At 40.0% G+C, this 72,089-nt stretch overlaps 2 protein-coding genes across 2 annotated transcripts; one reads left to right on the top strand and one right to left on the bottom strand.

The window, feature by feature from the left end:
• Positions 1-32,532: 32,532 nt before the first annotated feature.
• On the top strand, positions 32,533-41,027 carry LOC122031984 (F-box/kelch-repeat protein At1g55270-like). The gene is made up of 2 exons (XM_042591224.1): positions 32,533-32,895; positions 39,275-41,027. Exons 1-2 carry the CDS (start codon positions 32,833-32,835, stop codon positions 40,526-40,528), a joined length of 1,317 nt encoding a protein of 438 aa, XP_042447158.1. The 5' UTR covers positions 32,533-32,832; the 3' UTR covers positions 40,529-41,027.
• Positions 41,028-41,610: 583 nt separating this feature from the next.
• On the bottom strand, positions 41,611-44,884 carry LOC122032709 (histone-lysine N-methyltransferase ATXR4-like). Its single transcript, XM_042592024.1, has 8 exons — positions 44,607-44,884; positions 44,407-44,538; positions 44,158-44,213; positions 43,387-43,513; positions 43,194-43,260; positions 42,913-43,092; positions 42,031-42,102; positions 41,611-41,938 (listed from the first exon to the last, which is right to left on the bottom strand). The coding sequence occupies exons 1-8, from the start codon at positions 44,868-44,870 to the stop codon at positions 41,820-41,822; spliced, it is 1,017 nt and encodes a 338-aa protein (XP_042447958.1). The 5' UTR covers positions 44,871-44,884; the 3' UTR covers positions 41,611-41,819.
• Between the last annotated feature and the right edge of the window lie 27,205 nt (positions 44,885-72,089).

Below are 72,089 nucleotides of genomic sequence, written 5' to 3'. Positions count from 1 at the left end.
CAAATTATTTTTTTTCAAAAAAAACTTTACTATTTTTTGAAAAAGTTACCCTTAGATTTTCTTTGGTACCCCATTTTTATGTGATTAAAGGGGGAGAAAGGAAGATTAAGTCTAGGGGAGGTAGTTTAACCTTTTTAAAAAATTTTACACTTTAATTGCAAATTTATTGCTTTTACTTTATGTTAGTTAACCCTAACTTAACTTGAATTGTTCACATAAAAAATGGGGAAATTGTTGGTACCCCAAGGTTGTTTTGATGTGATCAAACAAGTTAAGTTAAGTCATGTTGTGTTTAACCTTGTGTCTAAGTGTACAAGAACTTAGGATCACAAAACGTTAGACAAAAGACGCAGCTAGCGAGAAGGACGACACGGGAGAGAGTCGACGGGCTCGGTGCGTCTGAGAAATGAGGTGCTGCGGAAGAGTACGTGTGCGGGCGAGAAGGAGGCCGCGGCGTTTTTGAGGGACGAGAAGCCGGAGTGGAAGCTTGCTCGAGGAGAAGGTCGGAAGTTGGGTTCGGGTGAGCCCTATTCCTGATGACCGAAATCACCCAAGCGAGCGGAAAAATCCAGACCGAAGCAAACGGAGCCGAAACTGGAGGACCGGAAAGAAAGTCAACAAAATGTTGACTTTCCCCCTTCGGGGTGCCCGAAACGATTCCGGGCGCTCGAAATCCAAAATTTAGCCATTTCGACGTGGTCTTTGACCGTTGTGTCGGGGATAAGTTTTTATCCCACTCCAGGCTCCTGGAACCCTTCCAGGCACCCCGACCAAGGTTATAAATACAACCTTGGTCCCAGAAGCTAAAAAAAAATAAACATATTGAGAAACAACACTTGTACGCTTTTAGTTTTTATTTAGCTTCATCTTTTTGTGCGATCATTGTTGTAAAGAGGCTTCTCCGCTTGAAGGAGATATTAGTGCACTCTACTTCCTTAGGGCATCCATAATCGTAAACCTTTTAAAAAGGTATATGCTCTGCCACATCATTGTCACATTAAAAGTTAAAAACCTTACTTCTTTTAAAAATAACTCTCTATTATCATAAAACATTTCTCTTTTAAAAACTCTACTTCTTTTAAAATCCTCTCTCTATTCTCTCTCTACTATTTTTTTTTATAAACCTGGTCCCAAGATTTTGATACAGATTTATAAAAAAAACTACAAATCCCACCTATATAGTGGGGGAGGGGTTTATATTGAGAGGTTTATACTATAAATTGTATGCAATAAACCTCCCACTATAGATGTCCTTAGATTAACAACCTCCCCGGTTGTAACCCAGTAAAAACTTCTGTGCCTCTGTCCTTTTTATTTCTTTATCATTTCTTATGCAAGTGTTCTTTAATTAAGTTAGTTGCTTGAGAAAGGTATTTTTATTTTTATTTGTGCAGGGACTATTTATCCCCCTTTAGCCAGCCGTCAAGGGTCCTAACACCAGGTTCTAGCTTGACTCTTTACTTGATTCTACACATCTGGATTCATGTAATTCTAAAGTTGAAAATAATTCTTCTAGTGTACTTACCTCCAAATCCTTCGAGATGTAGTAGGCGTCGATTATTAAGGTCCATTCTGGAGTCCTGGGAAAGGCGTTGAGTGCATAGCGTACTAAGTCCCAATTGGTTACCGTTTCGCTGAAGTTGACCAGTCCGGTGATCAATTCCTTAATCTTCGTGTGTAGTTGGGCTACCTTTTCACTTTTTTCAAACGTACGTTTGTTAGTTGATTTCGAAGAAGGTCTCGTCGTACGAGCTTTGTTTTGGATGTGCCTTCGTGGAGTTCCAAAAATTTCTCCCAGAGGTCTTTGGCCGACGAGTAGCTTCCAATGCGGTTGACTTCTTAAACCGACAACACACTCAGCAGGTGATATTTTACTCTGCTGTTGGCGACGAAATCACTTTGTTTCTTATTCGTCCAAAGATACTCATCTTTCTCTAAGCCTTGTTGATCTTTTGGAACTACAAAACCGTATTTAATAATTAAAAGAATTTCAAAATCGGTTTTTAGAAATACCTCCATTCGGTGTTTCCAGTACACGAACTCCTCCTCGAACTTTGGTGGGACAAGGCTTTGTCCAGCCATTGATTTTGCTTCGGTCGGTGGTTAGTCCTTCTGAAGCGAACCTTGCTCTGATACCACTTGTAGGACCCTTGTCGGCCGACAAGAGGGGGGTTAACTGCCCTACAAAAATAAAATGCAAACCCTTCTCGAACTTTACAGCGTAATTAAATCTAACACTTTCACAAATGAAATTCAGAAACTAATTAAGAAAAAGGATACACCAAATTTACTTGGTTTGCAATCAGGGGATTGTAAATCCAAGACCTTGAAAAGCACAATAAGATTCTCCTCTGGGTGGAGTAGTCTCTTACAACGTTGAAGCACACAATTATAAAGCTAAACAAGAAAGGAATTGATTACAAGTGTTGTGTTTAAGCTTCTGAGACCAGGGCTATATTTATAGCCCTGGTCAGGGCGCCTGGAAGGATTCTAGGCACCTGGGTGGGATAAACTTTTTTCCCCGTTGTAACGCAATGCACCACATCGCGTTTCGGATAAAAATCTGGTCCGGGTCTTTCGCTCTGGTTCTGCTCGCATTGGTCCGGGTCTTCCGCTCCGGTTTTGCTCGCTTGGGTGATCTCGGCCATCCGGAATAAAGCTCACCCGAACCCAACATCCGGCCTTCGAGCAGTCTTCCACTCTGGCTTCTTATCCCTCAGAAACACCGAGCGCCTCCTTCTCGCCCCCCCCTCCCTCCGTATATTCTTCCGCAGCACCTCATCCCTCGGAACACCAAGCCCATCGACTCTCTCCCATATCATCCTTCTCGCTAGCTATGTCTTTCGCTCAACTTCCTGTGCTCCTAAGTTCCTACACACTTAGACACAAGGGTTAAATACCAACAGGACATAACTTGACTTGATTGATCACATCAAAACCACCACGGGGTACTTATAGTACACTCATAAGGTGGAATTCAGCCTTTCTGTTTGCTATAAACTCGTCGCGCTGCTTTTTGGTCTAGAGGTGTTCTTCGAGTTCTTCTCTGTTCTTGTTCTTAGGTGCTTCAAAATCATATCTCATTATTAACAAAATATTAAAATCTGTATTAAAGAATATCTCTATTCATCGCTTCCAAAACACAAACTTCCCCTCGAACATTAGTGGATGGATGCTAGGTCTGGCCATCGTCTTTGTACTTCAGTCGACAGTTAGTCCTTCTGAAGCGGTTGAACTTTGATACCAATTGTTGGTGCATCGGGGTCGGCAAGAGGGGTGAATTGTCTACAAGAAAAATAAACCTCATTCTTGATCATTTGATTAGTAGCACAATAACAATAATAAAAGAAATAACAACTTAAAAAGAGTAGGTAAAAGGCCAGAGTTTTACTTTGTTACAACTTAGGTGGTTGTTAATCCAATGCATTGAAAAGCACTAGAAGATCTCCTTCGTTGAAGGCGGAGAAGCCTTTTACACACGTTGACAGCTTAAGAATGACTAGGAAAGTTAATACAGAAGTTGTTCCAATATTTCCTAGGTCCAGGGGTCTTTTTATAGCCCTTGGAAAATCTTATCCGATGCTGGAAGGTGCTTCCAGTGAGGCAAGCAAAGATAAGGTTTTATCTTCGCTAACGTTTACATTTTACCCAATCTAAGGTGCCTTCAAAGGATTGAAGGTGCCTTCCCACATAAAGGCGGGGAGGCTTTTGTAGCACCTCGTCCCTCGGATGCACTGAGCCCGTCAACTCTTTTCCCGTGTCATCCTTCTTGCTAGTTGCGTCTTCTACTCAACTTCTTGTGTTCCTAAGCTCCTGCACACTTAGACATAAGGATCAAACATACAGGACCTAACTTAACTTGGTTGACCACATCAAAACTATCATGGGGTAGTGACAATTCTGTCTAAAAATGGAATGTTTTTAGGAAAGAGTTATGTAACTAATGGGTTGTTTAAGCTTAGTGTAATGATGATTATACCTAAGGTTAATAAAACTATAAATTCTTCTATTTATATGCTTGAGTCTTCATATTTATGACATGGTAGATTAGGATATATTAATTACGATGTGTTACGTAGATTAATTAATATACAAAGCATATCAACATTCTACCTTAACCCGAAACACAAGTGTGAAATTTATGTTGAAGAGAAAATGACAAGATCATTCTTTCAACATGTTGAATGGAGCAACGAACCACTCGGCTTAATTCACACCAACGCGTGTGACCTCAAAGGTAACTGGTACGTGGTGGGAATAAATACTTCATCTTTTTTGTAAATGATAACACAAAACATTATTATGTGTATCTTCTCAAAAGTAAGGATGAAACTATAGAAAAATTTATTCTCTATAAGAATGAGATTGAAAACCAACTTAATAAAAAGATTAAAGTGATTCGAAGTGATCAAGACAATGAATATGTTTCACCGTTTGCTAAGTTATGTGCTAAACATGGAATCAAATACAAAATAATAGCTCCTTATATTCCTCAACAAAATGAAGTTGCTGAGTGAAAGAACCACACTTTAAAAGAGATGATGAATGTTCTTCCATTAAGCTCTGGACTGCCAGAGTTCATGTGGGGGGGAGGGGGGAGTTGTGTTAATAGCTAATTACCTTTTAAATAAGGTACCCCAAAAGAAAATAGATAAGAGCCCTTATGAGTTATGGAATGGAAAACAATCGTCTTATAAATATTTATGAATGTGAGAGTGTCTCGTCAAAGTTTTGGTGCCTAATTCAAAAAGTATTAAGATAAGAACAAAAATTAATGATTGCATATTTATTAAATATGCGCATAACAGTAGTGCATATCAGTTTTATATGTATGAGTCACAAATACTAGATATACACAAGAACTCGATAATAAAATTGAGAAATGCTTCATTCTTCAAGTATGTGTTTTTGTATAAGACCTGAAAGAAAACTAGCTCCTCAAAATGGGTATATGAAATATAAGAAGAAAAAGATGATGATGAATCAGTTGAGGTTAAGCTCAGATGAAGTAAAAGATATCGGGTGAAAAATTCCTATGGAATGAATTTTATCACTTTCATGTTGGAAAGTGAGCCCCACAGTTACTCAGAAGCAACAAGCTCTTCTGATGGACCTCATTGGAATGAAGTAATGCATCTAAGATAAACTCTATCTTATAAAATCACACCTGGGAATCTATGGATCTTTCTTAGAGAAGTAAACCACTAGGTTACAAATAGATCTTCAAGAAGAAAATGAAATCAAATGTTATGATTGATAAGTACAAGGCCAGATTAGTAATCAAAGGATAGGGACAACGAGAAAGTCTTGATTATCTTCGGTGTCAAGAATAACTTCTATTGGAGTGTTGTTGGTTATTGTCATTTTATGGAATCTGGAAATATTGTAGGACCGTTAGATTCGATAGAGGGGGGGTGAATATCGATTCAAAAATACAGAGTATAAGTGCAGCGGAAAAAGTAAAATAGACACAATGGTTTTACTTCGTTCGGAGCCTGTGACGACTCCTACTCGAAGGCCCGTACTCCTTGAGTACTTTCGTTGGGCAATTCACTAGCAATTCGGATAATTACAATTTAAGTACAAAAAGATGCTAATGAAAATTGAAAACAAATACTGACAAAAGGGAAAAGAACGGAGCGTAGTGTCGGAGCTTTGTTGACGTCGCACTGAACGTTGAGCAGCAAGACCAGCAGTAGAAGAGTTCTCAGTTAAAATTGATTCTGAAGCTCCTGTCTGGGGCTTCTTTTATATGCTGTTCTGGATCCCTTCCGGGCGCCTGGAATGTGACGTAGCTGCACAAACCATGATGCTCCACGTGGCGCGACTGGCTGGATAAATTCGCCTGGGCGCCGGATCCCGGCGCCGGACCTCAGCGCCCGGACCACCTTGTTCGAAAACTCCTTTTCACGCAAAACAAAGTTAGTCCGAGGCAAATGTATATCCTGTAAAACAGATTGTCACAGTTAAGGTTCAACAGATAATTAAAAGAGTATGACTTAGATTCCGTAGACGAGAATCTAGTCACGATCTCGACAGATATCCGAAATGGATCTAAGTGGATCGACGCCTAATGTTCCCTTCCGGAAGCGTCCTCACGATCACTCCTTCGGTGACTTACCCTTACCGGCGTCCGGTCGGCCGTCGACCGTCTGGACTTCTCGCCAAGCGTCCGGTCAGCCCGTCGACCGCTTGGCCTTCTCGCCACCTATCCGGTCAGCCCGTCGACCTAGCTGGACTTCTCGCCAAGCGTCCGGTCAGCCCGTCGACCCGCTTGGACTTCTCGCCAGCTATCCGGTCAGCCCGTCGACCTAGCTGGACTTCGTGCCAGACATCCGGTCAGCCCGTCGACCTGTCTGGACTTTTCCTGCACACTTGATCAAAGTGTCAGACAACAACACAACTAACTTAACCTATTTGTCATTCATCAAAACCTGGGTTAGACCGTTAGTGCTACCCGCACCAACAATCTCCCCCTTTTTGATGGAATGACAACCTGGTTAAGTTAGTGAAAACATATGCAAGAAACAACATGCATTTATGTGGTTTTAAAGTTTGTTAGTTTGTATTTTCAAATTGGTTTAGCTAACTTAACCACCTAACCCTCCTCCCCCTTTGGCATTCATCAAAGGTAAACAATCATAGTGAAGAGTTACTGTAACAGGTAATCAAATTTTGAAAGATATCTAGGTTTGGTTCAAAATTTGAAAGATAAAAGTGCAATTTTTAACACCAAGTTAAAAAATTGTCAAGTTGACTTGGGGGAGACAAGTAGTTTTGAAAAGTTTAAAGTTAATCAAGTTTAACTCTCAAGCGTGTGGAAATTTTCAAAATAGGTTTTTCAAATTTTTATCTACTTTTCAGAAAGGTAAGTTTTTCAACTTTGATTTTTCAAACCAAAAAAAATTTTTGTCAAAAATTAATTTTTAAGGCTAATTTGATAAGAACTAAATTTTGAAATAGTTAACTTTTCAAATCAGGTTTGAAAATCAGGTGGGATTAAACTTTCACATTTTTCAAATATTTAGTTAAATTTAACTTTTTGTAAATCAATGTTCAAACATATGTTAGGTTTTAAAAAGCATTTTTCAAACACACAAAATTTGAGTTAATTCTCCCCCTGAACTTGATACTTAACTCTAACCAGCTGTCTAACCAATTAGGTACTAACTAACTATCAGAAGATAGTAGCTTTCACTTGGTTAGTCAGATTAAGTTAATTATAACCAGTCAGTGTTTGACTTGACTGATGAACTTTAATCTGATTAATATCTGAATTGTATTTAACGTCCAGACTTATGCTGATGCACTGGAATAAGCATCTTAAGTCTAGACAGTTGGCATATGCATCTCACCCCTTTCTATGTTTATCAAACACAAGCAAGGTAAACCTAAGGTGTTGGTGAGATGCTCAAGAACTAGACCTATGGGTACATGCTTTCTAAGGATTCAAAACTAGTCTAAGGCCAAAACTGTTTTTGAAAGTCTAAAAATGGAAAGTTTGAAAACAAACAAGTTTAGCCTATAAGTTGGTAAAATCATTTTTGAAAGTATTTTTGAAAGATCCTAGCCTATTAAGATAGAACATATTTAATGTAAGTTTGAAATGCCACTAGATAAATCCAAAATATTTTACAAGTAGTGTAGCTACAGAAGTAGGTCATCACTAAGGCTACTGAGATGATAAAGGGGGTGGTCCAGATCCCAAGGATCGAAGAAGTGCCATCAGCTCAGTGTGTCGGGTGTCTCCGGCAGCTCGTAACTCGACAACCTCTCGCCGTATGTCCCGATGAAAATCAGAGTTCTCCTGCTGGAGACTCGCCATAGCTCTCTCTAGTCCGGTCATACGGTCGGCTAGAGTGCGGGGAGCGTGTCGTGGTGCTCGAGCTGGGGGTGGTGGTGGAGCCGGTGCGGCTTCCTCTGGAAATAGTGCGAGCATGAACTCGTCCACCTGTGCGTCTGGATCGGGCTGGTGCTATGCCCCCCTCCGCCAAGACATAGTCCCGTCATCTCTATCTATATGGATGCCGGCTAGGGAAAAGTTCCGAGCGGCTATAACATCGAACTCGGTCATATGGGCAACGTCTCCCCTAGTGACATCAATGTGCAACGAGGACATATAGGCTGTCAGAATGTAACCAAATGGTATATGGACTCGACTGTCAATCACAAATCCAGCTGAATAGATGATGGTGGAGAAGATATGTAGGCTGATGTCAATGTCTAACCTATGAATCAGGGCATAAAGTAAGAACGAATGGAATGGGCGCATCACAGCGATGTCCCGAGTAGTCAGTGGTAAAATGCAAAGGACTACAACCCTATAAAGAGCGTAGTCCTGGACTCGAAGTTCTACTGACCTAAACTGTGTCACCGTGGGATCTCTCTCTCCCCCGAAAAAATACGAATAAATCGTATCAAGAGTAATATGTGAGTAGGGATCTTCGAACGGTAGATCCCTCGGAGGATAGCACAAAAAGGAGCAAGTAGATGGACGCAACTCTAAAAACTCTCGGATAGTCGTAGGGGAAAATACGATATCAGTGCCTGCTGCCCTAGTGGTATAGGTGAGATCGTCTATTTTTACTAGGTTATTGCAAAATTCGGCATACAGACTTATGTTTATTGGACTGGTACATTCGACAAGGTTCCTTAAGTTATAGTGGCCTATAACCTCTAAAGCAGAGGGACATGACCTTAGAAAGAACGATCTATCTATGCAGGTAGTCCTAATGTTCTTATAAATGGTGGACTCAAACTTAATCCTAAGTTCGTCTGTGGGAAACCTAGGGTCTGTACTAGCATTGGAGGGTCCAGCACCAGTATTTGTTCGTTTCCTACTGTATATAAATAAAAGAATATTCTAAGAAAAAAAATTGAGAAGACAAATTCTAATAAGATGTTAGAGAGGGGAAGTATTTTATTTACCGAGGAGCCATCGAAAAATATAGATTTGACGACCTCGGTTGAATCGCAACAGCGTCTTCACCGCAAGAAAATTTTGATTTAGAGTACTTTCGCACTGAGGTTCAAAGTGAACCTTGGCAAAAGTGAGAATTGGTGGGGCAAAGGTGCCCGGATCCCCTTCCGGGCGCCCCGGAGGGGAATACCAGGGGCGCCCGCCCTTGGTTTTTGACTTTTTTTTTTTTTTAAAAAAATTAGGCTTGAAGTTAAGTTTAAAGGTTGAAATTAAGTTTAAAAATAAAATTTTTGAAATTAATTTAAAAGTGAAAATTAAAATTGTGAAAATAATTTTTAAGTTTAAAATTAAAATTTTGAAATTAATTTAAAAGTGAAAAGTAAAAAATTGAAATTAATTTTTAAGTTAAAAATTTTGAATTTTTTTTTTTTTAAGTTTAAAATTAAAGTTTTGAAATTAATTTTTAAGTTTAAAATTAAAATTTTGAAATTAATTTTTTTAAGTTAAAATTAAAATTAATTTCTAAGTTAAAATTAAAAATTTTAAAATTAATTTTAAAGTTTAAAAATTAAAATTTTGAAATTAATTTTTAAGTTAAAATTAAAATTTTGACATTAATTTTTAAGTTTAAGATTAAAATTTTGAAATTAATTTTTAAGTTAAAATTAAAATTTTGAAATTAATTTTTAAGTTAAAATTAAAAAATTTTGAAATTAATTTTTAAGTTTAAAATTAAAATTTTGAAATTAATTTTTAAGTTAAAATTAAAAAATTTTGAAATTAATTTTTAAGTTAAAATTAAAAATTTGAAATTAATTTTTAAGTTTAACATTAAAATTTTGAAATTAAAAATTTTGAAATTAAATTTTTTAAGTTTAAAATTAAAAATTTTGAAATTAATTTTTTTAAGTTTAAAATTAAAAATTTTGAAATTAATTTTTAAGTTTCAAATTAAAATTTTGAAATTAATTTTTTAAGTTAAAATTAAAAATTTCGAAATTAATTTTTAAGTTAAAATTAAAAAATTTTGAAATTAATTTTTAAGTTTAAAATTAAAATTTTGAAATTAAGTTAAAATTAAAAATTTGAAATTAAAATTTTGAAATTAAGTTAAAATTAAAATTTTGAAATTAATTTTTAAGTTAAAATTAAAAATTTTGAAATTAATTTTTTAAGTTTAAAATTAAAAATTTTGAAATTAATTTTTAAGTTATAATTAAAATTTTGAAATTAATTTTTTAAGTTAAAATTAAAAATTTCGAAATTAATTTTTAAGTTAAAATTAAAAAATTTTGAAATTAATTTTTATGTTTAAAATTAAAATTTTGAAATTAACTTAAAATTAAAAATTTGAAATTAAAATTTTGAAATTAATTTTTAAGTTAAAATTAAAAATTTTGAAATTAATTTTTAAGTTAAAATTAAAAATTTTGAAATTAATTTTTTAAGTTTAAAATTAAAAATTTTGAAATTAATTTTTTAAGTTATAATTAAAAATTTTGAAATTAATTTTTTAAGTTTAAAATTAAAAATTTTGAAATTAATTTTTAAGTTAAAATTAAAATTTTCAAATTAATTTTTAAAATTAAAAATTTGAAATTAATTTTTAAGTTTAACATTAAAATTTTGAAATTAAAATTTAAGCCTTATTCATCTCACCCGATCTATATTATCAATCAGGGAATTTTATGATTTTGTGAGATGAAATTGGTTTGATTACAGACTTTTGGTTTAACTTGTGTTAGATTCAGACTTAGCTTTGGTTTCCACAAATAGGCATTCTTCGGATAAACTTCTAAGCTTGGTGAGTCACAAGGACATCATTAGAAGTAACCAACCTTTCGAGGTTTTCCGAATAGTCCTATCCACGGAACTTAGTACTAAATCTTGGTCTAACTGGTTAAGATTCGTTTAAGGGTAACTTCGGTCAGCTCCACTTGGCCAAATGCACCAGATCGAAGCCATATCTTTCTAGACATGCGATGCCCAAGCTTCCCTAACGTACTATCATCCAAAAATTTCACCAGTACCATGACTCAAGTTAAACTTGGTCTCTTTTTAACTAATCCTAATTACCCTGCCGGGTTAGTTAGTTTTGGAGGTGCCAGCTATTCTGGAGCCTCCCCCTGAATTATTGGCCATTAATTTAGATTTTGGTTTTAGGCTTGTGTCGATTCTTTTTATAGTTATAGTTAACTTGGTGATAATTTTGTTGTTTTTTAAACTGTTTAGATTTTGAATTTGATTTATGTTTGTATTTTGGATTTTGGTTTGGTTTATTTAATTTTATATAATGTATTTTTTCTTTAGGTATATAATATTGATTAAGTCCTACTTGCGTGGTCAAACACGCTTTTGGAACCCAAGCTAGATTGGTTGACTTGTATTGGGTTATTAATGATTTGAAGGTTTTATTTGAATTCGACTTATATCCTAGTCCGGTTTTATTATAATATGTTTTTTTATTATTTAGGATTAAGTCTAAATTTTTTGATCTTGTTGTGAATTTTTCTAACATCTCTTTTAAATTGTTTATTTCATTTTTTAATGATAAATTCTCTTCCTCAAGTGTTAGATCTTGAGTTGGATTCGAATTCTTTGATTGTTCCTTGAGGTTTTGATTTTCCTCAAGAAGTGATTTGTTTTCATTTTCTAATTTAGTTAATTTACTATTTAAACAGGAAATAATTCTAAAAAAAATTTTGTTTAAATTAAAGTATACCTCATTCGGGCCTTCGGAAACGAGTACGGACTCGTGGCTTGTTTCGGGTTCGGACCCGTCTTCATCTTCTCTGTTTCGGCTTCGGTGCGAGGTGGCTCTGATGTTTCTGCTCTTCTTCCTCCGATTCGTCCGAGGAGTCGTCCCACGTTGCTTTGAGTGCCTTCTTTTTGGTTGGTTTTGGTTTGTCGAACTTTAGTTTTGGACATTCGTTCTTGTAATGTCCCTTTTTGTTGCAGCCGTAGCAAGTCACGTTCTTTTGTTCTGAGGGAGAGCTGATCTTTTGAAGATCCTTTTTGCTGAAGCTCTTCTTTCTCCTGGTGAACATTTTTCTTACCAAGTTCACCAGGTGTTCTTCGTCTTCGGAATCTTAATCGGAGTCTTCTTCAAGTTCAGGCTTGCCTTTCTTTTCTTTGGAGGAACCTGCAAATAGTGCTATACCTTTCTCGGCTCCGGCATTAGTTTGTTCGTGTAATTCTAATTCACAAAACAGCTCGTCTAATTTTAAGTTAGAAAGATTCTTAGAAATTTTGTAGGCATCCACTATTGATGCCCACAAACTATTACGTGGAAAAGCATTTAAAGCGTACCTTATTAAATCTCTTTCTCCATTTGGTGGCCTATTGCATGAAGCCCGTTGAGGATGTCCTTGATCCTCGCGTGTAGTTGATTGCTGTTTCTCCTTCCTGCATTTTTATATTAAAATTTTATTTAGAAGCGGTCTCGTTTTGTTACCTTAGCGTCGCTCGTTCCTTCGTGCGATTCGATCAGCTTGTCCCATAGCTCTTTAGCATTTTTTGTGGACCGACTGTTCAGTTCTTCTCTTGTCAATCCGCACTGTAGAGTGTTGATCGCTTTATTTTCTGTTGATTGCTTTATTCTTGAGATCTGCTGTCCAGTCTTCAGGATCCACTAGATTCCCGGCGTTGTCCACTGGAATTTTGTAAGGTTTCGTAATGTTCATCCACTGATCGAAGTCTGTTTTGAGGTAGACCTCCGTGCGCTTCTTCCAGTAAGGGAAGTCGTCCCCGTTGAAGAGTGGAGGTCGCACTGTGCTGAATCCTTCTTGTTGGGACATTCTGTGCACAGGTAAATAACCAAAAAAAATATCCCAAGACTTGGTCTTGGATTAGTAGTGCGGGAAGAGAAAAATAGAAAAAAAATCTAGATTCGTGTTGCACTAATTTAAATTGATTAGTGAAATATTAAGTTAACGAAGCACCAGTTTTAAAATTAATTAAAAACAAAAACAATTCACCCCTGTCGATTGGTGGTTGCACCAAATCGGAGCGGTACTGCTCGATACCACTTGTAGGACCGCTAGATTCGATAGAGGGGTGAATATCGATTCAAAATAAGAGTATAAGGCAGCGGAAAAGTAAAATAGACACAATGGTTTTACTTCTCGAAGGCCCGTACTCCTTGAGTACTTTCGTTGGGCAATTCACTAGCAATTCGGATAATTACAATTTAAGTACAAAAGATGCTAATGAAAATTGAAAACAAATACCGACAAAAGGAAAAGAGCGGAGCATAGTGTCGGAGCTTTGTTGACGTCGCTGAGCGTTGGACAAGACCGGCAGAGAAGAGTTCTCGATTAAAATTGATTACAAGCTCTGTCTAGGGCTTCTTTATATCTTGTTCAGCGCTGGATCCCTTAAGGCGCACGGAATGTGACATTGCACAAACCATGATGCTCACGTGGCGCGACTCTGGATAGAATTGCCCGGCGCCGGATCTCCGTCGGATCCACTCGGCGCCGGACCACCTTGTTCGAAAACTCCCTTTTCACGCAAAACAAAGTTAGTCCGAGGCAAATGTATATCCTGTAAAGCATCAGCACAGTTAAGGTTCAACAGATAATAAAAGAGTATGACTTAGATTCCGTCTTCCGGAATCTAGTCACGATCTCGACTTAGATATCCGAAATGGATCTAAGCGGATCGGCCTAATGTTCCTTCCGGAGCGCGTCCTCCTGATCCTCCTTCGGTGACTTGCCTTACACGGGACGTCCGGTCGGCCGTCCCGTCTGGACTTCTCGCCAAGCGTCCGGTCAGCCCGTCGACCCGCTTGGACTTCTCGCCAGCTATCCGGTCAGCCCGTCGACCTAGCTGGACTTCTCGCCAAGCGTCCGGTCAGCCCGTCGACCCGCTTGGACTTCTCGCCAGCTATCCGGTCAGCCCGTCGACCTAGCTGGACTTCGTGCCAGACATCCGGTCAGCCCGTCGACCTGTCTGGACTTTTCCTGCACACTTGATCAAAGTGTCAGACAACAACATAACTAACTTAACCTATTTGTCATTCATCAAAACCTGGGTTAGACCGTTAGTGCTACCCGCACCAACAAATATATTAGATGATATAACAACAACCTTTCTAAATGGGGATTCATAATAGGAATTCTACATGAAACAATTTGAAGGATTTTCTATGCTAGGATAGAAAAATAAGGTTTATAAATTGGTGAAGTCATTATATGACTTGAAACAAACACCAAAATAGTGACATGAGAAATTTGACAATGCTATGAATGAATGTGGATTTAAAATCAATGAATGTGATAAATATGTCTACATGAAAGCCACAAATAATGACTTTGTCATCTTGTGCCTATATATAGATGACATACTTATCATTGGAAGAAATGATAAAATAATCAAATTCACTAAAGATATGCTGAACTTAATATTTGACATAAAAAATATGGGTCTAGCTGATATGATTCTAGGAATCAAAATTCTTAGAACAGTAGAAGAATTTGTTCTTAGTTAGTCACATTACATGGACAAGATTCTTGAAAAATTCATCAAGGGTGATACTGCGTTGGTATGAACGTTGATTGATACAAGTCAACGTCTATCGAAGAATTGAGGAGAAAGTATATATCATATAAAGTACTTTTGAGTGATTTAAAGTCTGATGTACCTGATGAATTGTACATGACCAGACTTAGCCTATGTAGTAAGTAAATTGAGTAAATACATAAGTAATCTTGGTGAGTAAATACATGAGTAATTCTGGTGTTGAGCACTTGAAAGTGATAACAAGAGTACTGAGGTACTTAAAGTATACTCGTGAATATGGACTGCATTATACAAGATATTCTATTGTGATCGAAGGATACAACGATGCGAGTTGAATATCTAATATAAAGGACTCTGAGTCTATGAGTGGATATGTATTCATTCTGGGAGGTGCAGCCATTTTATAAAAATATTTTAATCAAACCGTAATAACTAGATTCATAATGGAATCTGAGTTTGTAACTCTTGACAAATGTAGTGAAGAGGTTGAATGACTTTAACAATTCTTAGAAGATGTTCTAGATGGTCGAAACCAGTGTTAACAATTTATATACATTGCAATAGTCAATTAGTAATTGATCGGGCACAGAGCCATCTGTATAATGGTAAGTCTATACATATACCTCGTAGATATAATATCATTAGACAACTACTCTCAATGAAAGTTATCACTGTTGACTATGTAAAGTCAAAGGATAACTTAACAAATCGTTTAACCAAAGGGTTAAATATTGAGTTAGTTGCAAATTTATCGCGAGGGATGGACTTGATGTTGATTAGAAATGTTGGCGCAAAGGAAACCCAACGTATGCAGATTAGAAATCCCAAGAACTAGGTTTAAAGAGATAACATAACTGCATTAATAAAGTTGCTCATTGTGGGGGAATGACCTAATAAATCAGTGAAAGATGGAGGTTAAGTATATGAGTTTTAATGATTCAGTAGAGTAATGTGGAACACTTTTAAGAGATTAACTATGTGAGAAAGAAGTGGGGTCTCTTTGAAGAAAATTGTAGACACAATTCTTATAACTTCTCACAAAACCAAGTGTGTTTATGGCCAAGAATGAACACACTCATTAGAGCTGAGTTATATCTGGGAGAGTCCTGGTGTGATATTTCAATGCTTACACAAACGGTCGAACAGTTTAAGGACATTGTGTCTACTGTTAGCTAGTAAGCAAATAGATCTTCACAAGAGAAGGTTCAAAGGATAAAACCTACTTGTCCTATACTAGACTCAATTATTGAATGTTATCACATACCCTATTTCTATTCATGTAGGGATTAATAGAAATGTGAAAGGGAAATGAGATGGAAGGAAGAAGGAGACTCCTTTGTGTATGTGTTTAGTCCTATATTGGACATTTCAAGGCACTATGGTTGGTTTATATTGTTACACATGAATTGATGATACAAACAAATGCATGAAGAGAGACTCTCTCTCATGCGTGAGTGCACAAGGGGTGCAAATCCAGGGCCTAGATTTACACTGAACCAAGTTGACTCGTGTGTGAGCATGACCAGTGTATGTTGAATGTCGAATTAGTCGAGACAAAATTTATCCAAACGAATGAACCAATTTGCCACTTGAATCACTTTTTGCTACCTGCTCAAGAGTATAACGGAAGCATTAACATGAAATTAATAGTTGACATCAAACCTATTAATGGTAATTCTGTAATGTCCTGATAATAATGTCTAACATTAAATCCATTAATGGTGATTCTGTAACATCTCGACAATCATGTCCGACAATAAGCCCATTAATGGAGATTCCGTAATGTCTTGGCAATAATGATAAACATTAAACCCAGCATTGAATAGTCATAACTTGGTCATTCATTGCAGCTGATACGATGTATTGCGAGTGATCCCAAAAGTAATGTGAGATCGATGGTCAAGATGATATGATAATCAAAGTCAATGTGAGGTGATAATTAAAGTCATAATAAGGTGGTAGTTAGAGTAAAAGTATATGCAGCTGAATGAGTCACTTTCACTAGGGCTTAGCTCCCCACTTCTCGATGCTAAGCACACAACATACAGTCAATCAGACCCAGAACTAGTTGAACTTTCGGGGTTCAATTATCCACTTCTACAATACAAGTATACAACTCTCAGCATATATTCAGTCATCTCCCAACTCCTCATTTCTTAGTGCCAAGGTGCACAATATGCAGTCGGTTGGATCCAGAGCCGATCGAACTTCCGAGGTTCAGTTCCCCACTTCTACAATACAACTCTCAGCATATAGCCGGTTGGCCCTAGTGCCAGTCGAACTTATGGGACTCAGGTCCCCACTTCTCAGTGTCAAGGCACACAACGTATAGTCAGTCGGGCATCTAGAGCTCAGCTCCTCATTGCTTGGGGGCAAGTCCTCCAACATATGGTCGGTTGGCCCAGAGTACCAGTTAGATCTTCTGGAACTTAGCTCCTAGCTCTTCAAAGGTAAGTTTCACAGTATACAGCCGGTCATCCAAAGGGCCAGTTGGACCTTCCGAGACTTAGCCCCACACTCTTCAAGGGCAAGGCCCCTATCATATGGTTGGTCGACCCAAAGTGTCTTCAGACCTATGAGGCTAAGCTCCATACTTCTCATATGCTAGTCTCCCATGATGTGGTTGGTCAGCTACAAGGTCAATCAGATTTCTTCTAGGAGATAATAGTGTTAGATAATCGTAACAACTTGTTAGAGAATAATGGTCACTCGTTAAGGAATATTCTGCTGCCCTCATATATGCACACAATGGAACCTTCCTCTAAGGGTGATCGTACATCCTTCATTACTCGATATTTTTTGACACCAGACATTCTCTAACACTTCATTATTGTGGAGGTTATGAGGGTTAGTATAAAAAGGGGTCCTCTCTGTTGGTCAGGTACGTTTTAATAAACGTTTTTACCATACACTTTACTATGCACATGCCCAGACATCTACTGTTCATCTTCTTCTCTACTTTTGGGTTATTGTTCTAACTTGAGCATTAGAATGTCTGCATTAGGAACTCCCTCCCTGATTCTTGCTCTAACATTTCCATTTGTTCTCTCTAGTATGTGTAGAAAGGAGCGTTTGAAGTCATTTTCTTCCACCTCATACTCTTCTCATGGTCAATATTAGAGTCATCTACCCAACACGTTTTCTCTCTTGATTTCAGACAGGATCAATAGTCATGGGTGAACCATTTTATAAAAGGAGGTCGTGAGCAAGTGTAGAGGAGAGAAGCGAAAGTAAAATAATTCCACCATCTTCATTCCACGATTCTTTTATCTCAGTCATGCTTTCGCTCGGTTGAACTACTCGTAATATCAATCGAGTGCATTCTTAGTTCGCCACTAACAACCAATGCTTGGAGAGAAGCGAAAGAAAAATAATTCCTCCAGAGCAGTTCCTCGATTCTTTCCTCTCAACCATACTTTCGCTCGACTGAACTATTCGTGATAGCAATCGAGTATATTCTCAGTTCATCATGAATAACCAGTGTTTGGTTGTGTGCATGGTTTGTCGTTGTATCCTGGGAAACAAACGACCCAAGAGAACCTCGAAGCATAGTCAGAGGTGGGACGAATCTGTTTCAAAGAAATCGCATTGAGCGCAGGTCTCAGCATCTCCCTCAGTAAATTCCTTTCCCAACTCAGCCACTTCGACTCCCAACTCAACTTCCAACTCCATACTCGGACTCAGCAATACGAAATAGTAATCTTCTTGGCAACCTAACAACTCAGTCTAACTTTCAAAATTGCCTGCCTAAATTTATTTACTCAAATTGTCTTAACAAATAAGTTTGAATTTAATTTACAAATTTAGTATTTTTTGTTGGATACAAATAATCTATTGTCGGAGATATACAAGGTATTAGCTTAATTTAAATTGCTCTGAATTAAATTCAACTTACAGTCGAGATTGTTGGATCGTAAGCGTTCGATAGATGGGGGGTGAATATCGATAAAAAAAAATTCTAGTAAAGTGCACAACAAAAAACGAATGAACAAAAGAAGAAGTGACACAAGTGGAATTTTACTTGGTTTGGAGCCTGTGTCGACTCCTACTCCAAGGCCCGCACACGAGGGTGCTTTCGATGGGCAATTCACTAGTAATTCAAAAATGTTTACAATTTAAAATACACGAATGCTAATAAAGAAAATAATACTGACAAGAATAAAAAAAATAAAGCGTTGTCAGCAGCGTCGCAAGAGCACCAGAGATCGAATTGAAAGTTGTGTTTCTGATTCCAGCCTTGACCCTCCTTATATATGAGGTTCGGGGTGCCTAAAACCTTCAAGGCGCCCTGGATGTGACATAGCCGAGCCAATCAGTGAGCTCCACTTGGCGAGGCGACATTGGGATAGAATTTCTCCTCCCGGGTGCCCGGACCTCCGGGCGCCCGGAACCATCCCGGGCACTCGGACCCTAGTTTTCCAGCAGCTTCCTTCCTACAAGAAAACGTTAGTCCGGAGGCAAACATATGATGTATATACCCTGCAAAATAAGATGTTAGCACAGTTTAAGTTCAACAAGTAGAGTATAACTTAGATTCCGTCTTTCTGAGACCGGAATCTAGTCAAGATCTCAACTTAGAGTTCCGAAATGGTTCTAAGTCGGATCGGCACCTAAGTTCTCTTCCCGGGAATGCGTCCTCACAGTCACTCCCCTCAAGTGACTTACCTTTATTTACCTGTCAGACGTTCGGTCAGCCCTTCGACCTGTCTGGGCTTCGTGCCAGCTATCCGGTCAGCCCGTCGACCTAGCTGGACTTCGTGCCAAATGTCTGGTCAGCCCGTCGACCTGTTTGGACTTCGTGCCAAGTATCCGGTCAGCCCGTCGACCTAGCTGGGCTTCGTGCCAGACATCAGGTCAGCCGTCGACCTGTCTAGGCTTCTCCTGCACACACGATCAGAGTGTTAGATAATAACAAAACTAACTTAACCTATTTTGTCATTCATCAAAACTTGAGTTAGACCGTTAGTACTAACCGCACCAACAATCTCCCCCTTTTTGATGTAATGACAACCTGGTTAAGTTAGTGATAAATATGCATGTAAGAAATAAGCATAAGGTTGTTAAGTTGCCTTTTAAATTTTGTTCTGTTTCTGTTTGTTTAACTAACTTAACCACCTAACCCTCCAACTTTAGCATTCATCAAAAACACAGAAATGTAAGGTAACTTAAAAACACTTAAAGAATTTTTAAAATAGTTTTTAAAGAATTTTTTAAATAGGATTTTAAAAGGATTTTTAAATACTTTTTAGAAAGAATTTTTAAATAATTTTGAAAAGGATTTTTAAAATAATATTCAAAAGATTTTAAAAGGATTTAAATAATTTTTAAAAGAATTTTTAAAGAATACTTAAAATAGTTTTTAAAGAATTTTTAAAATAATTTTTAAAGATTTTTTAAAATAATTTTTAAAGAAATTTTAATATAATTTTTAAAAGAATTTTTAAAATAGTTTTTTAAAGAACTTTTAAAATAGTTTTTAAAGAATTTTTAAAATAGTTTTTAAAAAAAATTTAAAATAATTTCTAAAGAATTTTTAAAATAGTTTTTGAAGAATTTTTAAAAGAATTTTTAAAAGAATTTTTAAAGAATTTTTAAAATAGTTTTTTAAAGAATTTTTTAAATAATTTTTAATAGAATTTTTAAAACAGTTATTTAAAGGATTTTTAAAGTAATTTTTAAAAGGTTTTTTTAAATAGTTTTTAAAAGGGTTTTTTTTAATCATTTTTAAAGAATTTTTAAAATAATTTTCAAAGTTTTTAAAATAATTTTTAATAAAATTTTTAAAATATTTTTTAAAAAATTTTAAAATAGTTTTTAAAGAATTTTTAAAATAATTTTTAAAAGAAATTTTTAAAATAGTTTTTAAAGAATTTTAAAATAATAATTTTTAATGTTTTAAAAATAATTTTTATAGTATTTTTAAAATACTTTTTAAAGAATTTAATATAGTTCTTAAAGAATTTTTAAAATAATTTTTTAAGAGAATTTTTAAAATCGGCAATTTACCAAAGGGCGCACTTGAAAATCTGAATTTACCAAAAGGCGTACACTACTTTGGTATTTACCAAAGAGCGCACTTTTTTAAAAGCATTTCCTATTTTACCCTCATGATAATTTGACTTTTTCTATTGTTTTTCTTTTCTTCATTATATTTCTCTCACTTCTCTCTCTCCTCTGTCGGCAGAATATAGGAATAACATTAGTCAATCTTTAATCACATTTTAATACATTTGAAGAAGCCAAAATAAATAATGGACACCAGATTTGGACTCCTTGTAATTTTAGAAATCCACAGGAACTTAAATGGGAGCAATCGGAGCTTTCTAGGTCGATCAGTGGGTTTCGGTCAAAACCCACTTATGGACCTAGAGAGCTCCGATTGCACTCATTTCAGTTTCTATGGATTTCTAAAATTACAATGAGTTCAAATATGGTGTACATTATTTATTTTGGTTTTTTATAGATGTTAACAAGCAAAATCAAAGAATCGGCATAAAAGTCCACGTTGGGCCTGATTTGAGTCCATATCAGGCCCAATGTGGATTTTTTTTGCCGATTCTTTGATTTTGCTTGTTAACATCTATAAAAAGTCAAAATAAATAATGGACACCATATTTGAACTCCTTGCAATTTTAGAAATCCATAGAAACTGAAATGAGTGCAATCGGAGCTCTCTAGGTCCATCAGTGGGTTTTGACCGAAACTCACTGATCGATCTAGAAAGCTCCGATTGCACCCATTTCAGTTTCTATGAATTTCTAAAATTACAAGGAGTGAAAATATGATGTCCATTATTATTTTTGACACTCCTACTGGTGGACCAGAGGTTTTGAAAAACCCTAAATCTCTCTTTCTTTTTTTTTTCCTTTTTTTTTTGTTTAGGCATGATATGAAGAGATATCATGCCCACGTTGGGCCTGATATCTCTTCATATCAGGCCCAATGTGGGCCTGATATCTCCCCATATCAGGCCCAATGTGGGCCTGATATGGGAGATATCAGGCCTAGATACAACAAAAAATAAAAAAAAAGAGTTTTCAAAACCTCTGGTCCACCACTAGGAGTGCCAAAAATAATAATGGACACCATATTTTCACTCCTTGTAATTTTATAAATTCATAGAAACTGAAATGTGTACAATCGGAGCTTTCTAGGTCGATCAGTGGGTTTCGGTCAAAACCCACTGATGGACCTAGAGAGCTCCGATTGGACCCATTTCAGTTTCTATGGATTTCTAAAATTACAAGGAGTTCAAATATGGTGTCCATTATTTATTTTGGCTTTTTATAGATGTTAACAAGCAAAATCAAAGAATCGACATAAAAGCCCACGTTGGGCCTGATATGGAATCATATCAGGCCCAACGTGGGCCTGATTCATTCCAACGTGGGCCTGATATCATTCCATATCAGGCCCACGTTGGGCCTGATTTGAGTCTATATCAGGCCCAATGTGGGCTTTTTTACCGATTCTTTGATTTTTGCTTGTTAACATATATAAAAAGTCAAAATAAATAATGAACACCATATTTGAACTCCTTACAATTTTAGAAATCCATATAAACTGAAATGGGTGCAATCGGAGCTCTCTAGATCCATCAGTGGGTTTTGATCGAAACCCACTGATCGATCTAGAAAGCTCCGATTGCACTCATTTCAGTTTCTATGAATTTCTAAAATTACAAGGAGTGAAAATATGGTGTCCATTATTATTTTTTGGCACTCCTAGTGGTAGACCAGAGGTTTTGAAAAATCCTAAATCTCTCTTTCTTTCTTTTTTTCCTTTTTTTTGTTTAGGCTTGATATGAAGAGATATCATGCCCACTGGCATCGCGCACGCGGGTTCGGCAGAGGAAGGGAAACAAAGAAAATAAAAAATAAAAGAAATAAAAGAGATTTATCAAAATTGACCGGATCAAATAGTGCCAAAAATAATAATGGACACTATATTTTCACTCCTTGTAATTTTAGAAATTCATAGAATGAAATGGGTGCGATCAGCTTTACATCGATCGGTGGGTTTGGTCATGATGAAACTCGTCATTTCTATGGTTCTAAAATGCAAGGAGTTCAAATATGGTGTTCATTATTTTTTTTTTTTATATGTTAACAAGTAAAATCAAAGAATCGGTAAAAAAGCCAACATTGGGCCGATCAAATCGACGTTAGGCCTGATATGAATGATATCAGGCCCACGTTGGGCCTGATATGAGTCCAATGTGGGCACGATATCATTCCATATCAGGCCCAACGGGCTTTTGCGTTGATTGATTTTATTTGTTAACATCTATAAAGTCAAAATAAATAATGAACATCATATTTGAACTCCTTGCAATTTTAGAAATCCATGAATCGAAATGGTCAATCGGAGCTCTCTAGGTCCATCGGTGGGTTTTATCGAAACCCACCGATCGACCTAGAAAGCTCCGATTACACATATTTTATGAATTTCTAAAATTACAATGAGTGAAATATGGTGTCCATTATTTTTTAGCACTCTAGTGATGGACCAGAGGTTTTGAAAACCCTAAATCTCTCTTTATTTCTTTTTTTTTTGTTGTATCTAGGCCCGATATCTCCCATATCAGGCCCACATCGGGCTCGATATGGGATAATATCGGGCCTGATATGAAGAGATATCAGGACCAGGGCATGATATCTCTTCATATCATGCCTAAACAAAAAAGGAAAAAAGAAAGAAAGAGAGATTTAGGGTTTTCAAAACCTCTGATCTAGAGTGCCAAAAATAATAATGGACACTATATTTTCACTCCTTGTAATTTTAGAAATTCATAGCTGAAATGGGTGCAATCGGGCTTTAGATGATCGTGGGTTTGGTCAAACCCAACTCGATTGCACCCATTTCGGTTTCTATGGATTTCTAAAATGCAAGGAGTTCAAATATGGTGTTCATTATTTTGACTTTTTATATATGTTAACAAGTAAAATCAAATTGGTAAAAAGCCCACATTGGGCGATATAGACTCAAATCGGGCCCTAGCGTGGGCTGATATGGAATGATATCGGGCCCGTTGGGCTGATATGATTCCATATCAGGCCCAACGTGGGCTTTATCGATTCTTTGATTTTGCTTGTTAACATCTATAAAGAAATAAATAATGGACACCATATTTGAACTTCTTGCAATTTTAGAAATCCATAGAAACCGAAATGGGTCTAATCGAGCTCTCAGGGTCCATCGGTGGGTTTTGACCGAAACCCACCGATCGACCTAGAAAGCTCCGATTACATTCATTTATATGAATTCTAAAATTACAAAGTGAAAATATGATGTCCATTATTATTTTGGCACTCCTAGTGGATCAGAGGTTTTGAAAACCCTAAATCTCTCTTTATTTTTTTTATTTTTGTTGTATCTAGGCCTGATATCTCCCATATCAGGCCCACAAGGCCTGATATGAAGAGATATCAGCCCAACGCGTGGGCATGATATCTCTTCGTATCATGCCTAAACAAAAAAAAAAAAAAAAGAGATTTAGGGTTTTCAAAACCTCTAGTCCACCATTAGGAAGCCAAAATAATAATGGACATCATATTTTCACTCCTTGTAATTTTAGAAATTATAGAATGAAATGGGTGAAATCGGAGCTTTCTCGATAAGTGAGTTTGGTCAAAACCCACGATGGACCTAGAGAGCTCGATTGCACCCATTTCGGTTTCTATGGATTTCTAAAATCAAATATCGTGTATTATTTATTTTTTTATAGATGTTAACAAAATCAAAGAATCGACAAAAAAACCCACATTGGGCCTGATATGGACTCAAATCAGGCCCAACGTGGGCCTGATATGGAATGATATCAGGCCCAACGTGGGCCTGATATGGAATGATATCAGGCCCAACGGCCCATGGAATGATATCAGGCCCACGTTGGGCCTGATATGATTCCATATCAGGCCCAACGTGAGCTTTTATGTCGATTTTTTGATTTTGCTTGTTAACATCTATAAAAAGCCAAAATAAATAATGTACACCATATTTGAACTCCTTGTAATTTTAGAAATCCATAGAAACTGAAATGAGTGCAATCGGAGCTCTCTAGGTCCATCAGTGGGTTTTGACCGAAACCCACTGATCGACCTAGAAAGCTCCGATTGCACCCATTTAAGTTCCTGTGGATTTCTAAAATTGCAAGGAGTCCAAATCTGGTGTCCATTATTTATTTTGGTTTCTTCAAATGTATTAAAATGTGATTAAAGATTGACTAATGTTATTCTATATTCTGCCGACAGAGGAGAGAGAGAAGTGAGAGAAATATAATGAAGAAAAGAAAAACAATAGAAAAAGTCAAATTATCATGAGGGTAAAATAGGAAATGCTTTTAAAAAAGTGTGCTCTTTGGTAAATACCAAAGTAGTGTACGCCTTTTGGTAAATTCAGATTTTCAAGTGCGCCTTTTGGTAAATTGCCGTTTTAAAATAGCTTTTTATAGTATTTTTAAAAGAATTTTTAAAATAGTTTTTATAGAATTTTTAAAAGAATTTTTCAAAATAATTTTTAAAATAATTTTTAAAGTTTTTAAAATAATTTTTAAAGTTTTTAAAATAATTTTTAAAGAGTTTTTTAAAGGGATTTTTAAATAATTTTGAAAAGGGTTTTTAAAATAATTTTTAAAAGATTTTAAAATAATTTTAAAATAATTTGAAATTAAATTTTCAATTGAATTTAATTTGATTTGGTTTAGCTTAATTTTAATTACATCTAATTCAATTTTAATTAGACTTAATTTAATTTGGTTTGATTCGATTCGATTCGATTTGGTTCGATTCGATTTGATTTGATTCGATTCGGTTCGATTCGATTCGATTCGATTCGATTCGATTTGATTCAATTCGATTTGATTTGATTTGATTCGATTCGATTTGGTTCGATTCTATTTGAAGTCCTTAGTCATCTCACCCGATCTTGGTTTTCAATCAGGGAATCCTATAATTTTTGTGAGATGAAGTTAAGTTCAATTTTAGGGTTTAGTTTAACTTTGTGTTAGATTCAGGTTTAGCTTTGAGCTCAACAAATATGCATTCTTTGGATAAACTTCTGGGTTATGATGAGTCACTTGGACATCATTAAAGTAACCATGCCTTCGAGATTTTCCAAATAGTCCTATCCACTGAACTTAGTACAAAACCTTGGTCTAACTAGTTAGGATCCGTAAAGGGTAGCTTCGGTTAGTTCCACTAAGCCAAATGCACCAGGTAGAAGTCATATCTTTCTATACATGCATAGACAGAGCTTTCCTAATGTACTATCATCCAAAACTTCACCAGTACCGTTGGTCAAGTTAAACTATTTTCCCTTTGAAATAGTTTTAGTTACCCTGCTGGGTAGATTGATTTTGGTTACCCTGTCGGGTAGATTGGTTTTGGTTACCCTGTCGAGTATGTTAATTTTGGAGGTGTCAGCTATTCTGAAGCCTCCCCTGAATTATTGGTCTTTTTTTTTTGTTTTAATTCTGGTTAAGATTTAATGTGTAATTTTCAATTTAAATTTTTAATTTTGAATTAATTAAATTAGTCAAATTGTCTTTCTTTAAAAGAGTGTATTTAATGTTTAAATTTTCTTTCAATTTTAATTTTATTAAGTTAATTGAATTTTCTTTTAATGGATTATTGTTAATGTTTAATCTTTTATTAATTTTTAAATTTGAATTAATTAAATTGTTTGAATTATCTTTCTTTAAAGGTTTATCTTTTAACTTTTCATTAATTATTAATTTTGAATTTTCTAGATTATTTAATATGTTATCTTTAACATTTAATTTTAAGGTTGTTAAATTTAGTTTTGATTTTATCAAAGTGTTTGATTTTATCCTTATATTTTCTTTGCCTTTTAAGTTGATATGATTGGTTGAATTTATTAGATTAATCTTATCTTTACAATTTAATTTTTTGTCAATTAAATTATCTTGGGGTTGGATAGGATTTTTTAGATTGATATTTTCTAGATTATTAAATAATTTATTAAGAAATTTATTAATTTTATCTATATCAGTATTAACCTTGCCATCTTTATCATCTGAATTTTCAGATTTGTTTAGGTTTAAATTTGAATTTTTAGGTTTATTAATTATTTTCAGATTTTCTATATTTTCTGAATTAATTTGATTTATTTTATCAGAAAATATCCTAGGGGTATTTTTGTAAGTATTGTTAACTACACTATTTTCACATATATTTTCAGAAATATCCAAATTAACATGCATATTTTTTAAACTGCTATTAGCAGGAGTATTTTGGTAAATATTACTAACCTTGAGCGTAACCCCTAATTCAGTAGGCTTTTCCGTTGGATCTTACTCAGGTCCGGATTCGATTTTGACTTGATCGTCTAACTCCAATGGTTCCTTGTGAAGCTTGGTTAGACATGTCCAAAACTCGTGGGCATCCTTGACTTTTCCTATCCTGTAATTAATTTTGTTAGGTAATAAATCTGAAACTAACTTTATTACCTTTTGGTTTGCTTCCGAGTTTTGTATTGATCTTCTCAGTGTCAAGCCACTATCAAAGTCGTTTATGAAGATGAAGCTTTCCATCTGCATCCTCCACAAGTTGAATTCACGCCTCTCGTACATCTTATATGGAGGTGGTTCGTGGATGCTCCGTCCTTCTTGAAGAGACATTGGTCTCGACACTGAAGAATATGTATCAAAGTAATCAAGGTCTTCTCATTGTCGGTATCCTTTGATTACCAGTCTGACCTTATACTTATCAATCGTGTCATCTGACTTCATTTTCTTCTTGAAAATTTACTTACAACCTAGTGATTTACTTCCCGGAGGAAGATCCACAAGTTCCCAAGTGTGATTTTGCAAGATAGATTCTATCTCAGATGCAATTGTCTCTCTCCAGTGAGGTCCATCAGAAGAGCCTACAGTTTCTGAGTAATTTCGGGGCTCACTCTCCAACACGAAAGTGATAAAATCCAATCCATAGGATTTTTCTACCCGAACTCGTTTTCTCCGTCTAGGCTCAACCTCCATAAGTTCCTCATCATCATCTTCTTCTTCGCCTTATGTTTCATTTGCCCATTTTAAAGAGCTAGCATCCTCTCGGGTCTTATACGGAAACACATGCTCGAAGAACGAGGCATTTCTCGATTTGATTATCGAATTCTTGTATATCTCTGGTATGTGTAACTCATACACACAAAATCTATATGCAGTGCTATTTTGTGCATATCTAATAAATATGCAATCAACAACCTTTGGTCCTATCTTAATCCTTTTCGGATCAGGCACCAACACTTTGGCAAGACACCCCTACATTCGTAAATATTTGTACGACGGTTGTCTTCAATTCCACAACTCATAAGGGCTCTTATCTATTTTCTTTCGGAGCACCTTCTTTAAAAGGTAATTAGCTGTTAACACAGCTTCCCCCCACATGGACTCTGGCAATCCAGAGCTCAATAGAAGAGCATTCATCATCTTCTTTAGAGTTCGATTCTTTCGCTTAGCAACTTCATTTTGTTGAGGAGTATAAGGAGTTGTTGTTTCGTGTCGGATCCCATGTTCACCACACAACTCAATAAACGGTGATACATATTCACCGTCTCGGTCACTTCGAACCATCTTAATTTTCCTATTAAGTTGGTTTTCAACTTCATTCTTATAGAGAGCAAATTTCTCTATAGCTTCATCCTTACTTTTGAGAAGATACACATAACAATATTTTGTATTATCATCTATAAAAGTGGTGAAGTATTTATTACCACCACGTATTGGCGTACCGTTTAGCTCGCACACATCAGTGTGGATTAGGTCAAGTGGTTCGTTATTTCTTTCAATATGTTGAAAAGATGACTGCGTCAGTTTCTTTTCAACACAAATCTCACACTTGTGTTTCGGGTCAAGATGGAATGTAGGTATGCTCTTCATATTTATTAATCTACGCAGCACATAGTAGTTAACATGTCCTAGTCTACCATGCCACAAACACGAAAACTCAAGCATATAAGTGGAAGAACTTTCAGTTTTATTTATCTTAGACCTAATCGCCATTACATAGCTTAAATAGCCCATCAGATATATAGCCTCTTCCTACAAACACTTCATTCTTGGACAATACAATTTTGTCCGACTCAAAAACAATACGGAAGTCATGCTTGCTTAGCAATGATCCGGACACTAGATTCTTCCGAATCTCCGGAACATACAACACATTGTTCAGAGTAAGGTCCTTGCTCGAGGTCATCTTCAACACCACCTTTCCTTGGCCCATGATGTCCGAGGTTGTCGAGTTCCCTATGAACAGCTTGTCTCCAGTGACTTCTTCAAAGTTGTGGAGCAGCTCCCTATTACAGCAGACATGTCTGGTGGCTCCAGTATTGATCCACCATTGTCGCGGGTTTAAACCGATCAAGTTCAACTCAAAGACCACAACATAGAGGTCGTCCATTTCTGGTCCCTCGTTCAAGTTGGCCTCTTCCTTCTTCTTCGACTTTCTGCACTCCGAAGATTATGACCCACTTTATCACAGTTGAAGCACTTCCCAGAGAACTTCTTCTTGCTTATGGCTCCTCTAGGTCCCATCTTGGAAGACTTAAGGTTCTTCCGTTTCGAGCTTTGACCGTGCTCGACCACGTTGGCTTTCACAGTAGCCTGAGAGAACAGTTTGCTCTCTGAACTCTTGTTGTCTTCTTCGATGCGAATTCGAACAATGAGTTCCTCCATATTCATCTCCTTCCGCTTGTGCTTCAAGTAGTTCTTGAAATCCTTCCAGCCGATAGGCAGCTTCTCAATGATAGCAGTCACCTAGAATGTTTCACTCAGAACCATCCCTTCTGAGTGGATCTCGTGCAAGATCACCTGAAGCTCCTAGACTTGGCTGATCACCATCTTAGAGTCAACCATCTTGTAGTCCAATAATCGGCCCACGATGAACTTCTTGGCCCCTGTATTCTCCATCTTATATTTCTTGTCCAGGGACTCCCACAGCTCTTTAGCCGTTCTCTTCATGTTATACACAGTGTACAGCGAGTCGGCAAGGCAGTTGAGGATGTAATTTGGTAGAGGAATTCAGAATGAGTCAATGCCTCCACTGTACTGATGGTCTGTGCATCAGCATCCTCAGCACGCTTGGGAGGGTCCTCAGTCAAGAACCGAGCCAGGTTGAGCATGATCAGGTAAAAGAGCATCTTCTGCTGCCACCTCTTGAAGTTCAGTCCACTGAACTTATTTGGCTTTTCCCTGTGGTTGATTGACACAGTTCCAATCAGGACGGAGGGGCCCTGCACGTGTTGAGTATGTTGCACCTCAACATTCCGTTCTGTGGCTATCTCAACAGAATCGAATCTGTTTCAAGATTGTTGGATACCAACAATCTGTTGCCAGAGATATACAGGGTATTAGCTGAATTTAAACTACTCTGAATTAAATTCAACTTATAGTCGAGATGACCTAAGCGGATAATCTCTGGCTGTCAGTAGGGGTTGGTTTCTGTTACGAGCCGAAGAATTGTCGAGCAAGAAGATCAACTAAGCCGCTAGTCTGTGTGGTCGAGCAAGCAGATTGGCCAAGAGGGCAGGTCGGCCAACCATAGGGCGGATCGGCCTAGAGGGTGGGTCGGCCAAGCAGAGGACAGATCAGCCAAGAGGAGGGTAGATCGGCCGAGCGGAGGGCGGATCGGCCGAGCGGAGGGCGGATCGGCCGAGCGGAGGGCGGATCGACCGAGAGGAGGGCGGATCGACCGAGCGGAGGGCGGATCGGCCGAGCGGAGGGCGGATCGGCCGAGCGGAGGGCGGATCGATCGAGCGGAGGGCGGATCGATCGAGTGGAGGGCGGACCGGGTGAGCTGATCGAGACCTGCGAGAGTCGCAGTTTCCTTGAAACAAATTCGCCCCCACCTCAGGCTGTGCTTCGAGGCTTTCTCGGGTCGTCTATTTTCCAAGATACAGTGGTTTGACAGTGAACCCCACCAAGCACTGGTGGTCACGACGAACCAAGTGGCACCCGATCATTATCACAGGTATTTTGCCGAGCAGGAGTTGCACGATAACGGAGGGGAATGAGGTGGAGAGCTTCTGCTTGCTTTGTTACATGTGTGTTCTCTGCATGTGATCGCAACCTCTTTATATAGGAGTCAGATCAACGACGACATTAATGGTTGATTATTGACCATTACTAGCCAGCAGTGGAACGTCTACTGTTTCACTAATTATTACTCGAACGTTTAAATTATGTATTAATCTCAAACTTAATGCATCCGTTACACAGCAGCAAAAGGTTTATATTAGATTTTGTTCCTCTTGGACGAATTTTGCCCTAACCGGTCCGACATTCGGCGCGTGCAAGTCGTGCCCACACACAAGTCAACATGGTTCAGTGCCATCTGGACCTTGGATTTGCACCTCCTGCGTACCCACGCTTGAAAAAGAGTCTCTCCCCATGTATTTGTTCACATCCTCAATACATGTAAATCAATATAAATCAACTAACAAACCTTGAAACTCCTAATGTGAAACTGAAGTGTCATTCACAATAGAGCTTCTTTCTTCACCATTCACATATTTAATATTTTTTTTTAAAAATCTCCGATCACATATTATCAAATATTTTCTTCGATGTACGGTGATTTTATTAATCTAGATGACAGTTTATCAGTGGTTAATCTATCGAGCGTCTTCGGTGGACTTAGAGAAGAACATTTCCCATAGAAAAGCGCCGCCTTCCCTAAATTCTAGCCTTCTGAATTGATAGCTAATGACAACGGAGACTCCTGCAGGATGTTGGACTCTTGGAGGCCTTCTACCGCACGAGGAACGGGCACTTCTCCACCTGGACGCCGGGACGGCGCCGACGGCAGCCGAGAGGATCCAATCTGGGATGGCGGTTAGATTAGACGGGTTCTACCTAGCCGAGATCAGGTCGGGGGAAGGAGTTAGCGGCGGAGCGTGGACGTGCCGTCGTTTTAACAACGCTACGGACAGCGACAGCGATGGGACGGCTCAAAGTTTCGTATCAGTGCGATCACAGCTGCGGTACTGCGACAACTAAACGTTTCATGCATAGATCTGCTTCCCACACACACATGATGTGAAACAATCACCGTGCGTCCACGTGTCGACAACTGCGGTACTGCAGTTAGACATTCTAGACAGTTAATCAGATTAAAGTTCCAATCCTAACTGCACTACTGGGATAATATTCAGATTCACCGAAACACGGCCTGTAAAATGTATTCTTGAGAATTAACCCGGTCAAAAAAATCACTGACGTGGCTGCTTCGGTCAATCCATTGAACGGCAGGTTTTATCAGATCATTTATTCTAAAATGAAATAGTTAGTTATTTATTATTTAGGAAAGTTAAAAGTCCTAACACGCCATCGTAAATATTTTAAGCTTTACTAAATTTCGTTGAAATTAGCTAGTCGTCAAGACTTTTGTCCACGATGAAATTAATTAAATATTTGGTGTGACATCAAGACGTTTATATATATTAATTTATTATAATATCTTGATAAAAATTTTAAAAAATGAACGATATCCGAACTTATAAATCAAACAATAACATTAAAATAACTATTAAATTCATTCTCATTTCTATCTTACGATTAATTACAATTAAATTATGATCATGATTCAATCATAATTAATTATGATCTCTCCTTATATTCATCTTCTCATCCAAATTATAATTTAGATCGAGATGATCATCCGAAGACTGCTCGAAAGCCACATACAGTAAATAAATAGTCGGACTGTTAAATTTTATCTCAAATTATAATTTAAATGAAAAGATGAATTTAAAAAAGAATCATAATCAATTATGATCGAATTATGTTGACAATCTAATTATAATTATATCATAAATGATCCTCTAATTCACAAAAGATGACTCAGAGCATCCGGTCTCGGATACGAGCGGTGAGCGATTAAATCAGATTCTTGGTCGCAAGATTCTCGTGTCCTTATATTCTCTCGATCGGATAGTCATAATATCTTCATGATATATATTATATTTTTAAAATGTAATTTAATCCGTCCGATCAATCAGAAGATATATGAAACATAGAAATTTTAGAAAGAGATATGATATCGGTGAGCTACGCTTAATACAAATGCGGTCCAGCGTGTCTGCTGCGTGTGTGGATAGTGGATTCGTGCGAGTCTTCCTCCCCCTCTTCTTCCTCCGAGTGCTTCTTCTCTCAGCGTTGAAACAAGTAAACAAATCTCAGATCAAGCAAGCAACCACTCGAGCGGAGGAAGTAGCGAACGCGTTGATGCCTCTCGTTTCAAGATCCAAATAGGCGCCTTCTAGTCTCGTCCCCATTTCGCAGCTTGCTGTACCCTAGCTACATTTTTCTTCCTTGATCGATCGATCGATCGACCGGAGGGGTCGGCGTGGGGTCGGTTCTCCTAGGTGGGAGGATGGAGAGGGCTGTTCCGGAAAGCTTGGCCGGTCACCGAGTTGTTCGCGTGCAAGCTCCGCTGGTAAGTTCGTTTCGCTCGTTTTCCTTCATTTCCTTTTCCGACTCTTTTCGCTTGTGATTTGTCGTTTCAGTTTGTAAATGAGATGATCTGGAAATCGGAGAAGCCGTCATTTGGGGTGGTTTTGGGTGCAGCTTACTGAAATATTTCATTTTTAATTTATTAGGAGAGTCCTCAGTTGATGATAACAGCTAAATTATTATTTTTTTGTTTGTCTGATTGCATGTTTTCTAATAAGCTAAATCGTTCGTGTTATTATAAGATTCGAGTCAAATTCTTTGGGTGAGGGTTCGGAATGCCGTTTACTTCTGATGAGCTAAATCGTTGATGTAACTGTTAATCTCCCACGCAAAGAGTGGATACATTGATCTCGAGTTTCTACGTTTCAAATGTTTTTTCCCCTTTCCTAAAATACATTGTTGTAATTTCTGGTTGTTAGTTTTCTTTTATTTGCTTCTAGAGGAAGAAGTTGACCTGGTATAATTTGATAATCTTGATGTATTTGATTCTTGGACATTTACATTACTATTCTTACTGTGTGATACATCTGAATGGTTATCATAGTCATAGTTCTGTTGGCCCCCTACTTTAGGGAAAAGACTGAGATGTATGTTAATGCCACCAATTTATCTAGTGATCGTAGTTACAATAAGAGAACATCAGAACCAAGAAATTATGCTTGTTTCCTATCCTCCATTGCTGATCAATTCATATTCTTTGTTGCTGCATCTATGCTCTTCATCTGGTTAATTGTTATTACAATCTTTTGCTATATAGAATAGAGTGGAATTGTATGTGGTGCATGTTTTCTTCTTTTGCACTTGCCTTGATTTTCTATTGAACTCTGTTTTATTTCGTTACAGAAAGATTTTGGTTGATTGTTTAGATCCATTGTATAGGTTACATAGGGCTTAGGTAGTTAGAGGTTTAATAAGTCTCAATTTTGGTTCTTTTGGATGTAGATGTTGCTAGAAATAAAATTTGTGCTTTTCATCCTATGTTGTCCAACGCTTTTCCTCTTTTAGCCAGATTGCTTGTGTTTGTTAAACCAGCAAGAGTGACAAGAATTGTATACTCAACCAGAGATCTTAACATATGAAATTTAGCGAAAAGGATTAGATGCAAGCATGCATCAGATAGAATTGAATACTGATCTGATGCATTGGATGGCCATTGGCCCTTTCATGTGATACTGCACTGTCGAGCATACAAAAGAAATAGTGAACTTTGTTCTGTTGTGCGGATGCTAGAATTTTCCTTTTCTATATATATATGTGCTTTTAGTGGGCATATTATACTATAGCGTTGCTATGGAAAATATTGTTGGTGCAGGGAGCACTAGACGATCGAACCTGAGTTTTGATAATGACAAAGGGTTCAAAAGTTAAGATGTCTTGTGATCTAACAAGTATAACTGAGCTTGCAGAAAAGTCCTAAGTGTTCTTAGACAAAAATCCTAGTGGATTCTAGGCAGGTAGAAAATGCTGGGGGGGGGGGGGGGGGGGGGGGTTAACCCTAGGTTATGGAAAAGTCCTAGCTGCAGTTAGCCAACGAAGTCCTAGTCCGGGGGATTGGGCGAAATCTTGGCGGGTCGAGGACGTTGGGCCAAATCCTAGAGTCGAGGACTAGTTGAAAAACTTGGGAGTCGCGGACACCAGATGGGAGATTGGACAGGTCGGGATCGAACGTCCAACATGAAGCCCTAACGTCTCGGGTGCTGAGCAAAAGTCCAAACGGTCTGGAGGACCGATCTGGCAAAAGGTAAACTCTCCTGAGAGAAGTAGGTGAGAACACGTTCCCCATTGAGGGAACAGTAATGCTCTGTTTACTCTAAAGTGCGGATGAGAAAGGGAAAAGAATCTACAGTGGAAAATTATCCTCGGAGGAAGAGAAGAGAAAAGGTGAAGAAATCTCTTCCTTTGCATGTTTATTTATCTTGATAGAGGAAGGTGGATACATGCAACGTAATTTTGTAAATAAAAAGGGGTACATGCGTCATGTTTTAGGTATATGGTGTAATTTTGTGAGTTAAAAAGAGTACATACGCCATTTTTTTTATATATGGTGTAATTTTGTGAATGAAAATGGGTACATGCGTTATTTTTTTTCCATCCGTTGCTTTCTGTCCGATTTTGAGATGATCGATTTTGACTCCAAAACCATCCGTTGATGGATTGTGCTTCTCTTCCATCTGAAAATTTTAATGAAGTAAACGACGGAAACTTTTCCACTGCGGAAACTTTTCTTTAGTTTTGGTTTCTACTCTCCCAAGTAAACTGACCATAAGCATCGGTTCGACCTAAGGTTTTTGGAAAATCATAAAATCAGAACCGGACAGTCCAAAGACTGTCAAAATATCTTTTTGCCTATTATTCTAACTTTGTTTTGCAGAAAATTAACATTTTGCAGGTTGAAGTTTGCGGTCTTGACCAGTCGACCGACCGAACCCCATAGATCATATCAGCTTGCAGCTAAGTTTCAACTAAGGATCGGTCGACCGAACCTCGGGTTCAGTCGACCGAATGGTGAGAGGATCGGTCGACTGAACCTCGGGATCGGTCTGATAAGTAGTGACTTGATCAGATCGGGTTGATCGGACCATATAAGCCAGCGAGAACAGCGGGATCGGTCAATCGATTGAAGGCTTTATCCGAAGCGGTAGAAGCTGGATGGGAAGCTGTGCAGATCCAAAAGGTTCGTCAACCGATTAAGGGAATCAGTTGACGGATCAGCGTCGAGTCAAACCTGATCTTGAGATCAGTGGATCTGGATTAGGCTCAACTCGGTTATAAAAGAAGGCCTCGACCAAGCACTTCGACGCACATTTAGACATTCATTCAGAATGATCTTCTCACATGTGTGCTGCTCAAAAGACGAATCTGCACCATCGTAACTTTACTCCGATGACGACTGCGCAAAAGATCCAACTTTCCAAGTCGTCGGTAAACCTTGTTTTATTACAATAGTTGTACTTGTAATCTTTCGATTTATTAGTGATTGCTCATCGAAAGTACTCTCACGTGCAGGCCTTGGAGTAGGAGTCATCACCGGCTCCGAACCAAGTAAAATCTTTGGTGTCCTTGTTCTATGTTCTTTACTTTCCACCGCGTTTTACTCCGATTGATTTTAAACGAAAAAGCGTAAAAGTCACGAGTGCTATTCAACCCCCAGCACATTTCGATCCTACAAATATCAGTATGTACCTATAGGTAGATAAATATTGAGGATAATTGACTTATCTTCAAATCATTTGAAAGTGTTTGTTTGGTCATAATGTCATTTATGATGTAGAATCTTTTGCTTTGGCCCTATACATGGTTTTGCAAAATGTTCCTCAGCTTCAAAAAACATACAGTGTACCTTCATTTCAAATCCTAAGTTCTTCCCAATTTCTAACTCCATAAGGTCAACTAATGCACAATACTATGTTGCATTCAAATCTAGTGTCATCTAACCATGTTTGTCATTGCTACAACATTGTTGCAGCATGATATTGAGTTAATAACTGTAAATTGGTTTCTAGTCTATGGTTAGTTGTGCATATTGTTTTGAAACATAGGACAAACTAAAAGGAATTTTTGGTATTTTTAAAAAATGGGTATAGTGTGGGGGACAAATGTAAGATTTTCATTTATGAGATAATTGACTACATAAGTGTTGATAGTAGGAGAGGCCCAGCTAATATTTGTGTTGGGGTTCAATTAAAGTCTCACATTGAAAAGATTTGGTAAAGATCATGTGTTTAAAAGGATGTAGGATATTTCCCTTGGCATAAGCTCTTTTGGGGAGAGCCCAAGAGCAAAGTCATAAGGGCCTAGGCCCAAAGTGGACAATATCATGTCATTGTGGAGATATGTGAGCATCCTTCTGTCCCAACAAATGATATCAGAGTCATGATCCAGACTAGATGTCATGTGGGGTGGCCTTGAACAAAGTTGAGGGTGGGCTCGGGTAAGTCAGGTTGATCGGATGCTCGCAGGAAGGTCTGGAGCAGGTCAGGATGACCGGATGCTTGTGGAAAAGGCCCTGAAGCAGGTCAGGATGATCGGATACTCGTGGGGAGGCCCGGAGCAAGTCAAGGTGACCGAATGCTTGCGGGAAGGCCCGGAGTAGGTCAAGGTGACCGAGTGCGGGTCAGGATGACTGGATGTTTGTGGGAAAGGTCCCGAAGCAGGTCAGGGTGACTGGATACTCGTCCGGAGGCCCGGAGCAAGCCAAGGTGATCGAATACTCGCAGGGAGGCCCGGAATAAGTCAAGGTGATCGGGTGCGGATGCTTGCGGGGAGGCCCAGAGCAAGTCAGGATGACCGGATGTTCACGGGGAGCCCGGAGTAGGTCGAGGTGGCCAGATGCTTGCGGGGAGACCTGGAGCAGGTCATGACAATTGGATACTTGCGGGGAGGCCTGAGCAAGTCAGGGTGATTGGATACTTGTGGGGAAGCAAGTAGGTCAGGGTGATCAGATACTCGCAGGGAGATCCGAAGCAGGTCAGGGTGACCAGATGCTTGCGGATAGACCCGAAGCAGGTCAAGATTGACCAGATCCAGCTGCTTACGGGGAGGTCCGGAACAAATCAAGGTGACCGGATACTTGTGTGGGGCTCAGAGCAGGCCAAAGTGACCGGATACTTATAGGGGACGAGTAGGTCAAGGTGACCGGATGCTCACGGAGAGGCCTGAAACAGGTCATGAGTGACCAGATGCTCGTGGGGAGGCCCGAAGCAGGTCAGGGTGACCGGATGCTTGCGGGGAGGTTCAGAGCAGGTCAGGATGATCGGATGCGGATGCTCGCGGGGAGCCCAGAGCAGGTCAGGTGACCGGATACTCGCGGGGAGCCCAGACCATGAGAGTAATTGTGGTCATTCGTTTGAGGGGAGGATTGTTGGAGTTCAATCAAAGTCTCACGTTGAAAAGATTTGGTAAAGATCATGGGTTTAAAAGGATGTAGGATATTTGCATTGGCATGAGACCTTTTGGGGAGAGCCAAGAGCAAAGTCATGAGGGCCTAAGCCCAAAGTGGACAATATCATGTCATTATGGAGATATGTAGACATCCTTTGGGTACAACAATTTGAGTTGTTCTTGTTCAAATGCTTTAAGCAATATACAGGTTTATGTGACAGTGTTCAGGTTCTGGATGCGTATACTTCATAGTAGTTAGAATTAGAAAAGAGAATTTTCTAAAGAGCATAAAGTATACACTATCCCCTATATTGGGTGTCACTCATATTTATGTTTGGCGGCATGACAACTGGTACACACATATATAATTAAATGTTGATAACTTAATAATATTAAACCTCCCTGACTAGAACAAGATGTATCGGTGGTGTAGAGGGTGTATTGAGGTGGTGGCAGTCAGTGCTGATTAGGAGGAGGAAGAACCCAAGAGGGAAGAAGTTGAATTAATAGTAGAAACCCCAGTTCACAGATAACCTTATGATGGAATTTTAGCCTAATCGAATCCTCAATGCACGTTGCAGCAACTATGGATGAAATGTTACCTTGGGGTTGACTATCTTCCTCTCGAGTCTCACCTCTTGTTGTGACTCCGGTCAAAACTCTTTCCTTCTTGATTCTGCATCATGCCTCCCCTTGTGACTTTGGCAATGGCTTGTGGAATTGAGGAAGATGCTCATGGATCTTCTTTGACTGTATTGGGTGTTTTGCATGCCAATTGATGAATGGAACAATAAGTATTGACTATGTGAACCAACATGGAAGGAAATTTAAATCCTTGAATTACACTGCAAAACTGTTCAGAATATATTTAATCCAAGGGAGGGAGGCATTAGCTAGGTTATGTTAATAGATTGTTCATAGCTAGGGGCAGAGGGAAGCACTAAAATTTGACAGAATAATGCTGATTCAGTGAGGGGAGGGGAGGCACCAGCTAGGTTAGGTTAATGATTGACTTATGAGTTGTTTTTGATCTGGCTAAGAATATCCATGATGATGCTTTTGCATTATTCAAATAACTTGGAATTGTTAAATTCTTTTATTTGGGGCAATCAAAAATCATGTTGGATTCTGAAAGAAATACACGAGCAAGTGGCTTATCATTTCTTAGTAGGTGTCACACATTATACTGTTGAAAGGGGATACTTAAGGTCTAAGGTGAAGTATTTTTTCCCATATAAAAAACGAAGAAGCTGAATGGAATTATGGACAATCGCTTTCAGTTTGTAGTGTATTTTTCATCCATCGTATTTCATTGGCACTATACTTTAAATTTGTTGCCCATGTCACCTTAAATACTGATATTTAGTATGTCTGTTCAAAAGATTATATTCATTTGTGTGCATCTGGTGCTTTCTGTTTATAATTCTTATGCAATTTCAAGGTGTTCCATTAACAGTACAAATTCTAAATGCAATCTGCAGGTTGATTCTGTATCATGCTATTGCAGAGTAGATGCTGGTTTGAAAACAGTAGTAGGAGCTAGAAAATTTGTTCCTGGTGCTAAGCTCTGTCTACAACCTGAAATTATACCCAGTGGGACAAGATTGAGGAACACACGGAGGGAGAGGAGTAGAAACCAAGCACCTCTATTACCTGGTCTCCCAGATGATCTTGCTATTTCTTGCTTGATTCGGGTTCCTCGAGTTGAACATCAAAACCTCCGATTAGTTAGCAAAAGATGGAATAAACTTTTGTCTGGAAATTACTTCTACTCTCTTAGGAAAAAGCTAGGGGTGGCAGAGGAGTGGGTGTATGTCATCAAGAGAGACCGCGATGGGAAGATATCCTGGCATGCATTTGATCCTAATTATCAACTCTGGAGACCACTTCCACCTGTTCCTGCTGATTATTCTGAAGCTCTTGGTTTTGGTTGTGCTGTTCTTAGTGGCTGCTACCTCTACCTATTCGGCGGTAAAGATCCATCAAAGGGATCAATGAGGCGTGTAGTCTTCTACAATGCTAGGACAAACAAATGGCACAGAGCTCCAGACATGCTTCGGAAACGCCATTTCTTTGGTTCTTGTGTCATCAATAACTGCCTATATGTTGCTGGTGGGGAATGTGAAGGGAACCAAAGAACTCTTCGGTCAGCTGAGGTTTATGATCCTAACAGGAACAGATGGGCATCCATTGCTGAAATGAACACTGGAATGGTCCCTTTTATTGGCGTTGTTTATGAGGGCAAATGGTTTTTAAAAGGTTTTGATTCACACCGTCAGGTTGTGAGTGAAGTTTATACTCCTACTGCCAATGCATGGTCCACTGTTAGCGGTGCAATAGTTACAGGTTGGCGAAATCCCAGTATTTCATTGAATGGAAGGCTTTATGCATCAGATTGCAGGGATGGATGTAAGCTTAGAGTCTATGAACCAGAAACAGACTCATGGGATAAGTTCATGGACAGCAAAAATCATCTAGGAAATTCTAGGGCCTTTGAGGCTGTATCATTTGTTTCTCTTAATGGGAAGCTGGGTATTATTAGGAACAACATGAGCATAAGTCTAGTTGATGTGACAGATCCAGCAAATATCATAGAGACAAACAGTGCTCGTGTGTGGGAAACTATTGCTGGCAAAAGCCAAATTAAGAATTTTGTGGCAAGCCTATGGTCCTCTATCGCAGGACGCAATGGAGTGAAGGGCCATATCGTTCACTGTCAGGTGCTTCAAGCATAAGGGCCCGTGGAGAAATGAAAGTGACAAAAGTTCATTGATTTCGTGTTACAGTAAGCTGGTTACTAATCAATTTACATCTCAAGTGGAGAATTCTGTAACAAAGCTCTTCGTTCTCCTACCTGTGTTTGTCTGCGTTGAGATCTTACCCAGAGATTGAAAATGTGGTTTCCATTGGATAGTGGGAGAAGGAACATGCTTTGTTGCACAGAATGAGAACTAAGCATAAGTTACTGCAATGGCCTATCTACGAGCTATGTGCTGCATCGATACAGCCATGGAACTATCAAGATCATCAACGACATGCTGTTTTATAGCGCACTTATTTCTTCCCGTGGACTTATCTCGGATGACGAGAATCGTGCTTAAATGGTAATTCATTATTAAACGTGATAGTAAAGTCATTGCCTTCGTTGTGGAACTCACTTCGCTTGTCATGTTCTTGGTGTCATTTTCAAATGGTATAATCTTTAATGAGAGCAGCATTCTATTGCAAGAGTAACTAGGCGATGCTACTTTCACAATTTCTCGCCGTGCACCTCTGCATATTATATTATCAACGATGTGTGTCTGATGGTGCTTGTTGGGGGTGCAGTGTTGTTCTATTATCAATTTTTTTTGCACTTATTTTCTTTCATCATGAAGGGGAATATTAGTAAAATTACTACTTAAGATAAAACTTTGTATGATATATCCAATTATTCAACCGATCCCGCATTAACAAACAACTTCATAGAGATTTTTTTTTTTTTTTACTCGCTTTCATTCCATTTTGCTCTTGCATTTTTAGTGTTTAGTTCAAGGGAAGAAACTACAAACACAATTAGTATAGAGTATAGGAGGAAACTTTGGTTTAACTTGTGCCTGTGGGAGTAATCTCAATAGGATTTAACTGATTAAACTTTGTCTTCTTTACGTTCGATTTAACTATATAAACTGTATGTGTATGCTAAAGTTAATTATATATGTCCAACTTTAGATTAAAAAGGAGAGATACATTAAATACCAATATCAATAATTTAGTTAAACAATTTAGATTCACCACTTTTATTACACTCCATCGACAGCATACTTCATAAAATTACTTAGGTAAAAGAATTTCAGGTAATTCCCCTTGCCTGAAATATATATATATATATATATATAATTTACCATCTCGATAGAGAAATTCTGGCCATAAGAAAAATAGGCTACTACATTTTTTTCAAAAAATATATATCCTTTTTATCAGATCAAACCAAAAGCAGAGGTCTTGGAGGAGCAACCATCAACAGGCCATTGTCTGCGTTGCTTCTTACTCATGAGATAAGCATCGAAGGCAACGACACTGAAAACCAAACCCTTCACCCAAAATTTTTTGCCGGGCTTCAAAACCCATGCTGGTGTCAATGTAGCAAATGCGGAGCTCTTCACCTAACAAAGAGAGAAGAAAGTGAGAGTTCTACTGATAATATCAGTTAGTCCACGTTCTAAATCAATCAAAAAGTTGGAACTTGGAAATGAACCTTCTTCAATGTGGCGAAGGGCCTTCAACTTTGCGTTTGCATTGTCTATCCAGATTGTGTGTGTATTTGGGTCTATGACAGTTTTCATCGTATTAGCTTCTTCAGTCAAGCATTAAATTAATTAAAGGTGAGCTAATCATGCTTCGTATCAAGCATCAACAATGAGATTAAACACACAAGCTGTTACTCCCTTGTTCAAGTAAACCGCTCTACTGGAAGCTAATTAAGCAGATATTTGAAATCTAAGTGTCCACACAGTTAACAAATGAAGTCCATAAACGATGCAGAGGTAATCCAAAGATCTTACCGACCGTTTAGAGCATCATGTAATCCAAAAAACAAGAACAACAATTGTAGCAACCAATGGGCAAGGTAAAAACAATACCCACTATGACAGCAATGCCACTAGCAGTGTAATCAGCAGCAAAGTCAAGTACGCAAATAGGAGGGCAAAAAAAGGACACTTTGCTCAGGCTAGAATCAGACGTTCATTTTTTTACCAACTGATAGAAATCACACAAATACCTTTTTGCGCATGTGAAAGATTGCTAAAAACTTGACCTCGCTTTTGTCTAAAGCTAATTGCTATTTTATTTAAGCAACTGCTTCAGTCAATTGATACATTATATGGTTGGAGCTAGTGTAATAGCGAGGAGCAGAAGTCCTGCTACTAGTGTAGCACTTGTATGACTTTATCCTCATACCATCAAGATAGGTGATCCCTCATTCCATCAGAACTTGAGATTGGCTGTTCTATTATCTTAAAGATCCACAAAGAAATTATTTACTTCTTTGCTTCATAAAATTCTCCAGGGAAACTTGTATACTCATCACATAAAAGTAGAACAATCAGATTGTTAAAGAAGTGCATACTGAGCTTACCACAGTCATGATTGTAGAATGATGGAAGCATGTAAACAGCATTCCCAACAGCAGCATCAACTGCTATGAAAGCAACCGCTGAGCTAAGCATTTCTTCATAAGATCTTGCAACCAACTCGATGCGGAAAGCATTTATGCGAATTCTTGCCAGCGCATTGATATACCATTCCTTGGTTAGAACTAGCTAATCAAGGGAAATCCTTTTTCTCCCATATGGAAACAGCAAAGATTAACAAGTAGACAAGATCAAGTGGAAGATCTGTTTCCAATATTAAGGATACATGTCATGTCATTTTTAAACTGCCCTGACTGAAAGGTGTCCTCCAACAATTGAAACTCTTCATCCATCTATGGGCTCCAGAAGATTTAGATTCCAAAAGATGAAAGAAAAAAAATACACCAAAAGCATAAGCCACCTTACACACAAAGTTGGAAAAATAAGGAATTGACTGCAAGATAGATGAGTGTCCTCACCTCTGCTAATATCTCAGGGTGTAAGCTAGCAGGTTGAAGTATGTCAAGACTATCTATAGATGCTGCTCCTGATATAACCATACAAGCCAGCCGCTTTACCATCAAGGGATATTTCAATCTCTTCAAGCTACAGCATACAAGGAGAGAGAAATAAAATTATAAGTTTATAACCTTACATGTACACCTTCGTAACTCAATAACATCTACAAGTACACTTGGCCCAATTTGAAATTCTAAAGTAGGATGGTTCCATATTTGTTTAAAACCATAAACTGACTCTACAGGTACTCTTTACCCCCAGTTTGACATTGTAAAAATGTCAAACTATTTGCTCAAGGTACTCTTTACTGCGACATTTAGATCCCTCAAAAGGACAAAGTCAAATGAATTCTGTGATATAAGCTTTACAAGTACTAGTATTAGTGGTTAAACTAGTTGCTCAGCTTACTTCATCTAACATCATGCTACTAACTAAATCAAAACTGTGAATTAGTTTTACAACATTAGTAAATTACAAATAACTGAGTGTATGCTCCAAGTTCAACATAACAGACTCAATCTAGTAGATGTCCACATGCAGATGGAAACAGTACCCTGAAATTAAACAATATTGAGTTCTAATTAACTTAAATTTTCAACCGAACGCAGAAATTTAAGGGAAAAAAGAGAGCAAATAACATCATCATGCAATAGTGCTTGATGATTCCGGATGACTAAATTCTACAAGCAAAAGCACACATCAAGTCCACGAGAATAAGTCTACTTGCATACCCGCAGTATTGATGAAATGACGACCAATCCAGTCTTCGTTCTATCTCAAAGAAAACCTGAAATCACAAGATTACTAATGCAGGTCTAATAAATATAGATTACCGATGGGAGTAAAGACAGTGTAAAGCAGGAAATTGTCATCGAAATAGATAATTCAGAACGCAATGACCTCGAGAGTTTTGCGGTTGCAAAGACACAGAAAACATGTAGCTCAACATACGAACAAAATAAAAGTAATGAAAAACAAACCTTGGACTGTTCTCTGCAACTTTCGCTGCAGAAATAGGAAGCAGCGGTCTTTGAGCTGTCATTCTCTTCCGCAGCAGAGGATCCGAGAGGAGAAGGCGCCTCATGCAACCTCCCCAGACAGCAATAACAGACCTAGATCACATCCAGAACAAAAATTAAAGAGAGTAGTTTTAGTGGCCAGGAAAGACGAGAGAAGGTACTTTGTCGAGGAGAGACAGTGAAGGGTGAACGACGAGAGGGTTGGCGGAGTGTATAAGTTCACCGGCGGCAATTTCCCGGGTCGCAAACACGCCTCGCCCAGCCGACTCGGTTAGAGACACACGGATCGGCGGCGGGCCTGTCCTCTCGGACGCCGTTGCAGAGGAAGAAAAGCGGGCAGGCCATGATGGAGCGTCGGAAACGGAGCAGCGTCGCATCGCCGACGACGCCCGGCGGCGGAAGAGAGCGGCACCGCTTGCAAACATAATGTCCCCGCCCCTCCGGTTCGGATCCCTTCGATAGCTTTTATTGGGCCTGAATCGAGTGGTGGCCTAAATCGAAGCCCACCAGTGAACTAGGCCACCTTAATATCTAAGGCCCAAATATTAAATTAAATAAATATAATAGATGTCAAATTATATTTTAAATACTTTAAAATTATTCTTTAACCAAATAATAGAAAAAGAATAACATCACTCAAAATAATTTCGGACAAAAATAAAAAGAGCATTTTTTTTTTCAAATCATGAAAGACAACTCACTTTAATTTTTTTTAATAAAAAAAACTCCATCCCACTAATTAATTATGTATAATTACGTAATTGTCTTCCTTCAATATTGTTCAATATTATTTTTGTTATTATTTTTATCTAAATTTTAAATCAATTAAACGTATTGTAGTCATTACAAGTTTTATAATATGAATATTAGGCGAGTAAGTTAAATTCATGTTATAGTAACTATAATTTCGTAACTGCTATAACATGAATAATAGATGAAAAAGATTAATAAATAAATATATATGATAGTAACTACAAAATTATAATTACTATAACGTGAATATTTTTTAACAGATGAAGTATGCGTTGTAATATTTATGACAATTTATCAAAGTACGCATGTAGTTTTTCAAATTCACCAAAAGATACATGCTACTTTGACATTTACCAAAGGACACACTCAATTATATGATCTTATGTATGCATGAATATGTATATCAGGTTCACGTTGAGCCTGATATATTCATATCATACTCATGTTAGAGTTTAGAGTCGATTCTTCCAATAATATTTTAATACCTTCGGAGAAATCGAAATAAGCATTGGAGGGCACCGTTGGAATCCTTGTAACCAAGAAATCCATATGACCAAAAATTAGTCCAATTAGACCTATCTAGGTTTATCAGTGGGTTTCGGTCAAAATTTACTGATGGATTTAGACATATCTTATTGGATTCATTTCAGATTTTTTAGATTTCTGAGGTTGTAAGAAGTTCAATGGTATCCTCTATTGCTTATTTTGATTTCTCCGAAAATGTTAAAATTTTATTGGAAGAATCAGCTCTAAATCTTAACGCGGACTCATGTTAGGCCTAATATAGAAGAGTCTGATATGATTCCATATCAAACTCATATTAGGGTTTAGAGCCGATTCTTATTACATTTTAAAACCTCTGGAAGAATTGAAATAAGCAATGTTCATAGTTGTACTTTGTTGTGCCCAAAGGATATTCACATATCTCCACAATGACATAATATTGTTCACTTTTAGCCTAAGCTCTCATGCTTTACTCTTGGGCTATATCCAAAAGGTCTCATGCCAATGAAAATATCTTACATTCTTTTAAACCCATTATCTTTTTCAAATCTTTCTAATGTAGGACTTTGATTGAATCTCCAACAACCCTCTTCTCAAATAAAGGACCACAATTGCTCTCATGGTTCGGGTCGCCCCGCAAGTATCCGGTCACCCTATCCTGCTCCAGGCCTTCCACACGAGCATCTGGTTATCCTGACCTACCTCAAGCCTTCCCCATAAGCATTCACATCCGGTCACCTTGAGCTGCTTCGGGCCTCCCCATGGTCACCTTGACCTGTTATGGGTCTTCCCCGTGAGCATCCACATCTGATCATCTTGACCTACTCGGGGTCATCCCACGAGCATCTGGTCCCCCTGACCTGCTCTAGGTCTCCCCGCAAGCATCTAGTCACCCTAACCTGTTCTGGATCTTCCCCACAAGTATTTGATCACCTTGACCTACTTTAGGCTTTCCCTGTGGGTATCTAGTCACCTTGACCTGCTCCGGGCATCCCTGCGAGCATCCACATCCGATCATCTTGACCTACTCCAAGCCATCACACAAGCATCTGGTCACCCTGACCTGCTCCGGGTCTCCCCGTGAACATCCGATCACCTTGACCTGTTATGCGCCTTCCCCGCGAGTATCTGCATCCGATCATCTTGACCTACTCCAGACCATCCCACGAGCATCTGGCCACCCTGACCTGTTTTGGGCCCCCCCTGCGAGCATCCGGTCACCGTAAATTGCTCTAGGCCTTCCCCGCAAGTATTCGATCACCCTGACCTGCTTTAGGCCTTCCCTATGGGTATCTAGTCACCCTGACCTACTCCGGGCCATACCATAAGCATATGATCACCCTGACCTGCTCTGGGCTTCCTCACGAGCATCCGGTCATCTTAACCTACTCTAGACCTTCCCCGCAAGTATCCGATCACCCTGACCTATTTTAGGCCTTCCCCGTGGGTATCTGGTCACCCTGACCTACTCCGGGCCTTCCCGGGAGTATTCGATTATCTTGACCTACTATGGGTCTTCCCCACAAGTATCAGCATTCGGTCACCTTGACCTTCTTTGGACCATCCTGCTAACATCCTGTCATCTTGACTTGCTCCGGGCCTTCCCCGCAAGCATTCGCATTCGGTCACATTGACCTGCTTCAAGCCACCCAGCAACTTTGTTCAAGGTCACCACGCATGACATCTAGTCTGGACCATGACTCTGATACTATTTATTGTGCCCAAAGGATGCTCACATACCTCCATAATGACATGATATTATTCACTTTGGGTCTAAACCCTCATGACTTTACTCTTGAGCTCTACTTAAAAGGTCTCATACCAATGGAAATATTTTACATCATTTTAAACCCATGATCTTTTTCAAATATCTCCAATGTAGGATTTTGATTGAATCCCCAACAAACTCCTTATAGCTCAGAAATTCAAAGGACTTAAAATGGATCAAATCGAACCTGTTTAGGTCCATCAGTGAATTTTTAACTAACGATGTCCTCCATTGTTTATTTTGACTTCTCCAGAGGTGGTAAAATATTATTGAAAGAATCAACTCTAAACCCTAACGTGGGTGTGATATGGATTCATTTTAGCCCCACTTTAGGGTTTATAGCTGATTCTTCTATATTATATTTTAACACCTCTATAGATGTCGAAGTAAGTAATTGAGGGGACTGTTAAACTCCTTGTAGTCTCAGAAATCCAAAAAATTTGAAATGAGTCCAATCAAATCTGTCTAGGTTCATCAATAGATTTTGATCAAAATCCACAAATGGACTTAGATAGGTCTGATTAGAACTATTTATTATGTGGATTTATGAGGCTGTAAGGATTTTAATGATGCCCTCCATTGCTTATTTCGACTTATTCGGATGAGTTAAAATGTTATTAGAAGAATTAGCTCTAAATCCTAATGTAGATCTAATATGAACATATCATGTTTATACGAGGTCCAACATGAACATGATGTGAATACTTATGCATGCATGTAATGATCCTGTCCAAAAGTCGAGTCGACGGATGTTGGGGGTGTGACACTCCTGTTGACTGTATGAAGACTTCGAGCAAAGTGGACCTGCGACCACAACCACGTCAGTGTCAAGCCAGGGAAGGGTTCCCCAACGTTGACCCTCCGACGCTCAAGTCAGTCACCGGCGATGTGGAAACAGTAGAACGAAGAAGTAGAAGAACAGTAGCAACAATAATGTGCGTGTACCTCCAATGAAGCTTGGACCTCTTTATATAGGGCTCATGTAGCGTGTGTGCATGCTTCCCAAGGCGTGCATGCTTCTCGAGACTTTCCCTAAGAAGATGTATCAGTAAAGTATCCCAGACACAATACCCCAACGAGTTGAGCATATCTCTGATGTAACAGTGGAAGCTTTCGTCGTACGATCCTCTGCTTGACCATGCCGCCAACCATGTCGTCTATCAGGGGCACGGGCTCCCAGAAGGATATCGCCAGATCCTCCTTTTGTCCGTTAATGGGCCGAGCGAGTAAGCCGTTCGGCCAACCATTAGGTGTCCGGACGTTGTCGTTCTCGGGCCGAGCGGAATGGTCGCTCGGCCAACCTTCCACTATCCGAGCTCCGCTGTTGTGCCGAGTAGAGTTGTGTCTGAATGTAGTCTACTCGGTCATGACCCCGCTTTGCTGGTTCCGATGTTTGACGTAAGTTCGAGCGGGCTGGCCGCTCGACATGTGCCTCATCGACACATGCTTCTCTGAGCTCAGAAGCTTGGTACGTGGCCAAGCTATGATGATGTTGGACCAAACATTCTTTATCTCGGTCGAGCAAGGAGGTTGCCCGACCAGCCTGTGATGTAGGGGAGTCGACCACGTCTTGACTATGACTTCCACCGTGGCCTTGCCCCTCCTTGGGGTGGGTCTCTTATCTCCGCATTACATATCTCCCCCTCAAGTCTAATCGAAGGAGGCTGCAAGTCCGACTGATTGGACAAAAAGTTTGGAAATCAGTTGGTCGATCGGTCGAGATACTGGTGGACTCCAGTCGGTCTGCCGAAGAGTGTCGGTCGGCTATAGGATTGATCCTTGAGGCTGATCGACGCTTCGAGTACTTGTACTTGGGACTTTCTCCTTAGGTGTCTTCGAACGAGTGTGGTCAACGCTGACGTCACCCGAATCTTTTCAAAATTCGCGCAGATCGCCCCCATTAAGGCCGAGCACGCGCCCATGCTTGTTAATGGCGTCCATTAAATGTAGACCAATGGGGAAATGCCACGCGTTGCCGTCACAGTCACCGCATGTCCGAAGCGACAAGCGCTGATGTGACATTTGGCGGTTTGAATTCTACGGCTGGATCTGTGCTCCAGTTCCCGTGACCTAGATCGGACGACTCCGGTCGGCCGAATCCAAAGTTTATAAAGCCGCAGCGCCGACTTCCTTTTCTTAGTTTGCATCTTCTACGAAAGTTGTCGACGACCTGCTACGCAATCTGTGCTCCGGTGATCTTCTGCATCTCATCGGCAGTGACTCTTTCTCCTCCTGTAAGCTTTCCTCCTGAATCTTCCCTCCTTCAACCTTTCTGCCTTACTTTTCGCTCCCCGCTACTTCCAGTGCTTGCTTTGCGTTTTTTGCTCGCATTTCTTCCCCTCGGACTCTTTTCCCTTCATATTTTGGTAATGGCGAACTCTTCACAGTCGTCAGACCCCGCTCCTGTTGGTTGCTACTCGGAAAACCTAGAGGTTCCACTGTACAAAAATTTTGTACAAAGGTCTGAACCTTTTCCTAGCTACCATGTGTTCTTTTAAATTAAATTTTGGATCGCCTGCGGAACTTAACACGTTTGATCCAAAACTTAATCTATTCGTTCTTTTAGGTTTTGACTTGGGTCTCCTGCGGAACTTAACACGTTCGACCCAAATCACCTTAAGTTATTAATTCCATTAAATATTAATTTCCATAATTGGTTCCCAGTACTGACGTGGCGAGGCACATGGCCTTCTTGGATATGGGAGCAACCACCACCGACTAGACAAAACCTTTTATAGAAAGGTAATATTTAATTTCCTAAAATAACTTTAGGTTAACCGAAAAGAACAATCAAATCACAAGGAAAAGAAAAAACAAAAGAACACAACTTTGAAAAACATATTCGAAATACTAGAATCGTAAGCCTCTTGTATTTGGTATTATTTCCATAAATAACTAGCATGATGCGGAAAGGAAAAATTACTAGTTATACCTTCTAAAAAGACCTCTTGATCTTCTACCGTATTCCTCTTCTAACCTCGGACGTTGTGTGGGCAACGATCTTCCGAGATGAGAACCACCAAGCACCTTCTTCTTCCTTGCAAGTTTCGGCCACCACAATTCTCCAAGAGAAGTAGAGGTCCAGCCACCACCACCAAGCTCCAAGGGATGCAAGAAACAAAACCACCTTTCTCTCCTTCTTCTCCTAGCTAGAACCGGCCACCATCAAGAGCTCCAAGAGAGGTTGCCGCCGGCCATAAGAAAAAGAGAAGAGGAAGAAGCTAGGGCCGGCCACCAAGGAGGAAAAGAGAGGAGAAGAATAATAGAGTTGATCACCCATGAAGGCACCTCTACCCCCTCTTTTATAATCCTTGGTCTTGGCAAATAAGGAAATTTAATTAAAAACTTCCTTAATTCTTTTGCCATGAAAAGAAAAATTTATTTAATTAAAAACAATTTTCCTATTCTCAATTTACATGGCCGGCCACCATCAAGCTATAAACAAGGAGAGTTTTAATTAATTAAAACTTCCTAATTTGTCTCCAGAAATTTATAAAAAATTTCTCCAATAATTTTCCCTTCATGGTGGTTAATAAAAAGAAAATTTTATAAATTAAAATTCTTCTTTTAAACATGTGGATAATTTCCAAAAGGAAAGTTATCTCTTAAAATTAAAATCTCTTTTCAATCTACAAATAAGGAAAGATATCAAATCTTTTCTTAATCTTTTGTAGAAACTAATAAAAGAGAATATTTAATTTTTAAACTTCTCTTTTAAATTATTATCATGGTTAAAAAGGAAAGTTTTTCTTAAAAATAAAATCTCCTTTCAATCTACAAATAAGGAAAGATTTCAAATCTTTTCTTAATCTTTTGTAGAAAGCTTTTAAAAGGAAAGATTTAATTTTTAAACTCTCTTTTAAAACTATGATATCCACATAAGAAATAATTTTAATAAAAAATCCTTTTTAATATGATGTGGCCGGCCACCTAAGCTTGGGCTCCAAGCTATTGGCCGGCCACGTTAAGGCCAACCTTTAGGCTTGGTCGGCCCTAAGCTTGAGCTTCAAGCTTAGCTTGGCCGACCCCTATTGGTTGGGTAAGAAGGTGGGTATGTGGTGGGTATAAATCTCTATATACAAGAGGCTACGATAGGGACCGAGAGGAGGAATTGGTTTTGGTCTCCCGATAAAATTAAGCATCCCGTGTTCGCCCCGAACACACAACTTAATTTTATCAATAATAATTCATTCCACTAGAGAACTATTATTGAACTACCGCACCAATCCCAAATTACATTTTTGGGCTCCTTCTTATTATGAGTGTGTTAGTCTCCCTGCGTTTAAGATATCGAATGTCCACTAATTAAGTGAGTTACTGACAACTCATTTAATTAATATCTTAGTCCAAGAGTAGTACCACTCAACCTTATCATCATGTCGGACTAGGTCCACCTGCAGGGTTTAACATGACAATCCTTATGAGCTCCTCTTGAGGACATTATCAACCTAGTATCTCTAGGACACAGTTTCCTTCTATAATCAACAACACACACTATAAGTGATACCATTTCCCAACTTATCGGGCTTATTGATTCATCGAACTAAATCTCACCCATTGATAAATTAAAGAAATAAATATCAAATATATGTGCTTGTTATTATATTAGGATTAAGAGCACACACTTCCATAATAACCGAGGTCTTTGTTTCTTTATAAAATCAGTATAAAAGAAACGACCTCAAATGGTCCTACTCAATACACTCTAAGTATACTAGTGTAATTATACAGTCAAGATAAACTGATACCTAATTACACTACGACCTTCTAATGGTTTGTTCCTTTCCATTTTGGTCGTGAGCTACTGTTTATAATTTATAAGGTACTGATAACATGATCCTCTGTGTGTGACACCACACACCATGTTATCTACAATATAAATTAATTGAACAACTACATTTATCATAAATGTAGACATTTGACCAATGTGATTCTTATTACTAGATAAATGTTTATACCAAAAGCTAGGCTTTTAGTATACACCCTAACAGCTCCTGGACTCTGGTACACTACCGTAGAGACCATGTTCGATGCGGGCGACGCTGAGAGCCTCAAAAATGTTTTTGAGCTTCCCTCTGATCACGAAATCGTTCTGGATTCTTCGTCCGATCGACCCAATGATCCGCTGACCGGCACCATATGTCTATTCCAAGACCATTTTGTGGTCGGTCTTCGATTCCCTATCCACCCCTTCATCATCGAAGTCTATAATTATTTCCATGTTCTCCTTCCATAACTCGTGTCGAACTATTTTCGCTTGTTGTGTGGCGTCATCGTGTTGTTTCGGTTGCACAATATTATTTGACCCTCAAGTTTTCCATTACTTTTATTACCCCAAGCAGTCCGAACTGGGAACCTTTCTATTTCAGTCTCGGATCGGGATAATCTTCTTTGACAAAATACCCACTTCCAACAAACATTGGAAGGAATATTTCTTTTTTATGCGTCTTCCCGAATGGCCTAGCTTGCGAACCCGCTGGCAGGTCGGCTTAACACCCCAACTTGATTTGAAGAAGTACAAGAGTTGCTCGGACTACCTTCATGCTGCCTCCATGCTGGTCGGCCAAAAGTACAACATCCACAAGCAACTGCTTGAGGGTGTTCTGTACATCTTTGTCCCGAGTCCGATCCGCACTGGGCTTCCGACCGGCTTAGGTAAGAGATTTTATGTACATATCTCCTTTGATTTTAACTGATTCTTCTGCTTCTTTTGTAGCCGAAGTCATGCTGCGTGCTTGGATGTCCGACCTCGCAAAGCTTCAGAATGCCGAGATTGAGGCGGTTGCTGTTGAGGAGCTAGCAAACTGCGGCCTACAACTGGTCGACTCTCAAGATGAGAGCGCAGCGACTCCCGCCCTGACGAGTGGGGGCAACTAGCCAAGCCCCCAGTGTCGAGGTTGTCGGCGACGTAAAGCCACCATCCGAGCAAGTGCCCATCGTCCGCTCAGAGAGCTCAGATTCATATGGCGAGTCGTTGCTAAGGCGTAAAAGGCGTCGCACAGAGTCTTCACGCTCTGCTGCCTCAACGATGGGATCTGCCACAAGGGTCGAGGTCGGCACCTCGAATCTCTCCGCGGTTTCTGTGACTACGCCCGAGGTATCCTCCGACCGGGCTCCATCGGTGGTCGAGTGGTCACAAGAGCCTATCGCCGCGGCGCCCTTGGCTTCTATGCCGCTATCGCGCCCATTAAGGGTTCGGCGATCGACCATCCTCCCTACATCTGCAACCCGATCGGCTGGCCCAGCCTCCTTGGCCCACTCAGCTTCGGGCGGCTGACGATCCGTCACGGCGATCCTTCACCTGTCTATGGAAAAGTACAGCGAGCCGAGCGCCCGATCGAGCACTCGCCCCAAGTCTGGGAGGAAGCCCGAGCCCAAGCGGCGGTGATGCCTCCAAGCGCGTTCACCAACAACCATACCCAAATGTCAACTGGGGTAAACTCTTTGTTGTCATTATCTTTCTTCTGATCGGTTCTAACCCTTTTACTTGTTTGTAATATTGGGTGGAGAGTTTGGCCATGTGCCACAGGCTAGCTCATCTGGAGGATGAGTTCAAGAAAATCCAAGTCTCCAGCAGCCAGCCCGCCGCTGATCCGCAGGAGATGGCTAAGTTGAAGGCCGACCTGGAGAAGACGACCAAGCTCCTTAAGGCCGAGCGGGCTAAATCTTCCGGCCACGAGGAGATGTTGGGCCGACTCGAGAAGCAAGTCAACATGTTTGACAAGAAGATCGAGTCAACCACCGCTAAGAAGAACCGGGCCATTGAGGACATGGAACTGAAGAACAAGGAGGCTCGAGATCTCGCCAACAAGCTCAGAGACGCTGAAATTTTTTGGTGACCGAGCGAGCGAGCCGGATGACGAGGGAAACTGAGCTCCAGGGCCAGCTCTCTGATAAGGACGCAACACTGAAGCTGGCCCAGGATGAGATAGAGAAGGTGAAGGCTGAGCTGGAAGGCTCCCGAGTGACGATGAAGATTTATCAAGACGCCGAGCCAAGCCGATTTGCAACACTGAGACAGAACTACATCCGTTCGGACGCGTTTAATGATAAAGTCGTCGCTCGATATCTTTGGCTCTACAACTTGGCCATAGATGAGATGATCAACCAGCTCAAGGCGGGTGACCACCTTCCCGAGACCTTCAAGGATAGCATCATCCGTCGAGATAAAATGACTGAGTCACTACTCGACGACGCTCTTAATTATCTTGAGTGAGGTTGATCGCTGTATATTTTTGAAGTCCTAATATGGGCTTGCCCGTTCGTCCAAGCTTTTGTTTTTTTCTTGCAACTGTGATCTCGCAATGTAATCTTAAGTATTTTGGTTTTAATATACGCGCGCCCGCTCGGCAAAGCATTTTCTCTCACGGCTTTTCTTCTTTACCTGTAAATGCCCCTGATCTCGTATCTGCGACTGACCTCTTGATCGTAGGGGCAGACTTGGATTTAAGGTCGCCGCTCGACTGTTGATGGAGACATGAGTTTAACATCGCCACTTGACGATTTGACGAAGTCATCGGTTTAAGGTCGTCGCTCGTGTTGGTGCAATATCCCTCAGGTCAAGGTTGACCTGGGTAACCAAGCTGAGTCTTGGTTTGAGTTTAGATGTTTGACAATAAGATATTGATTGAAGAAGAGTCAAGTAGGTCAAGGTTGACCGGATACTTGACTGGGAAGTCCTAACTGGGATGTTAGGCAAAATGAAAGACCTAGTGAGTGAAGCTAGGCAGTATGAAAGTCCTGGTGAGTGAAGCCAGGCAGAAGGAAAGTCCTGGTAAGTGAAACCAGGTGAAAATCCTGGTGAGTGAAACCAGGTGAAAACCCTAGTGAGTGAAACTAGGTGAAAGTCCTGGTGAGTGAAACCAGGTGAAAATCCTAGTGAGTGAAGCTAGGTGAAAGTCCTGGTGAGTGAAACCAGGTGAAAACCCTAGTGAGTGAAGCTAGGTGAAAGTCCTGGTGAGTGAAGCCAGGCAGAAGGAAAACCCTGGTGAGTGAAGCCAGGTGAAAGCCCTAGTGAGTGAAACTAGGTGAAAGTCCTGGTGAGTGAAGCCAGGCAGAAGGAAAACCCTGGTGAGTGAAGCCAGGTGAAAGCCCTAGTGAGTGAAGCTAGGCAGATGGAAAACCCTAGTGAGTGAAGCTAGGTGAAAGTCCTGGTGAGTGAAGCCAGGCAAGGGAAAATCCAGATGGATCAAGGATGTCATCTGGTGTTGGGAAGTCCAAGTAGGTCAAAGGATTGACTGGATACTTGGCATGAAAGAAAAGTCCAAGTAGGTCAAAGGGATTGACCGGATACTTGGCACAGAGAAAAGTCCAAGTGGGTCAAAGGGATTGACCGGACACTTGGTAAGGGAGTCCTAGCAAGTCAAGGGAGTGACTAGATGCTAGGCATGACATACCAACAGGTCAAGGTTGACCGGATGTTGGTTTGGGAGGTTTGGGACTTGGTTTTGGACAAAAATCAAGTTTTGGATCGATCGGTGGATCGAGGCGCTCTGATCGATCGGTGGATCGATCCGGACGTCCCAATCGACAGAGCCTCCGGATCGATCCGTGGATCGATCCAGAGGTCCCAATCGATCGATGGATCGATTGGGGGTTCCCAGCGATAAGCGCCGGATCGATCCGTGGATCGATCCAGCGCTTTCGAGCGATCCTCGGATCGATCCGTGGATCGATCAAAAGCCTCGTCGATTGAAAATACCTTAGGGATCCGACCGTTGGCGTCGTTTATAGCTGCAGCGTATGACTGCGGCATCTCTTCACGGTTTCATCTCGGATCTGCTCCTCCACAGCACTCTCAAAGCTCGTGATCGCCAGTTCTTGAAGGTTCTTGGAAGCTCTCCGAGTCAAGAGGCGGATCAAAGGCAAGAAGAGAAGCTAGGGTTAGGGTTTTCTGCATTCATTGTAAGCTTTGTGCTTGTATTTTGTTTCCCTTTCCTTCTTCTTGTACCGAGAGTCTTGTAGGGCTTCTCCGCCCTCGGTAGTTACCGAAAAGGAGTGTTTCATAGTGGAGGGTGCGTGCGTGGTGTGGATCCTTGGATTAGTCACCTCCTTTGGAGGTGGATATCAAGTAAAATCCTAGTGTTAGCGTGGGTGTATTTGTTTCTGTATTTTCCGCTGCATATTCTTGAAGAAACAATCAACGCCAAGCAACGCCGAGCAACGCCAAGCACCGAGCGAACGCGACGAGCTATTCACCCCCCCCCTCTAGCTACTTTTGGTCCTAACAAGTGGTATCAGAGCAAGGTTGCTCTTCACCGAAATCACCGCCGGAAGGGGCAAACATATCAAGAAAAGCTAGAGGGTGAAGAAGTTGGAGCAAATTCTTCAAGTTCAAGTCTTTATCAAAAGCTCAACTTCTACAATGGAATTCCGAGATGGGCTCGGATTTGACACGAGGGTGGCTCCTCCATACACTTCCACGAGCTTCGATTCTTGGAAATCAAGAATCGAAAATTTTCTTATGATGGAGATAGAGCAATGGTTTGCTCTAATGGAAGGCTTCAAGGCTCCAAGAAATTCAAAGGGCAAAGTTCTAAAGAAAAGCAAATGGAGCCCGGAGCAAGTCCAAAGGTGCGAGGCAAATGACAAAGTGACCAAGCTTTTGGTCAATTTATTGCCAAGCACCATTCTTTGCAAAATTGGAGAATTTGAAGATGCAAAGGAACTTTGGAGCAAATTGGCTAAGCTTCATGAAGAGATCCCCTCCACTGTACAAGATCATGAAGAATCCAGAGAGGGTGACTCTTTGGAGCAAGACCAAGAGGAGGACTCCGAGGTTGAGAGATGCTCAACCTCCGAAGAAGAGGAAATCCAAGAAGCTTCATCCTCAAGGGAATGCAACGAAGGGAACAAGGAGGGAGCATACTGTTGGTGCAATATCCCTCAGGTCAAGGTTGACCTGGGTAACCAAGCTGAGTCTTGGTTTGGGTTTAGATGTTTGACAATAAGATATTGATTGAAGAAGAGTCAAGTAGGTCAAGGTTGACTGGATACTTGACTGGGAAGTCCTAACTGGGATGTTAGGCAAAATGAAAGTCCTGGTGAGTGAAGCCAGGCAGAAGAAAAGTCCTGGTGAGTGAAGCCGGGAAGTGACCTAGTGAGTGAAGCAGGCGGTAAGGAAGTCCTAGTGAGTGAAGCTGGCGGATGGAAATCTGGTGAGTGAAGCCGGGTGAAAGTCCTAGTGAGTGAAGCTGGCGGATGGAAAACCAAGTGAAGCGGCGGTGAAAGTCCTAGTGAGTGAAGCTAGGCGGATGAAAACCCTAGTGAGTGAAGCTAGGTGAAAGTCCCGTGAGTGAAGCCGGGTAGGAAAATCCAGATGGATCAAGGATGATCGGACATCCGGTGTTTGGGAAGTCCAAGTAGGTCAAAGGATTGACCGGATACTTGGCACAGAGAAAGTCCAAGTAGGTCAAAGGATTGACCGGATACTTGGCACAGAGAAAAGTCCAAGTGGGTCAAAGGGATTGGGACACTTGGTAAGGGAGTCCTAGCAGTCAAGGGTGACTAGATGCTGGGCATGACATACCAGTCAAGGTTGACCGGATGTTGGTTTGGGAGGTTTAGGACTTGGTTTTGGACAAAAACCAAGTCTTGGATCGATCGATGGATCGATCCGACTCTGATAGTCGCGAGCTCGGATCGATCCGTGGATCGATCCGAGGTCCCAATCGATCGATGGATCGATTGGGGGCCCTCGCGCGATAAGCGTTGGATCGATCCGTGGATCGATCGGCAGCTAGATAGGCGCTGGATCGATCCGTGGATCGATCCAAAGCCTCCCGATCGATTGGGAACATTCGAATCGATCGGGATCCGACCGTTGGCATCGTTTATAGCTGCAGGCGTTCGATGGCTGCGGAATCACTTCACTGATTCAGAGCTCTCGCCAACTCCTCCACAGCGCTCACAAAGCTCAGATCGCCAGTTCTTGAAGGATCTTGGAAGCTCTCCAAGTCAAGAGGCGGATCAAAGCCAAGAAGAGAAGCTAGGGTTAGGGTTTTGTACTCATTGTAAGCTTGTAAGCTTGTATTTCTTGTATCCTTTCCCTCTCTTCTTGTATTGAGTATTGTAGGGCTTCTCCGCCCTTGGTAGTTACCACAAAGGAGAGTTTTATTTAGTGGAGGGTGTGTGTGTTGGTGTGGATCCTTGGATTAGTCACCTCTTGTGAGGTGGATACCAAGTAAAACCAACCGTGTTAGTGTTGTGTGTTTGTTTCTGTATTTTCCGCTGCACATCTTTGAAGGAACAAGCAACGCCGAGCACCGAGCGAACGCGACGACCCCTCTAGCTACTTTTGGTCCTAACAAGTGGTATCAGAGCGAGGCCGCTCTTCACCGGAATCATCGCCGGAAGGGTCAAGCATAACAAGAAAAGCTAGAGGGTGAAGAAGTTGAAGCAAATTCTTCAAGTTCAAGACTTTATCAAGCTCAACTTCAAGATGCAATTCCAAGATGGACTTGGATTTGACACAAGGGTGGCTCCACCATATTCATCTACAAGCTTCGATTCTTGGAAATCAAGAATCGAAAATTTTCTTATGATGGAGATAGAGCAATGGTTTGCTCTCATGGAAGGTTTTGAAGCTCCCACAAATTCCAAGGGCAAAGTACTCAAAAGGAGCAAGTGGAGCAAAGACCAAATCCAAAGATGTGAGGCAAATGACAAAGTGACCAAGCTTTTGGTCAATTTATTGCCAAGCAACATCTTGGAACAAATTGGAGAGTTTGAAGATGCCAAGGAGCTTTGGAGCAAATTGGCAGGAATTCATGAGATCCCCTCCACTGTATCAAATCAAGGAGAATCCAAAGAGGACGACTCATTGGATCAAGACCAAGAGGAGGACTCCGAGGTTGAGAGATGCTCAACCTCCGAAGAAGAGGAAATCCAAGAAGCTTCATCATCAAGGGAATGCACCGAAGGGAACAAGGAGGGAGCATACTCCTTGTTTCACATTCAAAATGATGAAGCCTCCACCTCTAGGATTGAGGGGGAGCAATCCTTGGTGACACCGGATCAAGAAGAAGAAGAAGCTTCTACATCCGAGTCAAGAGAAGAAGAGGAGGAAGAAGCTTCTACCTCCATAAGTCAAGAAAAATCAAATGGAGGAGAATCAAGGTCCGATCAAGAGGAAGCTTCTACCTCCGGATCCAAAGAAAAAGATGCCACCCCTACAAGCAAAGGTATAAATATTTCAATTAATAATAAAAATCATATAATATATTTTGAGTGTAGGGAACATGGGCACTATAAGAGCAAGTGTCCCAACTTGGCCAAGAAGAAGGGCCAAGTGGCACAAAAGGGCAAGGAGAAGCCCAAGGTGACCACCCCCGGGACAAAGAAGAGCAAGGAGCACATTGTGTGCTTCTTGTGTCAACAAAAAGGGCATTATCGAAGTCAATGCCCCAAGGGGAAGAAAGTGGTCAAGGCTCAAGGAGGCACTAGGCAAGGGGGAGCCTCCAAGGTAAAGAAGAAGGTAACATTTATTGAGCCTACCCCTTTACATTATGGTAAAAAGCATGCTAGATCAAATTTTTATCATTTTAATGCGATTTACCATAAGAATAGGAAGCATGAGGGCTTTAAGGAAAAACATATAGCTTTTCATGCTAAAACTACTACACCTAAGGCTAGGATTGTAGGTAAAAACCTAGGCGATAACTCTAAGGATGTAAGATACAAGCCTAGAAACAAAAATGCTCATGAATCAAATACTAAGGACTTAGTGAGAGAAAATCAAGTCTTGAGGTCAAGACTTGATAAAATGGAGAAGACCCTAAAAATGATGGAAAATATCCTATTAGGGCAAAGTGAGCATAACTTAGGTTTAGGAAAATCAAAGCCATCCAATGGCCATAAAGGTTTGGGATACAAACCAAAAGCTAAGAAGGATGTGCCTAGTTATCATAGGGTTCCATATAGTTATGGAACAAACCCTAGGTCTAGTGGTCAAGCCAAAAATACTAGGGAAGTCATCCCTAAGAGTATTTTTGCAATAAATGTGACTAAGACTTCTAAGAAGTCTAAGAAAGTCACAAACAAGGTCACAAGGGAGGTTATCCCTAGAGTTGACCTAGAAAATGTGACCAAGGCTTCTAAGAAGCCCAACAAGGTCACTAGGAAGGTATCTAGGGAAGTTATCCCTAGTGAGTACCTAGAGCATCCAAGGAGCACCAATAGGTGTTGGGTTCCAAGGAGCATCTTCTCTACCCCATAGATGGGTTAGAGAGTGTCAACTCCGATTAGAAGGGTAGTTAACCCAACTTTGAGGAAATTGACACTCAAGGAGCATTTTCAGGGTTTTTGTTAACCTTTGAAAATGAAATGGAATTATTATTTACTCCTTGAAAGAGTAAAATGTGCCAAATTGGAGAAGTATTGATTTTATTTTAAAGTGGCACAAATTTGAGAAAACACAAGAACTACCAAGTTGGGATTTTGATATGTTCTTAGGAAATTAAAGGCAAACTAAGCCTTAATTTAAAAGTGCTACTCTTGTGGAAAAATGGAATATGCCAACATTTGAGGACATGTTTATTTTCAATTGGCATACATTAAATCAAGGAAATTAGAAATGCCAAATTTAGGCTTTGGCATTCTCTTGTAGCATTTTAGGGCAATCTAGGTTTAAGGTGTAAGTTTAGCTAAGATTTTAAGGATACTTAGATAGCTAATCTAGGTATATTTTATTTATGCTAAATCTTGCCATGATTGTTTGCCCATCATATGCCATGACATCATGTCTAGTTTTTACATTCATGTTTTATTATGAAAAATCCAAAAATACCATGTCATGACATTCATACATCATGTAGCAATAGGATATTTTCTTTTGAAAATTATTTTCTTTTGATGTATGTCATAACATAATCATGCATTAAGTTTAATTCCTTGTAATTAAGGACAAATGGCATCTAACGACACTTATTGACAAGTGACATCCTAGGTGGATGTCTAATATTTCTAAAATGCCTAGATAAATATGCATGATCCCTAGATTAGGGCAAAACCAAAATCTACATCTCACAAAGACTATAAGGTGACTTGTATGTGTTTTAGTGCATATTATATACAAGTGAGATGTTAGGATGATGAACAAAACTCAAGATGTTGATTTAGTGCATTCTTTTGAGTTTTAGGTTCATCAAAACACATAGTTATGTGTTTTCCCATCATTGGGAAAGCTAATGTACAAGTCATGTGCATTAAGCCCAAGGAATGTGATGGGATATTGGTTTTGAAAATGGTTTTAAAATGTTTTTGGAAACCTTGGTGAAGGCTATCTTTTGATAGTAATCACCATTGAATAGTTAGACACAAACTTGAAGAAAAACACTAAAGTTTTTGCAAGTTTTTAAGTTTGTGTCAATCTTTGAAAATATGATGTATTTTCATAGAAAGCTATTTTTCCATGATTGAGTATGCCCTAAATAATGTCTACACGAAATTTCATGATTTTTGGATTTTTGTAGAATTTTCTAGGGGTTTCTGAAGTTGACTGAAATGAAATTTCAGCAACTATTAGAGCTCTGATCGATCCATGGATCGATTGGAGTGCCCGAATCGATCCATGGATCGATTCAAACGGCAATTCCCGCAGCAGCATTTGGATCGATCAGCCGATCGATCAGGAGTCTGAATCGATCCGTGGATCGATTCAGAAAGGTTCAATCGATTGGAACCCAACTCCAATCGATCCAAGTTGCTGATTTTGGCCGGGAAGGCCTGATTTCAGCATCTTTGAACCTCTTTGAGTCTAGGTAACCATTCCAAACCCCTTAAATACATTTGTATACATACAAAGGGTGTTTTCATGTTGAAAACAAGGATGGATTGGTTAACGAAGACTAAGTAGAAGTTTAGGTTGAGGTTGTTTCAAATTTTGAATATTTGAACCTCAAAACTTCTAAATTTGGATTTCCTAAAGGTTTAGGGATTCCAAGTCATTGTTGGTGCAATGACAGAAGTTACCACCATGTCTTTAGGGGGAGGGACTCTTTAAAGACATGAAAATTATTTTTCATGAACCTTGGAAGGTGGTTAACCTTATGTTGTGAACTTGCTCAAGGTTGAGCATTTAAACTTGAAATGGGGAGAAATGGGGAGTGGATATCCTCATTATTTCAAGTGGACATTCAAGTGGTGGATAATGCTCAAGGTTGAGTAGTTGTCTACATTGAGGGAGAAGTTAAGGATAAATGAAGGGTATGGGACCTTCATTATCGTGTTGATCACAACGAGTGATGTTGTGAACAACGATGAGCAACTCTTCAGGGGGAGAGTCTTCAACAAATGGATTTGTTGAAGTGTGCCCAGAATTGGAGCATAGGTTGATGTGTGTCCAACGATGGGTTGATGTGTGCCAATAGGGGGAGAATGTATGGTTAAGCTTAGTCCTTCATTACCTATGGGAAGGTCATAGGGGGAGAATGAAAGGACTCATGAAAGGGAGTAAGTTAGGCTTTCATTACCTAGAGGGAGTTTGCCCTCTTAGGGGGAGAATGAAGAGCTTAATTTATGCTTTCATTACCTAGTGGCATGAAGAAGGAGGCTATGGGATTAGCCTAACTTACATATGGGATTGTAAGTGTTATTGTGGTATTGTCAAACATCAAAAGGGGAGATTGTTGGTGCAATATCCCTCAGGTCAAGGTTGACCTGGGTAACCAAGCTGAGTCTTGGTTTGGGTTTAGATGTTTGACAATAAGATATTGATTGAAGAAGAGTCAAGTAGGTCAAGGTTGACTGGATACTTGGCAAGGAAGTCCTAACCGGGATGTTAGGCAAAATGAAAGTCCCGGTGAGTGAAGCTGCGAAAAGTCCGGTGAGTGAAGCCAGGAAGTCCGGTGAGTGAAGCCAGGCGGAAGGAAGTCCTAGTGAGTGAAGCTAGGCGGATGGAAATCCGGTGAGTGAAGCCGGTGAAAGTCCTAGTGAGTGAAGCTGGCAGATGGAAAACCCCGGTGAGTGAAGCCGGTGAAAGTCCTAGTGAGTGAAGCTAGGCGGATGAAAACCCTAGTGAGTGAAGCTAGGTGAAAGTCCCGTGAGTGAGCGAAGAGGAAAATCCAGATGGATCAAGGATGATCGGACATCGGTGTTGGGAAGTCCAAGTAGGTCAAAGGATTGACCGGATACTTGGCAGAGAAAAGTCCAAGTAGGTCAAAGGGATTGACCGGATACTTGTAGAGAGAAAAGTCCAAGTGGGTCAAAGGATTGAGGACACTTGGTAAGGGAGTCCTAGCAGGTCAAGGAGTGACTAGATGCTAGGCATGACATACCAACAGTCAAGGTTGACCGGATGTTGGTTTGGGAGGTTTAGGACTTGGTTTGGACAAAAACCAAGTCTTTGGATCGATCGATGGATCGATCCGGACATTCCAATCGATCAACAGCCACGGATCGATCCGTGGATCGATCGAGGTCCCAATCGATCGCTGGATCGATTGGGACGCCATTGGAATAGCCGGATCGATCCGTGGATCGATCCAGCGGTCACACAGGCGCTCTGGATCGATCCGTGGATCGATCCAAAGCCTCCCCGATCGATTGGGAACATTCGAATCGATCGGGATCCGACCGTTGGCATCGTTTATAGCTGCAGGCGTTCGATGGCTGCGGCAAGAACTTCTCCGATTCACTCCAGAGCTCTCGCCAACTCCTCCACAGCGCTCACAAAGCTCATATCGCCAGTTCTTGAAGGATCTTGGAAGCTCTCCAAGTCAAGAGGCGGATCAAAGCCAAGAAGAGAAGCTAGGGTTAGGGTTTTGTACTCATTGTAAGCTTGTAAGCTTGTATTTCTTGTATCCTTTCCCTCTCTTCTTGTATTGAGTATTGTAGGGCTTCTCCGCCCTTGGTAGTTACCACAAAGGAGAGTTTTATTTAGTGGAGGGTGTGTGTGTTGGTGTGGATCCTTGGATTAGTCACCTCTTGTGAGGTGGATACCAAGTAAAACCAACCGTGTTAGCGTTGTGTGTTTGTTTCTGTATTTTCCGCTGCACATCTTTGAAGGAACAAGCAACGCCGAGCACCGAGCGAACGCGACGAGCTATTCACCCCCCCCCCCTCTAGCTACTTTTGGTCCTAACACATACTCCTTGTTTCATATTCAAGATGATGAAGCCTCCACCTCTAGGATTGAGGGGGAGCAATCCTTGGTGACGCCGGATCAAGAAGAAGGAGAAGTTTCTACATCCGGGTCAAGAGATGAAGAGATTGAAGAAGCTTCTACCTCCACGAGTCAAGAAAAATCAAATGGAGGAGAATCAAGATCGGATCAAGAGGAAGCTTCTACCTCCGGATCCAAAGGGAAAGATGCCACCCCTACAAGCAAAGGTATAAATGTTTCAATTTAAAATAAAAATCATATAATATGTTTTGAGTGTAGGGAACATGGGCACTATAAGAGCAAGTGTCCCAACTTGGCCAAGAAGAAGGGCCAAGTGGCACAAAAGGGCAAGGAGAAGCCCAAGGAGACCATCCCCGGAATAAAAAGGAGCAAGGAGCACATTGTGTGCTTTTCTTGCAACCAAAAAGGGCATTACCGAAGTCAATGCCCCAAGGGGAAGAAGATGGTCAAGGCTCAAGGAGGCATTAGTCAAGGGGGAGCCTCCAAGGTAAAGAAGAAGGTAACATTTATTGAGCCTACCTCTTTACATTATGGTAAAAAGCATGATAGTTCTAACTTATATCATTTTAATGCTATTTACCATGAAAATAGAAAGCATGATAGCGTTAAAGAAAAACATATAGCTTTTCATGCTAAAACCACTACACCTAAGGCTAGGAATGTAGGTAAAAGTCTGGGCAATAACTCTAAAGATTTTAGATACAAGCCCAAGAACAAATATGCTCATGAATCAAATGAAAAATCTAAAACTAAGGACTTAGTGATAGAAAATCAAGTCTCGAGGTCAAGGCTTGATAAAATGGAAAGGACCCTAAAAAGGATGGAAAATATCCTAAAAGGGCAAAATGAGCATAGCCTAGGTCTAGGAGCACAAAGGTCATCTAATGGCCATAGAGGTTTGGGATACAAACCAAAGGCTAAGAAGGATGTGCCCTCTTACCATAGAGTTCCATATAGTTATGGAACAAACCCTAGGTCTAGTGGTCAAGCCAAGAAGTCTAAGAAAGTCACAAAGAAGGTTACAAGGGAGGTTATCCCTAGAGTTGACCTAGAAACTGTGACCAAGGCTTCTAAGAAGCCCAACAAGGTCACTAGGAAGGTATCTAGGGAAGTTATCCCTAGTGAGTACCTAGAGCATCCAAGGAGCACCAATAGGTGTTGGGTTCCTAGGAGCATCTTCTCTACCCCATAGATGGGTTAGAGAGTGTCAACTCCGATTAGAAGGGTAGTTAACCTGACTTTGAGGAAATTGACACTCAAGGAGCATTTTCAAGGTTTTTGTTAACTTTTGAAAAAGAAGTGGATCTTTGTTTACTCCTTGAAAGAGTAAAATGTGCCTAATGGTGGAAGAATTGATTTTTATCTTAAAATGGCACAAATTGGGAAAACCTTGAGAAATACCAAGTTGGGATTTTGGTATTCTCTTGGAAATTTAAAGCAATCCGGGCCTTGATTTATGTAATCACTCTTGAGGAAAAATGGAATATGCCAACATTTGAGGACATGTTTATTTTCAATTGGCATACATTAAATCAAGGAAATTAGAAATGCCAATTTAGGCTTTGGCATTCTCTTGTAGCACTTTAGGGCAATCTAGGTTTAAGGTGTAAGTTTAGCTAAGACTTTAAGGATACTTAGATAGGTAATCTAAGTATATTTTATTTATGCTAAACCTTGCCATGATTATTTGCCCATCATATGTCATGACATCATGTCTATTTTTACATTCATACCTTACTATGAAAATACAAAAATACCATGTCATGACATTCATACATCATGTAGAAATAGGATATTTTCTTTTGAAAATTATTTTCTTTTGATGTATGCCATAACATAATCATGCATTAAGTTTAATACCTTGTAATTAAGGACGAATGGCATTTAACGACACTTATTGACAAGTGACATCCTGGATGGATGTCTAATATCTCTAAAATGCCTAGATAGATATGCATGATCCCTAGAATAGGGCAAAACCAAATTTTACATCTCACAAAGACCTCTAAGATGACTTGTATGTGTTTTGTCCACAATAGATACAAGTGAGATGTTAGGAAGATGAACAAAACTCAAGATGTTGATTTAGTGCATTCTTTTGAGTTTTAGGTTCATCAAAACACATAGTTATGTGTTTTCCCATCATTGGGAAAGCTAATGTACAAGTCATGTGCATTAAGCCCAAGGAATGTGATGGGATATTGGTTTTGAAAATGTTTTTAAAATATTTTTGGAAAACCTTGGTGAAGGCTATCTTTTGATAGTAATCACCATTGAATAGTTAGACACAAACTTGAAGAAAAACACTAAAGTTTTTGCAAGTCTTCAAGTTTGTGTCAATCTTTGAAAATATGATGTATTTTCATAGAAAGCTATTTTTCCATGATTAAGTATGCCCTAAATAATGTCTACACGAAATTTCATGATTTTTAGATTTTTGTAGAATTTTCTAGGGGTTTCTGAAGTTGACTGAAATGGAATTTCAGCAACTATCAGAGCTCCGATCGATCCATGGATCGATTGGAGTGCCCGAATCGATCCGTGGATCGATTCAGAAGGCAAGTCTCCCGCGAGCAGAAGCTCGCTGGATCGATCAGCCGATCGATCCAGGTAGTCTGAATCGATCAGTGGATCGATTCAGAAAGGTTCAATCGATTGGAACCCAACTCCAATCGATCCAAGTTGCTGATTTTGGCTGGGAAGGCTTGATTTCAGCATCTTTGAACCTCTTTGAGTCTAGGTAACCATTCCAAACCCCTAAAATACATTTGTATACATACAAAGGGTGTTTTCATGTTGAAAACAAGGATGGATTGGTTAACGAAGACTAAGTAGAAGTTTAGGTTGAGGTTGTTTCAAATTTTGAATATTTGAACCTCAAAACTTCTAAATTTGGGTTTCCTAATGTTTTAGGAATTCCAAGTCATTGTTGGTGCAATGACAGAAGTTACCACCATGTCTTTAGGGGGAGGGACTCTTTAAAGACATGACAAATTACTTTTCATGAACCTTGGAAGGTGGTTAACCTTCTGTTGTGAACTTGCTCAAGGTTGAGCATTTAAACTTGAAATGGGGAGAAATGGGGAGTGGATATCCTCATTATTTCAAGTGGACACTCAAGTGGTTGAAAATGCTCAAGGTTGGGTATTTGTCAACATTGAGGGAGAAGTTAAGGATAAATGAAGGGTATGCGACCTTCATTATCGTGTTGATCACAACGAGTGATGTTGTGAACAACGATGAGCAACTCTTCAGGGGGAGAGTTTTCAACAAATGGATTTGTTGATGTGTACCCAGAATTGGAGCATAGGTTGATGTGTGTCCAACGATGGGTTGATGTGTGCCAATAGGGGGAGAATGTATGGTTAAGCTTAGGCCTTCATTACCTATGGGAAGGTCATAGGGGGAGAATGAAAGGACTCATGAAAGGGAGTAAGTTAGGCTTTCATTACCTAGAGGGAGTTTGCCCTCTTAGGGGGAGAATGAAGAGCTTAATTTATGCTTTCATTACCTAGTGGCATGAAGAAGGAGGCTATGGGATTAGCCTAACTTACATATGGGATTGTAAGTGTTATTGTGGTATTGTCAAACATCAAAAAGGGGGAGATTGTTGGTGCAATATCCCTCAGGTCAAGGTTGACCTGGGAAACCAAGCTGAGTCTTGGTTTGGGTTTAGATGTTTGACAATAAGATATTGATTGAATAAGAGTCAAGTAGGTCAAGGTTGACCGGATACTTGACTGGGAAGTCCTAACTGGGATGTTAGGCAAAATGAAAGACCTAGTGAGTGAAGCTAGGCAGTATGAAAGTCCTGGTGAGTGAAGCCAGGCAGAAGGAAAGTCCTGGTAAGTGAAACCAGGTGAAAATCCTGGTGAGTGAAACCAGGTGAAAACCCTAGTGAGTGAAACTAGGTGAAAGTCCTGGTGAGTGAAACCAGGTGAAAATCCTAGTGAGTGAAGCTAGGTGAAAGTCCTGGTGAGTGAAACCAGGTGAAAACCCTAGTGAGTGAAGCTAGGTGAAAGTCCTGGTGAGTGAAGCCAGGCAGAAGGAAAACCCTGGTGAGTGAAGCCAGGTGAAAGCCCTAGTGAGTGAAGCTAGGTGAAAGTCCTGGTGAGTGAAGCCAGGCAGAAGGAAAACCCTGGTGAGTGAAGCCAGGTGAAAGCCCTAGTGAGTGAAGCTAGGCAGATGGAAAACCCTAGTGAGTGAAGCTAGGTGAAAGTCCTGGTGAGTGAAGCCAGGCAAGGGAAAATCCAGATGGATCAAGGATGTCATCTGGTGTTGGGAAGTCCAAGTAGGTCAAAGGATTGACTGGATACTTGGCATGAAAGAAAACTCCAAGTAGGTCAAAGGGATTGACCGGATACTTGGCACAGAGAAAAGTCCAAGTGGGTCAAAGGGATTGACCGGACACTTGGTAAGGGAGTCCTAGCAAGTCAAGGGAGTGACTAGATGCTAGGCATGACATACCAACAGGTCAAGGTTGACCGGATGTTGGTTTGGGAGGTTTGGGACTTGGTTTTGGACAAAAATCAAGTGCTGGATCGATCAGTGGATCGATCCAGGCTCTGGATCGATCAGTGGATCGATCCAGGCTCTGGATCGATCAGTGGATCGATCCAGACCTGTCCCAGCGAACAGAGAGCCTCTGGATCGATCCGTGGATCGATCCAGAGGTCCCAATCGATCAGTGGATCGATTGGGACGCGGCTGCTTCGCGCGCTAAGCGCTGGATCGATCGATCCGTGGATCGATCCAGGCGCTCTGGATCGATCCGTGGATCGATCCAAAGCCTCCCCGATCGATTGGGAATATTCGAATCGATCGGGATCCGACCGTTGGCGTCGTTTATAGCTGCAGGCGTATGATGGCTGCGGCATCTCTTCACGGTTTCATCTCAGATCTTCGCCAGCTCCTCCACAGCACTCTCAAAGCTCGTGATAGCCAGTTCTTGAAGGTTCTTGGAAGCTCTCCGAGTCAAGAGGCGGATCAAAGGCAAGAAGAGAAGCTAGGGTTAGGGTTTTCTGCATTCATTGTAAGCTTTGTGCTTGTATTTTGTTTCCCTTTCCTTCTTCTTGTACCGAGAGTCTTGTAGGGCTTCTCCGCCCTCGGTAGTTACCGAAAAGGAGTGTTTCATAGTGGAGGGTGCGTGCGTGGTGTGGATCCTTGGATTAGTCACCTCCTTTGGAGGTGGATACCAAGTAAAATCCTAGTGTTAGCGTGGGTGTATTTGTTTCTGTATTTTCCGCTGCATATTCTTGAAGAAACAATCAACGCCAAGCAACGCCGAGCAACGCCAAGCACCGAGCGAACGCGACGAGCTATTCACCCCCCCCCCCTCTAGCTAGTAGTCGATGGACTTTTGGGTTCATTAGAGTTGGAAAATTTTCCAACTTGTGTATCTTGCTTGGAAGGTAAAATGACCTAGAGGTCATTCAAGGCCAAGGGGTATAGAGCCAAAGAAGTGTTGGAATTGGTTCATTCTGATTTGTGTGGTCCTATGTCTGTCCAGGCAAGAGGTGGTTTTGAATATTTTGTCTCTTTTATAGATAATTATTCAAGATACGGATATATTTACCTAATGCACCGCAAGTCTGAGTGCTTTGATAAGTTCAAAGAATACAAGGCTGATGTGGAGAAACGATTAGGTAAAAGTATCAAGACACTACGATCTGATCGTAGTGGCGAATACATCTTAGGAGAGTTTAGGAATTACTTATCAGAGGCCGGGATTCAATCCCAATTGTTTGCACCTGGAACACCCAAACAGAATGGTGTAGCAGAACGAAGGAATAGGACTCTTATGAAGATGGTTAGATCGATGATGAGTTATTCAGAATTACCAAATTCGTTTTGGGGATATGCTCTGAAAACAGCAGTGTATGTTCTGAACTTAGTACCTTCTAAATCAGTTTCTTCTACTCCCATAGAATTGTGGAATGGGCGAAAACCCAGTCTAAGACATATTTGGATTTGGGTTAGTCCAGCACATGTGCTGAAACCATATGCTGATAAGTTAGAATCCCGTACAGAAGTTCGTGTGTTTGTAGGATATCCCAAAGGAACGAAAGGTGGTTTATTTTATAGTCCTAAAGACCAGAAGGTCATTGTTAGCACCAATGCCCAGTTTTTAGAAGAAGACTATATAATGGATCAAAAGCCCAGTAGTAAAGTTGTTTTAGAAGAACTAAGAGAGGACACGTCTACTTTAGTACCAACAGTACAAGATGAAGTACCACAAGAGACTGCAACACATGTCACACATGATACACAACCACAGACAGTGCCTCGTCGTAGTGGGAGGGTTGTGAGGCAGCCTGAGAGATTCATGTTTTTGGGAGAGTCTTCGGACTTGATCCAGGGTAAATATGAACCTGATCCCCGGACATATGACGAAGCACTCCAAGATATAGATGCAGCATCTTGGCAAAAGGCGATGAATTCTGAAATAGAGTCTATGTACTCTAATAAGGTGCGGGAGCTTGTAGAACCACCGATGGTGTAAAAGCCGTTGGATGCAAGTGGATCTACAAAAGGAAAAGAGGGATGACGGAAGGTAGAAACCTTCAAAGCTAGGCTTGTTGCGAAAGGGTACACTCAGAAAGAGGAATCGACTATGAGGAGACCTTTTCACCAGTAGCCATGCTTAAGTCTATCCGGATACTCTTATCCATTCTTTGCTCATATGGATTATGAGATTTGGCAAATGGATGTCAAGACAGCTTTCCTTAATGGAAGTCTTGAAGAGAACATCCATATGAAGCAACCAGAAGGGTTCATTGAAAAAGGCAAAGAGCATCTAGTGTGCAAGCTCAATCGGTCCATTTATGGACTAAAGCAAGCTTCAAGATCTTGGAACATCCAGTTTAATGAAGTAATCCAGTCATATGGATTTATTCAAAGTCCGGATGAGTCTTGTGTATATAAGAAGTGTAACGGAAACGTGGTGATATTTCTTGTACTATATGTAGATGATATTTTGTTAATTGGCAACAATGTCAAGGTATTATCAGACGTAAGGGTATGGTTGTCCAAACAATTTGATATGAAGGACTTAGGAGAGTGTGCACACATTCTTGGGATCAAAGTAATAAGGGATCGCAAGAAAAGAATGTTGTGTCTGTCCCAAGCTTCATATATAGATACAATCCTTGCTCGTTTTAGCATGCAGGATTCCAAGAAAGGTATTTTACCTTTTAGGCATGGAATAGCTCTATCTAAAGAGATGTCTCCTAAGACATCAAAGGAGATAGAAGACATGAAAGCAGTTCCTTATGCCTCGGCTGTAGGAAGCCTTATGTATGCAATGCTATGTACGAGACCTAATATTTGTTTTGCCGTGGGCATGGTCAGCAGATATCAGAGTAACCCTGGACAAGGACATTGGACTGCAGTAAAGCATATATTAAAGTACCTGAGAAGGACTAGAGATTATATGCTAGTTTACCAAGCAGACGATTTGCTCCCTGTGGGTTACACGGATTCAGATTTCCAATCAGA

The sequence above is a fragment of the Zingiber officinale genome, chromosome 11A, assembly GCF_018446385.1.
Source record: "Zingiber officinale cultivar Zhangliang chromosome 11A, Zo_v1.1, whole genome shotgun sequence".
NCBI lineage: Eukaryota > Viridiplantae > Streptophyta > Magnoliopsida > Zingiberales > Zingiberaceae > Zingiber > Zingiber officinale.
This window is presented reverse-complemented; position numbering and strand designations above follow the sequence as displayed.

What these genes read in the sequence shown, in the direction of transcription:
- LOC122031984 (XM_042591224.1), top strand. Translation starts at nt 32,833, where the DNA reads ATGGAGAGGGCTGTTCCGGAAAGCTTGGCCGGTCACCGAGTTGTTCGC. An exon ending in TTCGCGTGCAAGCTCCGCTG is followed by an intron (nt 32,896 to 39,274) that starts GTAAGTTCGTTT and finishes TGCAATCTGCAG; the next exon opens with GTTGATTCTGTATCATGCTA.
- LOC122032709 (XM_042592024.1), bottom strand. Translation starts at nt 44,870, where the DNA reads ATGTTTGCAAGCGGTGCCGCTCTCTTCCGCCGCCGGGCGTCGTCGGCG. An exon ending in CACTGTCTCTCCTCGACAAA is followed by an intron (nt 44,539 to 44,606) that starts GTACCTTCTCTC and finishes GATGTGATCTAG; the next exon opens with GTCTGTTATTGCTGTCTGGG. An exon ending in CCTTCGCCACATTGAAGAAG is followed by an intron (nt 41,939 to 42,030) that starts GTTCATTTCCAA and finishes TCTCTTTGTTAG; the next exon opens with GTGAAGAGCTCCGCATTTGC.